At 39.5% G+C, this 72089-nt stretch overlaps 1 protein-coding gene across 6 annotated transcripts; it reads left to right on the top strand.

Moving 5' to 3' along the window:
- Positions 1 to 19999: 19999 nt before the first annotated feature.
- Positions 20000 to 61013, top strand: ica1.S (islet cell autoantigen 1 S homeolog). 6 transcript variants are annotated; one of them, XM_041567135.1, is made up of 16 exons: positions 20000 to 20234; positions 23531 to 23568; positions 24545 to 24716; positions 28758 to 28830; positions 31781 to 31904; positions 33967 to 34165; positions 43116 to 43241; positions 43325 to 43423; positions 48340 to 48384; positions 49983 to 50071; positions 50758 to 50807; positions 51441 to 51497; positions 51900 to 51959; positions 54156 to 54413; positions 56702 to 56794; positions 60456 to 61013. In XM_041567135.1, exons 2-16 carry the CDS (start codon positions 23552 to 23554, stop codon positions 60581 to 60583), a joined length of 1590 nt encoding a protein of 529 aa, XP_041423069.1. In that variant the 5' UTR covers positions 20000 to 20234; positions 23531 to 23551; the 3' UTR covers positions 60584 to 61013.
- Positions 61014 to 72089: the final 11076 nt, after the last annotated feature.

Below are 72089 nucleotides of genomic sequence, written 5' to 3'. Positions count from 1 at the left end.
TCAAATTGTGCAATACTAATTAGATGCTGTATAAACACCAGAATTTAGGCTACTAGGAAAGCCCTACCATCTCAGAAACTACTGAAGCAAGAGAATACCTGTACATTGCACTGCAATTTCAAATGTGAATTATCAGCAGTAAAAAAATATTACACTCATGGGAACATGGATTGTGGGGTCCCAAATAAAACAATGCCCACTTTTAAAAAATGGCTATAGATACTACAACGAGGATATGAGTATTAATGAGTCTCATGTTGGTAAAATTTGTAGAGGATTTCCATGAAGAAATAAAAGTTTATGGGCTTCCATTTAGGGCATGAAAACACATGGATAATGATAAAAAAAAACAAAAGGTTGCTGGATCCATTTAATCAGGATTTGTGCTCAAATTAAATTACAAAATGTGCTGCATTTGTATTTGGACCACACAGTAGCTAAAGATTGGCAGCCACACTCCACCCAGGGCCACCATCAGGGTGAAAATGTGGGTGCTGCAGTCAGGGGCCCGTGGCAGAGGAGGGCCCATGTGATGTAAACATGTGATTCATGGGTAGCGAAAAAGTGGGGCTTTTAAATGAAGGGGTTGGGCTTGAGTGGATCAGAGGTGGAGTTTGGCATACCAAGAGGCAGCTCAGGTATGGGCAGAGTCAACTGCCCCATGGGGCAGTTATTTAATCTCAGTATTTCTCCCCCTTGACTCTTATATTCTGGCTCTTATATCTTCAGTTTGTCAAAAAACAGCTTCTTGGCTTAAAATACATTAACCATTTTCCTGCCAGGAAACCATTCTTGCAGCAAAAAGTTATAAACACGGTGTAAAATGTGGCGAGCGTGTTTAGGGAGGTGGGTATGGACCAGGAACATTTTAAGCATAAGGCCAAAAAAAGACTTGTAGAATCACTCACCAAAATGGAAATGTGGCCCAGGTGCACCAGCCCCAGGCCTTCAGCTCAGGGGAGCGGTAAATCCGAATATAGAAGCATAAATGATGGTGCAAGGCACACTGGTAAACTCAGGTATTGATCAGACCAGAAGTAGTAGATAAAAAATGACAGCTTTATTTACATAGTCATCTTTCGCCTGACGCGTTTCGTGTCACTAGGACACTTAATCATAGGCTTGGGGAGGTGGGTATGCCAATGATCTATATACACTGAGGGAGTATTATCTCATTTGACTAATGAGAACCATTACAGAATTCTGACAGGGGGCTCCATGGGGGCCTATAAATGGGAAACAGAAAATTACATTATAAATGTTTGCCTTGGGGGTACTAGCAGTAAAAATGTGAAGGATTATTGCATCTGAACAATTAATCACACCGATCGTATATTTATTATGCAGACTTCACAAGATGTTCTTTCTAAGATCAATCGTCTCTGGAATTACCTCCATGTTATAGCCCTCAGCTAAAGCCATAGATTCATAACATAATCTTGTTGCATTGTTGATTCATTTCCACTTGAATGACAGCTACGCTTTGGAATTTCCAGAAAGTGGGCTGACTAAGATGATAAAGCAATTTCCAGGTCCTGCCAAAAGGCATTCCCATTTCAGTTTGTCTAAGGGGCCAAAGGATGAAAATGGCAAAATGTTATAAATGTTTGGTAAACCTCAGCAACCAATCAGGTATTTCCTTTCATTATTTTAGCTGCTTTAGACTGATCAAAGCTAACTGGCTGGTTTGGGTTACTGGGTCTATAATTAAGCTATTTAAAAAAAAAAAAAAAGGCCAACGGTCCTATTATCCAGAAGAACTTTGGTTTTCCAGATATTGGATCTTTTTGTAATTTTGAACTCCATACCTTAAGTTTACTAGAAAATCATGTAAATACTGTATCAATAGGCTGGTATTGCTTCCAAAAGCAATAATTATATCTTAGTTTGGATCAAGTACAAGGTACTGTTTTATTATTACAGAGAAAAATTAAATCATTTTTAAAAATGTTGATAAAATGGAGTCTATGGGACATAGCCTTTTTGTAATTCAGAGCTTTCGGAATAATGGTTTCTGGATAACAGATCCCATACTTGTATAATAAATCTGTTTAATAAATCCCCGTCTATCTATGTAGACGTTTGCACTCCCACAAATTGAACTTTGATACCCTTTACAATAAGGGGCGGATTTATCAAGGGTCGAATTTTGAAGTGGAAAATACTTCGAAATTCAACCATCGAATACAATCCTCCGACATTCGAAGTCGGAAGATTTTATTCCTCGTACGATCGTACTTCAAATCGTACGATTCGAACGATTTTATCGTACGAACATACGATTTTCCTTCGAAACCCGAAAACTTAGAAATATGCCCTGGCAGGTCCCTTAGGCTAACATAGCACTTCGGCAGGTTTAAGTTGGCGAAGTATTGAAGTCGAAGTTTTTTTAAAGAGTACTTAGATTATTGAATGGTCGAATAGTCGAACGATTTTTACTTCGAATCGAAGTCGAAGTAAATTCGAAGTTGTAGTATCCTATTTGATGGTCGAAGTATCCAAAAAATTACTTTGAATTTCGAGTTATTTTGCTTAGAAAATTCCCTCTAATTCACTTCGACCCTTACTAAATCTGCCCCTACATATTCATGAAGTTTAATAGTGAGTACAGTTAGTCCTTCTGAGATAATCACAAGAACACAAATTGTGTTTGCAACAGATCCCTGAATAATTTACTGATTCAAATTTGCAAATCACATGACTCACAAATAGCATTTGAATTATGAACACATTTAGTGCCCCTAACTGATTTCTATTGTCACTTCTGTAGACGCAACTTGCAGCGTTCGCATCCGACAGTCATTGATACTTTTACAATATTGTATGTAAAAAATTTTAATTGATCACCCTATATATATATATGATGTATAACACGGGATCCGTATGCTTGATAAAGGGGCGTGGCGCCGAAATGTTGCATCACCGCACTGAAATAAAGCCTGCCAGAAAGTAGTTCCATCCTAAAGTGCAGGCACGTGTCACATGACTGGGGCAGCTGGGAAACTGACAATATGTCTAGCCCCATGTCAGATTTCAAAATTGAATATAAAAAAATCTGTTTGCTCTTTTGAGAATTGGATTTCAGGGCAGAAGTCTGCTGGAGTAGAACTATTAACTAATGCGTTTTGTAAAAAACACGTTTTCCCATGACAGTATCCCTTTAAGGTACAGGGATCGAGCTGGCCACACCATAACATCAATCTTGTTGGTCTGGAACCAAGATGTTGCTCATTTACTAGTGTGTTTGGGGTTGTTGTCTTGTTGAAACCCGCATCTCAAGGGCATTTCCTCCTGCATAAGACAGCATGACCTCTTCAAGTATTTTGATGTATTGAATCTGATCTAAGATCCTTGTTCTGCAATAAATAGGCCCAACACCATAGTACGAGAAACAGCCCCATATCATGATGCTTGCACCACCATGTCACTGTCTTCACAGGGTACTGTGGCTTAAATTCAGTTTTTGGGGGTCATCTTACAAACTACCGCCCCTAGACCCAAAAACAACAATCTTGCTTTCATCAGTCCACAAAATGTTGCGCCATTTCTCTTTAGGTCAGTCAACATGTTCTTTGGCAAATTGTAACCTCTTCAGCACAGTCTTTTTTTCAACAATGGGACTTTACGGCTTCTTGCCGATAGTTTGGCTTTACATAGGACTCTTCTTCTTGCAACAGTATCACAGGTAACTTTAGAACTTCTTTGATCTTCCCCTAGCTGGTCATTGGCCGAGTCTTTGCCATTTTGGCTATTTTTCTATCCATTTGAATGGAAGTTTTCCATTTCTATAATAAACAAGGTAAAGTTGTGCTCACCACTAATTTTTGATAGAAGATACAACCTCAACCTGTTATCAATATATTTAAGACGTTGAGATATTTTGTGCATACAGCTACTAAAAAATGACATACCCTTTTTGGCAAATCTACTATCCATTTAAATAGTAGTTTTCCATTTTCTTCCACATCTTTCAGGTTTTGGATGCACTTCTTTATATGTTTTCTGAATAATGGATTTCCAGATAATGGTATGGATAGAAAATGCATTCCCTCTTTTGTTTATGTTTCTTTTCTACAACTCCCTGGTGTATTGCAGACTGGAGATCATTACATAGAAAGAAAATATAATGCATATAAGGAATCTAAGAACTCATATTCCTGTGCTGAATTAACTTAAATCCTCATTTGTTTTTGTTTTTTTAACATTTCCAAAAATAAAAATATTCTTCTCTGAGCACAGGGCCCATTATCGGTTGTTCTTGTAAAGGTAGAGCCTGCAGTGAGACATTTCTGACAACACAAGAGCCATTAAAATCTGCAGTTAAAAAATTCAGCTTTGCAATTATAAAACCTGCCAAAGCGAAACAGAAATCATAGAGAAACAAAAAAATAAACTTCTCACTGTGTACCTCCATTAAAGTAATCAGAACAAAACTGTGGGACAATAGAGAAGAGATCTCATTAAGATAATGAAATGGAGATTATGAAAGTTGTTTCTCAGCGTCTATAGAGTTTTAATATACTGAATTAATAAAATTGTAGGCATTAATAAAAAAAAAAGAAATCCTTTTTTAATTACTAGCATTCCATGCACTAGTCTTCCTAGTCTTGCTGTGTATCTTCTTAAACTCCATAAATAGCTTTGGGGGTAATGGGACAACGTCTTTGACAAAATAAACAATGACGACAATTGCTGTTTTAGTAATAATAAAAGTGTTTTCATTAAAAATAAAACAATATCATTTCTCAAGTACAGAAACAGGCATTTGTTTTATGTAATATTAAAAGAGGATTAACATATAATAGAACAAGGGGTTGCTTATCAGTGCCTTTAGACAGTAGCAACTTCCAGTAAAGCGTGTGTTACATGGACTCTTTCCTCTCAGGTGGCCCTTTGCTTTACTGTTGGAGAAGGGGTTAACCACACTGTTTCCTATCACAAAACAGATTTTCAAGTGGTTCTTTTATGACAAGTGAAACTTATTGGATGATTTCTCTTGTTGGGTGCTGATTCAGATGGTACAATATAAATAATCAGTAAATGCTTCAAGTACCTTATAACATCAGGGGGCACATTTATCGAGGGTTGAATATCGAGGGTTGAATATCGAGGGTTAATAAAGCCTCGAATTCGACCCTCGAATTTAAATCCTTCGAATTCGAATATCGAATTAGAAGGATTTAGCCCAAATCCTTCGATCGATCGAACGATTTTTACTTCTAACGATCGAACGATAAAATCCTCCGAATTGAACGATTCTAACGATTTTAAGCGATCGGTCGAAGGATTTTTCTGCGATCAAAAAAAGGTTAGAAAAGTGCTGTGGAAGGTCCCCATTGTACCTCGGTAGGTTTAAACTACCGAAGTATGTACTGTAGTCAAAGTATTTTTTAAAGAGACAGTACTTCGACTATCGAATGGTCGAATAGTCGAAAGATTTTTAGTTTGAATCGTTCGAATCGAAGTCGAAGGTCGTAGTAGCCTATTCGATGGTCGAAGTACCCAAAAAAATACTTCGAAATTCGACGTTTTTTTCATCCGAATCCTTCACTCAAGCTTAGTAAATGTGCCCCCAGATGTTATCTAATACAAATACATACGCAGGGGTATATTTATTATGCTGCATAAAAAAACAGCAGGATAATACACCACACATCACCAGGCTTCACCGTGTAAAAAAACGCACCAATTTTAAAATGAATTCAATTATAAAATAAATGGGGGCAAATACATCCTACGCATGGCTTAAAATAACATTTGTCATTTATTTTACAAAACTTTTTTACACAATTGTTTCTGCGAATTTTGTTTTACAGAGCCTAATAAATAGGCTTACAAATCCCAGAGGTACTACTCACTGCCTTGGTGAAACAATTACCAGCACTAGGTGAAACTCACAGTGGTGAATCTCTGTTACTGAGCCTGATCACTTGAATCCCTATGCACTCACACTGCAGGGTACTAACAGGGTACTCCCTGTTGCAGGTAGAACAACCATACATGTGCTACATATAAACTTGTGCATGCACAAACAGAAACTTACGAATGAGAGCTCAGTGTTTTACATGATACTTAGGGGCAGATTTCTCAAGGGATGAAGTGAAAATTCTAATTTTTTTTGTGAAATTCGACTAATATGCCCCCGAGTGTGGATGTGCACAGTGTCGGACTGGCCCACAGGGAAACCAGGAAAACTCCCGGTGGGCCCAGGTGTCAGTGGGCCTCTTGCTTCTAACCATTTGGCCTATTTCATGTTCATTCCCTATTTCTTTGTGGGAACAATAATGGAAGAATAGAGTATAGTATGTAGAGAAAAGAGACTAGGAGAATAAAGAGGTTGAGTGAGGTTGGAAAGTGTGCCCTCAGCCTAAGGTATTCTGGTGGGCCCCTGGCATCCCAGTCCGACACTGGATGTGCACAAATGTGAACCAAAAATTATCCTGTACCAAAACTGTGAATGAATCTTATCACAAGACATAGCGCAGAATTGAACGGTGTATTATAGCAGATTCACTCACAGGGTTGGTACAGGAGAATTTTTGGTTCATGTTTGTGCACATCCTCACCCAGTGTTGACATTACATTTTTCACAATTACACCCAGTGCGTGAGTGTATTTTTAAGTTCCACATCAATATACTGCACTTTATACGCTTTTCATGTTGTGCGCTTCCTTGTAGTTCAACTACAACTTCAAGCATAACGGACATGTTTTTTTGCACCCTCTGGAGAAGGCCAATACAGGCTTTAATAAAATAAATTTGCTCAGCTATTTTGATCAACTATTATCCTTTCTGGATAACTTCAGGATGCTTATTTGTTACAAACTGCACATACAGTAGCTATAACAGTGTAAGTACTATCTATAAAGGTTAATAGTTCCTAGTCAACTGTTGTACACATATGGTAGAAAGCAATCCAGCTTATATATCCACTCCAATAGCTCTTGCTTTCCCACATTGTCAGGTCCAGTGCTAAAAAACATTTTTGAGGGACAGCGGCAGACCCCCTAAAGTACTTTATTCAAACTTTTAAATCTCTTTATTGCACGTGGTTAGGCAGGAAACTCTCTATCCAATCTCTTTTCAATATTATATATAGAAACATACAGTCTAATTTTATTGAAGTGAATCCCCAAGCAATCAGGTATATTCAGGTTTAATCAAGTATATCCTTGTACTTGGCAAGTATTTGTCGAGAAGAGCAAATCACAGAATCCACGCAGTGGACTGAGCCCAAAGGAAAACAATACTCTCCATGGTTTGGACTCATTCTTAGCAGCACCTTACCTTATCAGCACCCCTGATCTTCTATCCCTCAACTCCATTATAATTTTCTGAGGAACTCGACCCTCACCACTGGCTGCCGATTTCTGTCCCCTCACCACTGGTCCCTCATTTCTAGCCATCTCCATCTGCTCCTATCTTTGGCCCTCACCATTGGCCTCTTATCTCTGGGCCTAAATGCTGGTCTCTTCGTCAATCTATGGCCCTCACCACTAACCCCTATATTTAGCCCTTACCAATAACCCCCTCCCCGATATTGTTTTTTTTTTGCCCCTATCTTTTGCTGTCGCCCAGTCCAACCATTTCCATTAGCAACTATTTCTGGCCCTCTCTATCAGCCCCTACCATTGGCCCGCACCATTGTTCTCCAATTTCTGATGAGCTACATCTGACCCTTTCTATCAGCCCTTTCTTTTGTGCTCACCACCGCCCTCATTTCTGTCCTTCTCCATCAGCCCCTTACTTTGACACTCACCATTACTGGTCCTCACCACCAACCCCTATTTTTGTCTCTTTACATTGGCACTTTACCACCAGTCCTCCATTTCTGTCTCTCACCATTGGACAATATTTCTGGCGTTTTACATCCACCACTATTTTTGGCCCTCATTGCTGACACCCCATTTGCTGCCCTTTCCATGCACTCATCTTTATTAATTTTCCTGACCCTTTCCACAAGCCCCTCTGGTTTTTACCTCACAAGATCTCATCGGTGCTCACTACAAGTACATCCTGCACACAAAAGCCCCATCAACATGAACTCAATAGATATGCCAGCTCAGGCCATAGCATTGGGCCATACCTTCTATTAGTCCACAGCAGGACCTAACTTTGTACCTGGGCAAAGGTCCTAATTTCTCTCCTGTCCTAGGGTGTAGCCGCTTTTTCCTTCTGTAAAATATGATCTGTTTGGATACAGATGTAACTAAAGGACTCTCACTTAATAGCACAATAGACCATAATCAGATGCTAATAACTGTATGGTGAAAGATGTCACTGGTATTAATACATACCAAATACCATTGATCCAGGAAGTATGCTGATTGCTATATGGAATCTGGAAGGAAGAATTATTAATACGTGTTTGATTTCTGGGGCCAAGTTATACTAAAGAAGTAGCTAGAAATGTTGTGCATTATGTTTTGTGTTTCTGTAACAGGCCAGGGCAACCAAAGCCCTTTATCAGGGAAGATCTGTGCCTCCAAAGATGCCGCAGTAGCTCCCCATCTTCTTTTCTGCTGATTCACTGCACATGCTCTGTGCTGCTGTCACTTAGGGATTGACTCAAAATATATAGCCACATAGAATATAAATGTCACAGTTTAAGGCTGGTTAGCAAAACCGGGCCAAGTGGTTCGGGTGCCCTAGGCGACCCCGTCCGCCACCACGCTCCCCCCCCCCGGGAGGAAGCAATGCCAGGTTCTTACTGCAACAAACTACTGGGCACTACCTGTATTGTCTTCAGCTGGCCCCGTTCACACAACTGGTAGGATGGTACCTGCGGAAAGCAGAAGAACGAGGATCAGAGGCAGCACTTGACTAAAACAGGCCATGGCTGTGCACGCATGTCCCTGCAGCGCAATGTGCACACGCATGCGCAGGTCGCCGGAGGGGAGGGGGTGAGAGAGTGACGGAGGGGAGGGGAGGAGAGAGAACGCCAGCGGTGGGGTCAAGGGGAGAGAGTGCCGGGAGGGGAGAAAGGGGAGAGCAGCGAACATGGGGTAGGCAGAAGACAGGTACTTGCCCAGCGCCCCCCCTTTGGTTGCATCCTAGGCAGATGCCTCTTCTGCCTACCCCTAGTTCCGGCCCTGCTGGTTAGTAATTAATACAGATAATTACTATTATGACAGCACAGAAACCAGTGCAATTAGCATCAGCATTTAATATTCCACCCATAGCATCAGCTTTTATTACAGACTAACCTCATTTTCTGCTTGATAATTTGCAACAACCCCTAGGCTCAGCTTCTCAACAGCTGCTCAGAGCCCACTGAGCATGTCAGTGTCGTAAACAAGATGGTGACCCCCTGTGACAAGTTTGAATTCCTGGAACATTGCTGCTATTGAGATGCTGAAACTTTAGGCTAGTGCAATAAGTTCAGTTTATAAAATATGTCATTTTTAGGTCTATTCATTTTTAGGGTTTAGTTCTCCTTTAAGGTACCAGTGGGCCCCTACAGCCATCCCAATAAAGTTTTAATAGTACTACACTAAGACAGGTGAACTAGAATATACAGTAATATGTAGCAGAGTTTTACACTGTGAAAGCCAGAGAATAAAAAACAAGTCATACCTTTTATTGCTAATTAAATAGATTTTAAAACACAAGATTTCAGATATACCTACTGTAGGTCCCCGGCAAGGCAGGCAAAAAGTTGATGGACTGTTTTTTCCAAAGTAGAATTCGAGACCAGGTGCACCGTCCTGTACCAACAGTCATGGGAACAGATAAAAGATGATTTCACAGTCTAAGCAAAGTCTAAAAACCATAAATGCTAACAACCACAAGGTGTCACTACTACCCTAAGTAATGCCTTAGTAATGCACAGTAAGATTCATTCTTGCAGACAGCTTGCAGACACAAGTACAATTTTAGATATCATCTAGATAGGTGCAATTATGTATGCAAGTTTGCATTCAACAGGGTTAGATTATCCATTAGGCATCTGCCTAGGGCCCGGCAGGTATTAAAGTCCCAGAAACTGTCCCTATATTATCTGGTGCGGAACAAGCATGGAATCTGCTCACATTGTCCCTTCATTGTTTACATGATGACCAATATTAAATAATTGCCAGAGAGATAGAGCAAGAGTAGAGGCAAACAGCAGCTGTCTCCCACCTGATTAGCTAGAAAAGTTATTGGCCAGGAACAGATCACTATTACTCTCCAAAACAGGCTTTCCCATGAGTGAATTAGCCCAGTGTTTCTCCTTATATTTTAGTAGTGTTCCTTCCTGCAGCAGACTAGTTATTCTTGAACTACAGCTCCCACCATCATATGACAATTGAGTTGCATTTCAAGAACAACTGGTTGTGTGGGAACCGTGGGTAAATAAGCCTCTGTGTGCCCAGATGGCCAAACAACATGATTCAGGTCATTTGGAGATGACGCTAGTGCCTCTGGCAGGAAACTGCAGGTTCCCTCACTTCCGACTAATGCCCCATCCAACCTCTCAGTAGGAGCACCAACAGGTGAGATATTCACATTGGACAGACCAACTGTGATTTGATAGGATTACAGGAGGGTGTTTTGAAATTGCCACCTCAAAAGTACAGGTATGGAGCCAGTTATCCAGAATGGGTTTTCCAGAGAACAGATCTTTCTGTAATTTGGATCTTGATGCCTTAAGTCTACTAGAAAATCATGTAAACATTAAATAAAGCCAATAAGCTGGTTTTGCTTCCAATAACGATTAATTATATCTAAGTTTGGATCAAGTACAAGGTACTGTTTAATAATTACAGAGAAAATGAAATCATTTTGAAAAATTTGGATTATTTGGATAAAATGGAGTCTATGGGAGACTGCCTTTCATAGCTTTCTGGATAATCAGTTTCTGGACAACGGATCCCATGCCTGTACCATGTGTATCCAGATGATCAGGCATCATGGTTCCCTGACCAGCCTAAGAACCTTGCCCTAAATCTGTTCCAACACACCAAAATTACACTCCTTCAAAAAGATCCTCCTTTTGAGACAGTCCAGGCCCCCTTTTTTTACTGGGCTCCTGACAGGACCATGCTGTCCCACCTGATGATAGCTCTGATTGAAATCTGTCAATTTGTGGGGCTTCTAAACTAGGGATGCACAGAATCCACTATTTTGGATTCGGCTGAACCCCTGAATCGTTCGCTAAAGATTTGACTCAATACCTAACCGAATCCTATTTTGCACGCGATTTCCCTCCATGCCCCTAATTTGCATATGCAAGTTAGGATTCGGTTCGGCTGGGCAGGAGGATTCAGCCGAATCCTGGATATGGTGCATCCCTCTTCTAAACCAGTGGGGATTTTTATAATGATCACTAGAACTGATCATCCAATGTAGACCAACCACATTGACTATTGATTCAGGTACAAGGTGAGCTCAGCAGAGATGGCGCTGCCTTACTTGTGGTATAACTTTGTGTCCCTTTCCTCAGCTTTAGCCCTAGATATACAATGGGCTAGTCTGTATAAGGGGGCGCAGGTCTTTACTGCGTCTGTGGGCTCCCCTGCAGCCATGGTTTCTTCTCCCCAGAAGTAATGCCAATGCTTGCCTTTAATTTACAGCAAGCAGGTTGCTTTTGTATCAATATAGGGAGCAATACTTTAGAAATGAGCTGGAAATGGTATAGGTCTGCTGTGTTGGAAATCTGATAGGGGGACTGTTAATTAGTATAGTTCTACAGTCACAGTAAGAGAATTTTACTTTTTATTTTTACCCAAATTCATTTATCCAAAATCTGTTCCTTTAAGGAAAGTAACATCAAAAAATGAAAGTGTTTGTGTTATTGTGTAATATTATGTACTATTTTCTTGCACTGCTAAAAAATGCTTTTCCTTGAAAATAGCTCTATGGATTAATCTGCTAAGTGTTGCTTCCCATTCTATTGCATTATAAGGCATTTTCTCCAGCAGGCTACCTGTTTGTACCCTAAGTTGGACATTTGCGTCCAAATATATGCTTTCATTGACAAGAAAGGATATCATCACAGGCAAAACATTCAAATTCAGTAGCTGCACAAGAATGCAGGAGAAGATCAGTTTGTGTGATTCAGGTGTTTTACCCAAGGTGGCTGGCGTTCTTGTCAATGAATTGATCTTTTTGGGTACTTTGTTGCCCTAAGTACAACTTATTCTACTTCAACATCAGTTTTTAGTGAAAAGTGTCATGTAAACAGACAGAACCCTTACATAAATGGTTCTGTGATTCCTTTAATACCAACAGCAGGTCCTTGGGAACTCATCTGATTTCCCTGTACTTATGGTATGTCAGTGTAATGGGTGCAAGGCATAGAATTCCTGCCGCACCTAGTTCCCAAGACAGAAAATCCACAGAACTTGTCATTTAGTTTTATCAGTTGCAAGTAAAGACATTCTACAGATTTAAATTACTTTAGATGTAAGAAATCACAACATGGTTCCTTGTTCAGTGGAAAAAAAGGTGGATTTGGGAGTCTTAAAAGCATGTATGCCCCCACCAGCTATCTAAATACACAAATATATCAAGTTTCTGCTAGAATAGCACATATTACATAAATGAATTATTTAACACAGTCATGATCACTTTAAGGAGAACATACATAATTATAAGCATTTAATTAGGAATAAATAGATATTATTCCTGTGAGCGCACCCACAAATCCCCTTTTTGTATTTTGAAATGTAGCCAAAAGCTGCAGGCTAAGCTTCATCTGGTTTGCAGCACCCCATACTCACTCATTTAAACAAATGGTGGCCCTATGCTTTTAAAAAATGGGCATTGGTTTGGGCAATCTCTCTCTTAAAAGTCGCAAAAGCTAGTGGAAGGGGAGGTTCTAGCCCTCAGACTAAAACCAAGGTTCAGGAGACACTTATTACAAGTAATACTACTATGCAAAGGTACAAGCCTTTTTATACTATGACTGGAGGTAAACAAGTTAGTGACCACCGTATGGGGTTTACCTTGACGTGGTATGGTGGCTTATCAACTTTATGATCTTTGTTTATGATAACTTTGTAACTAAAAACCCCTGTTTTTGTAAACACATGCACTTGCATTTATACTGAATTACTTATGAGACAGGGGACCAGGGAATGTGCATTGATTAATTGGCCACATCAGTAGCACTTCCATTGTTTTTAAACACATTTTAACTTAGCCTTGGAGTGCACCCACAAACCCCCTTTTATTGCACTCCGGATTCTCTTATTTACTACAACACCTTCATCATTTCATTCTTTAACAAATACATCTCCAAATTATACCTTATGGACAAACAGTGATTTGTTCAACTATGGCTCTCTCACACCCTTAGTAAATTGAAATAACGACACCTGGTGCACAAACGTAGAGGACTTCGCAATAAACACGCAAGGCAGCTTGCTTGCAATTATCCTGTGTGCCTTGGGATTCTTTCTGCCAAACAGTGATTTGTAACATTCCATCACAGGAAATTGATAACCCAATAGATTGCTTATTTTGATCGGTCACAATTAGGGTTGCCACCTGGCCGGTATTTTACTGGCCGGTAAAAATGATGGCTGATCCCAATGTTATTAATAGGGAAAAAAGATAAATATATAGGAAGGCCGGTATTTTTTTTCAGAAAAGGTGGCAACCCTAGTCACACTACAACCTTTCATCTCCCTTAAAGGAAAACTATACCCCCAAAATGAATACTTAAGCAACAGATAGTTCATATCAAATTAAGTGGCATATTAAAGAATCTTACCAAACTGATATATATATTTAAGTAAATATTGCCTTTTTACATCTCTTGCCTTGAATCACCATTTTGTGATGGTCTCTGTGCTGCCTCAGAGATCACCTGATCATAAATACCACAACTTTAACTGTTACAGAAAGTAGTTTGGAAGCAAAAGACAGAACTCTGTTTGTTATTTGACTCATGTGACCTAAAGTATGGTTTATTTGGTATGTTTGTATGCACCGTTAATCCTAGGATCCCAGGAGGTGGCCCTTATTTTTTTTAAATGGCTTATTGGCTTCTATGATTACCCAATGGCACATACTACTAAAAAAGTATAAGATTATGAAAATGGTTTATTTACATGAAGCAATATATGCAATCTAATATATTTTTATCGAGACCTACATTGTTTGGGGGGTATAGTTTTCCTTTAAAGGGGTTGTTCACCTTCCAAACACTTTTTTCAGTTCAATTGCGTTCATATTGTTCACCACAAATAAAGACTTTTTTCAATTACCTTCTGTCTTTTATTTTTTACAATTTTTGCAAATTCGAATTTATAAGGGATGGTTCACCTTCAAACATCTAGTTGTTTTTAGATAGATCACCAGAAATAATGATTTTTTAGAATGACTTTCTATTTTCTATATGTGACCATTTGTCTAATATTGAAGTGTCAAGTGTTTTTTTTTCACCTTCTGAAGCAGCCCTGGGAGGGGGGTCGCCGACCCTGTAAACTGTTTTAAATGGATACATTTAGTTGATACATTTCTTATCTTTGTCCCTGCTGAGCAGAATCTCTGGGTTTCATTACAGGCAGCTGTTAGAACTGATACAATAGTTGCTAATACTTCAGAGATGCTCCTGAGAAATGTAACAACTAAATGTTGCAAAATTGTAACAGTTCAGAGTATGCGCCTGAATTATCATCTCCCACAGTTTACATTTCCCCAATATGCCTATTTCTCCACCCCAATTTTACATCACCTGTACGCCCATTTCTAGTCCTGGGATGTCACCAAACAGGGATTCCTCCTTCAGCCCTGACACATCTATACGAAAGGTGGCAACCCTAATAGCCCCAGGAAAGAGAAACTGTAACTATTTTACTCTTTATGGCAATCTGATGAGTAGTGTATATTTCTGATTATTGGGGGTAGGTCGAGGAATGTGTGTGTAGGCCTAATCCAATTTATATATACAATCCTATTGACGACTGTAATGGTATTTTTCATCCAGTTTTGTATCTATTTTTTGGTGCAAATAAAGATTTTTTTAAAAAAACAACAACAAATACATCTCCTTTCCATCAGATATCAAAATTAGATTGAGATAAAAATTGCCAGTGCACGGTTTGCCTTTATCCCACTGTGACCCCAATCAGTTACATTGAATAGGAGAAACAATAACATTGTTATGTCATGAAGCAGTTCAATAGTGTAGTACTGGATCTTTCTGAAAGCACATGACCAGGCAAAATTACCTGAGATGGCACCTACACACCAATATTACAACTAAAAAAATACACTTGTTGGATAAGGAATTACATTTTATATGGCAGAGTGAATTATTTGCAGTGTAAACAGTGTAATTTAGGAATAAAAACGACACCACAAAAGTCATGACAGAATCTGTTTAAAAGCTCCCTGCTTTCTCACTAGAGCTTCGGAACAAGGGTAAGTGCACTGATGGTCTTACTACTCAGTCAAAAGTCCAAAAATATATTCTCACAATTGGTCTGTATGCCTACTTTTTAATATTTATGCTAAATAAAGAGTGATTGGAATATATTTTTGGACTTTTGATTTGGGTGCCCTTTGGAGTTGGGGGCTATATTCCAGCATTTTTTGGCCCTTATTTGACAGGCCTGTGTAGACTGCAGCAGCTGTAATAAGTGTTTTTTGGATTACTACTCAGTCACACTATTTGCTGGATGACACGATTATAAATGCACTACATACTTAGAATGCTAATGCAGGGTCAGACTGGGGGGGCTTGGGCCCCCCTCCGGGCCCCGTTCCGGCGCGTTAGTACTCATGCAAGCGGCGCAGCGTTTGTGCGCATGTGCAAAATTTTTATTTCACCGCGACCCCGCGCAACTTAGAAGCGAATCGGGGCCAGCGGGGCCTACAAGAGCCCGGAGCCCACAGGGTTTTTTCCCGGTGTCCCGCCGGCCCAGTCTGACACTGTGCTAATGAATAGTGTAGGATTCACCCACAATGAGGGGCCTTGAAGTGGCACGTGAGCTTACATATTTTGGCCAAAGTGTGGTACTAAAACCTAATTTTTTGTAATAATTATTTATAAAGGCAAACTGTATGCTGGCAATTTTTCTCTCTGTGTACAAATATTGACTTTTTATCGTTTATAGCAGCTGGTCAACTCCAGATTGTGGGTTCGATTGAGCGCTGGCTCAAGGGTGCTTCTAGCAGCTGGTCAAAGCCACAGTGTGGGTTAAACAAAGCACTGGCAATTTCTTTCTGAGTTTCATATCAAAATTAGGTTAATTTTTTCCCATCTATGGATGAATATTCTCATCCCACAGAATCCACAGCAAAAAATGCAACATGAAATGTCTGCTGTACTGAGAGAACAAAATGACAGATTGGTCCCTTTGCCACACCAAGGATTTAACTTTCATTCAAATAATAGTAAATACCTTAAAAGCTCTCCCAAATGTGTTTTTTCTTTACCCAATTATTTACATCTACTCTGGGAATGTCCTCGAATTATAATATATTGGGAAAATTTTTGGAAAGATAGACAAGATCATTTGAACTTGTATTAATGTTGTCATTTTCATTATTCTCTTTACTCTAATGGGTATTGATAATGAAATTGGTCTATTCTCTGTAATACATCATTCTGGACACATACTAAAATACAGTGGAACCTCAATTTTACATCCCCTGATTTTATGTTTTCCCTCATTTTACATTGTTTTTTTTGTGGTCACACCTATTTATTTTGAATAATACATTTCACTGGTTTTATATTTTCCTGGATTTTACACCATTTTTTTCTGGTCTCCTGAAAAACATAAAATGGGGGTTCTACCGTACGTCAAATTAACTCTAGCTGCAGCAGGAAGAACTGTATCTAAGAAATAGATTGAGGCCTCTTCTCCTTCCTTAAGCAAGCTTTTATCTGGATTAAAAACACTTTCTACAAATATAGCTGTCTTGTTACTCGCTTCATAATATACCAAACCGACTAAAATAGAAAATATTTTTACAAAACATGGAGAATGAGAAAGATACGATAAATGGCATCAGTTACTGTTCCATGGATATTTAATCTTACTAGAATCTAGCCAGTTAATATGAAATATATTCTACACAATAAACTTTTATTTGGATGTTTAAATTCAGTCATATTCCAGTTATATTATTCTATACAATGGCACATATGCTATCTATTTCAGTGCCATTCTATATATAATCAATCTACTTTATATTCCGATATTTATATTTTTCCACTTCTTGATCATAGTACAGTTTGACTGTTTTTCACATGTATTTATATATTAGTGTTTTGGTTGCTATAAAGCGCAATAGCCAGTTTTATTCTTGTCCAACATGACTAATAAAATTCTTGTGTCATTTGGAGCACATTATGCCTGAAGAAACAGGCCCATTGTCTGCTACAAATCAGGCTAATGTAATTATGTGAGGGGCCAGGTGTGCGGGTAGCTTCTGCATATTCTGGGCTCCTCCGAGTTACCTCACAACAGCATTATGTGTAAGCGTGTGAGGATAGCTTGTGCCCTATCCCCAACAGGCCCATTGTTATTGGAGTAACGTTCTCAGTTCCTGTTGGAAGACGGTGGGAGTTGTGGGACAAGAACAACTGGGCTGATGCAGGTGGGACACCAAACTCATGGGACAGCCATTGTTCCCCCTGTATAACTGTAACTGAACTTACAAAGCAATTGATGGCGGTAGCCTCACTTACAATTATTAGTGTGTACATGGCCATCATCAGGGGGCACAGTGGGTACAACAGTACCGGTCACGTTGGTTTCTGAAGCTGGAAGGAGGGCCCGGCGGTGCAACAATACCTTTGCCAGGCCCCACTTAAGTCGCGAAGAAGCTGATTAGACTCAAAAGCTGCCGAAAAGACCTGAAGCCACGAAAAGAGCCAAACTTGAAGTCCTGAAGCCGCAAAAGACCCAAAGCCTTGAAAAGAGCTGAAGCTAAAGTCCGGAAGCGGCGTAAAGACCCGAAGGTACAAAACAAGCCGTAGTTGAATTCCCAAAGCCGCGAAAAAGACCTGAAGTCACGAAAAGAGCCAAACTTGAAGTCCTGAAGTCGCAAAAGACCCAAAGCCCTGAAAAGAGCTGAAGCTAAAGTCCTGAAGCGGTGAAAAGACCCAAAGCCACGAAAAGAGCCAAAGCCACGGAAAGACCAAAAGTTGCAAAAGGAGCCGAAGCTGAAGTCCTGAAGCCACGAGTTCAGTTCTACTGAACACCAATGTGTGTTTTTTTTTTAAAACCCCTAGACAAAAATGTATTATTTTAATACAATATAGGCCCCTGCCACCAAGGTTTTTTTTTTTCAAAATATTCTCTGGGGCCCCAATATTTTTTTTTAACTTTTAAAGGGGGCCCTGCCAATGTTTTTTTTTAAAAAACTTTTATGGGGGGCCCTGACACCAACATTTTTTTTAACTTATGGGGGCCCGGACCACCAATGATTTTTATACCTCCTAGGATACTGCAGACGCAGGGTCTGCTTCTTTTGTAGTTACGCCCCTGCATCAAATGCCTTTTTATAATTTGTGTGAGGGGTTTCCGTTTTAAGTGCTGTCTGTGTGGTCTTTTAACTGTGGTGTGGATCTGGGGTGGGGCTTGGAGGCCCGGGGTGGGCATGTTATTGTATAGACAAATACAAGAGGTCCTCTGCACTCAACCCATTATCAATGTATTTAAGACAGAGACATTTTGTGCATACTGCTACTGAAAAATGCCTTACCCTTTAAACAAAAAAGGGATTGTTTGTCCATATATTGCAATATATTTAAGCTGGCCAACTACATCAAAGTCATCCCATATCTGGCCAGTCCTATGCTCAATTTTCATCTGATTCAAAGAATTCTAATGCTTCATTATACATTTTACAAAGGGACTAAGTTTTACCTGCAACTTACTAGCTGCTTTCAAAGTAAAACTCCCAGACTTGGCTGCTCCCACCCTCCCAAGTGTTGAGATTCCCATGGGTGGGCAAAGAGAACAGCCGGGGGACGGTTTTCATGGTGCCTACAAGGGGAGCAGGTAACCCGGGGCTGCAGCAAGAAAGGGAGATTTATTGGGGAGACCAAAGACAGAAGTGCGGCTGATCCTGTGGACAGAAGTGTGCGCTTATTGAACTACAAGTCTCAGCTCAGCTGCCTCTGGAGGGAGATGCACTGGAGGGAGAACCGCTTGCTAACTTCTTGCTCCCAGGTAAGTTCTCTGACTTTGGTGCCATGGGAGATCATTTCACAGGAGGGCGATCGTATGGGTGAATTCACTCAGCCCACTGTTTGGTTCCACAGAGAGGGATGCGGCCAGAGGGGCCACTAGTACTGCTCCCGGGCCCGCGTGTCTGACCTTGGCTGCCTGTGATCTACCTACAGTGTTGCAGGTGCCCGCTAGGGTTGCCACCTTTTCTAGAAAAAAATACCGGCCTTCCTATAAATCGATCTTTTTTCCCTATTAATAACATTGGGGTCGGCCATCATTTTTACCGGCCAGGCCGGTAAAATACCGGCCAGGTGGCAACCCTAGTGCCCGCGCACCAGACGTTCTCCCGTGGGTGTTTCTTGTACAGCAGCAAGGTCTTCATGTGTCGGTCCCACAGTGTCTTGATCCGCAGCTTCACCTCGCTTCACAGCTGTCAGAAGAATATCGGAGCTAGCCAGGGAGGAGAAATAGAGCGCCGCAGGATGGATCGCCGCCCTGTCGCCTTTTCTGAAGAGGAGCGGAAGTGGATTTTCTGTGTTATTTCTTAATAAAGGCTTTGTCATTTTAAAGCTTCGTTTGTCTTGGTGTTTATTTTTTGATGTATACTAACGAATTTTTAAAAATAGTTTTTTTGATGTTACTGGTCCTTTAAATATATTGACTATGTTATTGTATAGCCCCGTCATTTCTAATGGCGACCCTGAGTGTGTACACAGCAGCACTCGGCTCCTAACTGAGGTAGTAAGGTATACACCGTGATATGTGTCCCTGTGCAACCCTCATCATTCTGTGCCCTGTCGCTTCCTCTCTGTGGCAGTCCCGCTTCCCTGAACCCCCCCCCCCCTCAAATGGACTCGTCTCTCCGGCCCTGGCCCCGCCTCTCTGCATCTACGATCAGGTTGTGCAGGTTTGGTGACTTTGAAGCAGGAGCTGTAGGGAAGGAGTTGAGTCGGAGGAGGGGAGAATAATAATAGTAGGAGGAGGAGGAGGGAGATCCTGGTGCTCGGCTGACGTTGCATGGGATACACCATCACAGCCTCCCCCCATCCACAGGCCCTGGGATCGGTGCTCGAAAGGCAGCCATTGAATCAGTCGCGTTTGCTGCATCCCAGGTACTTGCGTGTCAGTTGCTGTGTGTGTACCATTTCCTTATCACAGGCTCCCTCTCTTCTTACCCACCGACCCTTCCGCGTCAGCCCATATGTCTTGGCAAGGGCGAGGTAACACAGGTGTCTCTTCTGTATGGCTGAGGGATGCTTAGCCCTGTAGCTGGCATATATAGCTGTGTCTCACGTGATAAGAACACACACACACAGTGTTTAGGCCTCCATGCTGTGCTGCAATTGTACCATGTATGTGTCATGCCACTGCATTGGGCCCTTTAACATGGTGGGTGATAGGCTATGGCATATAAGGGAAAGGTGTCACAGGGGTGGCAGTTGGGACTCCCTATTAATCGTGATGGCTCCATCTCTGGCCTGTGACTTTCATTTTAACCTGTTTTAATATGATATATGGAATCAAAGCAGGAGTGTCCATTTTGTGGCCCTGCAGGTGGGGTTTAGCTGCAGCACCCCTGGACAGCCAGCCATAGACAAGAGGTATCTGGAGGTTCACAGGGTGGATATACCTGGGCTTAACTCTGATATGCCATATGCAAAACTGCCTATCATTTTGGAAACACTGGGATGAAGGAGTTCATGTAGAGTGTCTGTACTTCCCTGAGCCAGCCCATGTGACAGGTGTAACCCAAGTCTTCTGTTCAATAGTCAGCAGTTTGTTTTTCTCTATAGCCGGGAGGGTAGTTTAAGTGACTCAGCTACACTCAGCCTTTTCCTGTAACATACCATAAGTAGATGTGGCAAAAATACCAATGTGAGTGTGTTCACATTTGTAAATGGAGTCTATTATATTAGAATATTCTCCGTTTAAAGGAGAAGGAAAGGGTTAACCACTTGTGGGGGGGGTCGCAATTTATTAAACACCTCTTTTAATAAATTAATGAATTTTGGCTCAACGTGTATTTGAGTTTGACACGCCTGCTCTAGGGCTAAAGATGTCCCATAAACATGTTAGTGGAAAATAGTGCAAAATATCAGCAGACCAGAATTTTTATGTCCGTAGTTCAACAAGCATACATTATATTTACATCAAAAAATTGCTCATCCCTCCCATAATACCAGCCCCAGAGGCTGCTTGCTCTGGTGCACTTATTGCTGCGCCTGACATGTGGATATTCTATCAAACTGACTCCAGATCGTACCATATATGAAGCAAAAGACTCCTCTGTCACACTGTGTCAGTTTTTGTGTGGGATCCCCAAATTGTAGTGTGCTATTTTTCTTAGTTGTAGGGCAAAAGAATATCAAAAAGTTCCCTTTTTGCCTTGTGCTGCAATTAAGACTCACAACAATGATGAAGACACACAGAGCTACTAGTAGCAGCTACTTGTCACAGCTACAAAAAAAAAGTTCTATGCAACTTTGATATTGGTCTTCATTATTTATTTTTTATAGTTTATAAAAAGATTTTATTTCTTCTGACTCTTTCCAGCTTTTCAAATGGGGGTCGCTGACCCCATCTAATTTGAATAAGAGACTGTGTATGCTTTTTTTTTTTTTGTCAGATAGGTAGACTTGCTTTACAGGTTCTGCATATAGGTAAGGTTATACAAGAAGGAATATACACAATACTAAAAGTAGAGAAGTGAAAGTAAATTCTATAGAGTATGCCCATCTAAATTAATGTTGCTATTGCCAGGGGATTCAATGGGTTTCTTTTGTTTATTCCACATTATTTTTAGTCTATATTGCTACTGTTCTGGGAAGTTGCTTTCATTTTGATTATCCCATTGTAATTCGTTGCCTGTGTTTGCTCTAAAACTAGATGCTTCAGGAGCTTTCCATTCAATAGACATATTGTGGTGTATATTGCTTAGCCACGGTCTGCTTGTAGATATGGTTAAACCCTTAATTTCTTGTATGTGTTACCACTTGCAAAGTTTAGCAAAAGGTTATACAGGTATTGGATCCATTATCTGGAAACCTGTTATCCAGAAAGCTCTGAATTATGGAAAGGCCATCTCCCATTGACTCCATTTTATTCAAATAATCTAAATTTTAAAAATGATTTCCTTTTTCTCTGTAATAATAAAACAGTACCTTGTATTTGATCCAAACAGAAATATAATTAATCCTTATTGGAAGCAACACCAGCCTATTGAGTTTATTTAATGTTTACATGACTTTTTAGTAGACTTAAGGTATGAAGATCCAAATTGTGCAAAGATACATTATCTATAAACCCCCAGGTCCCAAGCTTTCTGGATAACCGGCCCCATACCTGTACTTGATGAGCACATACTTTTAGGTCATTGATGTAATTTACATATCAGGAGGGGATAATGTTGGATTCTCAAAAAAAAATTCCTGTTTCATAGTTGGCGCCCGTATATCATGCTACCGGGCACAAACACTATCATGTTACTCCCAGTTGTTTGCTTAATGGAACCCTTTCAACTGCTCAAAGATAGAGCCTTTATATTGTAAACAGAAAGAAGGGATTGTAATTTCAGCAATAATTCAGCATGTGATTGTCTACGCTTGATGAGATCACTGGGAAATAATGATGTTAAACTATTCAAAGACATCCTTCCTCCATGGTGCACATAATCCACACAGGGCACAGATAGTAGTGTGACAATAGATAGACTTGTCAGTAGAGACTTGGGGTGGATTAACTGTAGCATTTTAAAGGGGTTGTCCACCTTTGAGTGAACTTTTACTACGATGTAGAGAGTGATATTCTGAGACAATTTGCAATTGGTTTTAATTTTTTATTTGTGATTTTATGGGTTTAATAGCTTTTTATTCAGCAGCTCTCCAGTTATTTCAGCTATCTGGTTCCTAGGCTCCCAATTACTCTAGCAACCATGCATTGATTTGAATAAAAGACAGGAATATGAATAGGAGAGGGCCTGAATAGAAAGATGAGGAGTAAAAAGTAGCAATAACAATAAATGTGTGGCTTTACAGAGCATTTGTTTTTTAGAAGGGGGTCAGTGACCTCCCATTTGAAAGCTGTAAAGAGTTAGAAGAAAAGGGCAAATAATTAAAAAACTATAACAAATAAATAATGGAGACTGATTGAAAAGTTTAAAATAGAACTGGCCATTCTATAACATACTAAAAGTTAACTTAAAGCTGATCCACCCCTTTAATAGAAGTAGCCCCTGACAAATGTAAGGGACAGGGCACAGGCTCAAATTATGGGAGATTAGTCTCCTGGCAATTTTTTTTTAAAGGTTCTCCTGTATAAAAGCAAATATTCTGCTTACCATTGCAATGTACAAAATAATGGTATTCCATGAATCCTATGTACTTGATTAATTCCTTTCCTTTTTATATAGGTGTCTGCCAGATCCTCAGACATGGACGGCCACAATTAGTGAGTACAGTCTTAAACCCATCCGTGATGTTGCATTACTGCATTTTTATTCTCATTTTTTGTAGTTTCCAACAGTTTTTTTTAATCAATATTTTTATTGTACAAATACATTTTTACTACATTAAACTCAAAAAAGAGAAGGCACAGGCTTGCCTGTACTGAAGTCCATGCAATGTTTGCAAAGGCATTAGAACATCTTATTAACTTAATACACCCTGGAGGGTGGGATTCATATTTTTTTTTTTTATACATGGACTTTTAAACACTTTTACTGTCTCTGAGATTCGCTACAGGCTATGGCTCATGCAGCATTTTGACTAGTGAAAGAAAATCCCTCTAGCTGTCTGGGATCACTTCCTATTTACTAAAATGTGACATGGATTGGCCATCGCATGTGATAAGAACTTAAAAAGCCAGCAGGCCCACTGTACTTCCCATGAAAGTAAATTAAATAGATCCTGGGCAGATCAGTAGGTTTTATTCACCACCACAAATACTATCCTTGATTTCCCAGATAGTTACGAAGTTAAAAGGAAACACTTTGATTCTATACCTGATATCTCAATTTCTGCACTAAAAGCATGAAGATTACAGTACAGGTATGGGATCTGTTATCCAGAAAGCTCCGAATTACGGAGGGGCCGCCTCCTATAGACTCCACTTTATCAAAATAATCATTTTTTTTTTAATTATTTCCTTTCTCTAATAATAAAACAGTAGCTTGTACTTGATCCCAGCTAAGATGTAATTAATCCTTATTGGAAGCAAAACCATCCTATCGGATGTATTTAATGTTTACATGATTTTCTAGTAGACTTAAGGTATGAAGATCCAAATTACAGAAAGATCTATTATGTGGAAAACCCCATGTCCCGAGCATTCTGGATAACCGGTCCCATACCTGTATATACTATCCCTTTAACTAACGCAATCAGTTTAAATGTTAATGATCTTGTTTTGTGGTTTTCTTGTATAGCCATTACTCACGGGAGTTTTATGACCAATATGCACAAAGCCAAGACAAGTCAGTAGTAAATAAGATGCAGCAGAAGTACTGGAAGACAAAGCAGACTTTGATAAAAGTCACTGGGAAGAAAGAAGATGAGCATGTCGTCGCTTCTGATTCAGATCTAGATGCTAAACTAGAGGTTGGTATTGGCTTAATGCATAGTAAAGAATATTAGTAGCCACAAGTCCATCTCTGGTAATGTATGAAAGACTACCCATCTTGCACAGAGTTTCTGGTCGGGATCAGGCAAACGGGTATTTATCAGGAACTTCTGCAGTGCTGAGTGTGCTTAAAGGAGAAGCAAACCCTTTACCAAAAAAACCCTACCCCCACCCCACGTAGACCCTCTCTCTCCTCCCCAGCCTAGCTGCCCCCCAGGGAAATGCCCCTAACTTTTTACTTACCCCTCGGTGCAGATTCAGGGATCGCAGTTTACCACAGCCATCTGCCGGGTCTTCAGTAAGTTGAGACGGAGACCGGCGAAGTGGTGCATGGGCCGAAATGCACGGAAATTGCAGAATCGCCGTAAGAATGACCCGGAAGATTGCTGCGATGAACTGCGATCCCTGAATCTGCACTGAGGGGTAAGTAAAATGTTAGGGGCATTTCCCTGGGGGGAGCTAGGCTGGGGGGGGAGAAGGGAGGGGGTTCTATGTGGGGTGGGGGGGTAGGGTTTTTTTTCTGGTAAAGGGTTTGTTTCTCCTTTAGATCAATATTTAGGCACATTGAAAAGCATGTACAAAAATCTTCAATCCTGCCTTGTATACAACCATAAATCTAATTAGGATGACTGTGTAACATACATTCTAGTTTCTGTGCAGACAGCCTTTACCCCCCCCCCCCGAAAGGCCTGTTGCAACTTCAACCTCATTGTAAGTTAAACCAAAGATACTGCATGACAAATTGCAGCATTTTGACTGGATACATTTATTTTCCTGCAAAAAAAATCTGAAATCCTCACACAAATTACATTTTACCCTGAACTTCTGATTCCTGGTCAGTTATGCTACAGAATTACACAATGAAAAGACACAATCTTGTGCTTGTAAAAACACTTCCCTGCTCTCCATAATTCCAGTCAAGTTCATTTAAAACATTTATTTTCCCTTAACATTTTCTCTTATGTATTTACCCTTTCTCTCAAGCTATTTTCTTCTTGCTGTGGACAGCACTGTCCAGAACACCAGTAGTTATAACCACATTGGTACTGGAAGCGCCATTTGTTAGCAAGAAGTGAGCAGGCTGGCTGTTCTTCCCATAAAGCAGCTTCATTACTTGCTGATTGGTTCCTTACCGATATCAACAGAAAAGCAAACATGCAGCTCTGTTAAGCTTGTTAATGATTTTCCTCCAGGTTTGAACCACAGCTGTACCAGATTCTTAAAGGGGAACTATTGCGAAAATGGAAATTTAATATAAGCTTCAGCATACTGAAATACAGAAACTTTCTAAATCCAATCAATTAAAAATTCTGTACTGTTTCTGAAATAATTAAGTTACTCTTCACTATTCTTCTCTCAGCACCTGTTTCTCTTTATTGTCTCTTCATGCAGCATTTGGGTGTCAGACATTTAGATCCAATATATCTTATAACGGTTTTTTTTTTTTGCCAAGAAGATGTATTAGAGTTCACTATTAAAATCACCAGACACCATGTCTCTCTACATGCAGGATTTGTGCAAAAGGCAGTTATTTTGTTAGATTTTGTTTGTACTGGAATCAGTTATTAGAATGAACTCTAATACATCTGGAAAGGAAGCCCCACCCTATAGCATATATTGGATCTAACTGTCAATGAATATCTGGCACCCAACTGCTGCATGAAGAGACAATGAAGAGAAACAGATGCTGAGAGAGAAACTATGCATACTATTTAATTGATTGTATTTACAAAGTTTCTTATTTTAGTATGCAAAAGCTTATATTAATTTTTCATGATGGTTTCCCTTTAAACCATAGGCAAATAGAGCGTTGACTCTCCTGGACGGCAGCAGAGCTAACACTCTGTGTGCCCACGGTTTTAGGATTCTCTCTCTAGTCTTTTCTTCGCAAATCTCTCCAATGGCAGCTGAGTCTAATTGAACCTTTTAAGTGTTAAAATACTACAAGAAATATGTGGTGGGATTGCGCAGATGTAAAGAGACTATGGGCTCTTACGTTTTGGGAGATAGCTGGCATAAGCACCTCCCCCTGAAACCATGCCCTAAAATAGCACTGCTCAATATGTTTTCCCCAGACCACATCTATAGTGCGTCTCAGCCCTCAAAATTTGCACAGCATCTAGAATGGTCTTTGCCCGTTACTGGAGGGGCCCTATACCCCAAACTTGAGCAATAGTCAGAACTAAGGTAAAGGAAATAATGGCTATAGAACAATTTATGGCATTTACAAAAAACAAAAAAATCTGAAAATTTGGACAGGTCTGGGAACCCTGGACAACTGTACTCCCACCCCGTAGCTGTATGGATCAGGCTCTCTGTTTATAATGGACAATATTAGCTTGCAAGGTACTCCAACCATGCCACAAGAAAACAGGACACCACAATGTTCACTTATTTATTTAGTTAATTAGGTATGTTTCTTATTGATCAATAAAAATATTTATTACACAGAAGGACAGTATGAGAGACACCGTCATCTAAGCAGACGAATAGGAACTCTGGCCTGGGGGGTTTAAACTACAAAAAATGAGGATCGCACGCTCAGAAAAAAGTTAATTTATTTTACATAAAGGTTACAAAAAATGAATCAAACAATGGCCCCAAGTAGTGGCCCTACGCGTTTCGACCAACAAGGTCTTTATTAGGGGCAAGAAAAAAGAAAAAAAAGCCTTTTTTTTCCTTTTGTTTTTCTAACCTATCTGTTATCTACTTTTTATCCTGTGCTTGAATGGCTGCCCCATGCCTACACAGCAGCTTGTTCATATAAACTTTAGTTGTGTTTCTGAAGCAAACACACCCATTTTATCAGTGCAACACAACAGTACATTATATTGCCAATCCTTTTAAACACTTCTTTTTTGGTGTTATTGTTTTTTCAAATAATGGCTTCAAATGAAAGATACATAACATTGGTAATAATTCCTTAACATACTTTGTACTTAATGTACAAAACTATAAATACAAAATCAGTGGAAATTGTAATAGTGTTCAGGAGATTGGTGTCAATTATTTTGATATGGGGAGAGAGTAAGATCCCTGTTAAAGGACAAATAAAGCTAAATCGTTAAGGCCCCTCATACACGGGCCGATAAAAGCTGACGACAGACAGAGTCGGCAGCTTATTGGCCCGTGTGTGGGGCAATCCGACGGGCTTTCCCGATCGATATCTAGCTGACAGTTGGCCAGATGTCGATCGGGCAGGTTAAAAAATCCCGTCAGATTGTGGCGCATCTGTGCATGTATGCAGTCATGCGATCTGACCGCCCATATCGGATGCATTATGATCCAATCAGATCAGCCTATCACCCACTTCAATGTGGGCATATCGGGGTCTATGGCCACTTTTAGGCACCCCCCCTTGACTAATCGCTTACCAAATACAGTGGGCTAGTGCTGCTTCTTGGGATTTAGGGCTGTGCCTGTTTCAAGCCTGGCGCAAGGTTTAGTTGGTGGCTGCACACTTAAAGGAAAGCTATACCCCCAAACAAAGTAGGTCTCTATAAAAACAGCTCATATGTAAAATCCTGCTTCATGTAAATAAACCATTTTCATAATAATATACTTTTCTAGTAGTATGTGCCATTGGGTAATCATAAATAGAAAATTGCCATATTAAAAAATAAGGGCCGCCCCCTGGGATCGCACGATTCACTGTGCACACAAACATACCAACAAACCATACTTGTTAGGTCACATGAGCCAATTAACAGACCGAGTTCTTAGTTGCTTAGAATTGGCCATTCTGTTACATATTAAATGTTAACTTAAAGGTGAACCACCCCTTTAAAAATCAGGCCCATGTTATTGTTGTTATAGTTCAGGATTCAAGTAACTGGAACAAACCCTTTCTTAATCCATAAAACTCTCAGCATCCCATTACTCTAAGCCTACTCTTTTGTGATGCTTCCTGTTTGCAGACGTGAAGCAAGTAATCTTCATTTAGCAGAGCAGGGCTTTGTTTTTTAAATAGTTGATTTCAAGGAAGGGTAACTGTGTTTTATCATTCTTTTTCTCTGTAGCTTTTTCATTCAATTCAGAGGACATGCATGGAGTTACTGAAAGTGATTGAGCAGTATCAGAAACGCATCTGCTGTAAGTTGAGACACCTAAGTTGTATTGCTATGTATTATGTTTGTATGAATTATGGTTTGCTTATAGCTGCTAACTGACCTATATATAGGTGCAGTGGAATGGAGGCAAGGTTAAAACAAGAAGTAAATTGCCTGTCAGTACAATTGTGGCTCCCTGAGCATTGAGATTTTCTATTAAGTTCACATCCTTTGGCAAATATAAGAATCACATTTAGTTACAGTACAAGTGGGAAGAAGAATTCTATATGTGAGTCATGCATAGGTGTGTCGCACAGATTGATATAAACAGTCAAAACCCCAAGTTTATGTTTTGTCAAATGTAGCATGTGTAGTTAAACAGTTAAAAGCAAAAACAAGCAACCACTGTATTGAGGGGGGCTGTCTTTGTTCTGCTTTTATTTTTCAGCTATGAAAATGTAATATTGGCTTCAGCTAACTTTCTAAATACAATTAATAAAAAATTATGTACTGTTTCTGAAATAATCAAGTTACCTTCACTATTCCTCTCTCAGCATCTATTTCTCCTCATTCTGTCTTCATTCAGGATTTGGGTGTCGGATGAATGATCCAATATATCTTATAGGGGACTCATTTTGCCTAGAAGATGTATTAGAGCTCACTCTATTAAAATCACCAGACATCCTGTCTCTCTACATGCAGGATTTGTGCAAAAGGCAGTTATTTTGTTAGATGTTGTTCAGTTATTCGAATGAACTCTAATACATCTGCTAGGAAAGGAAGCCCTACCCTATAGCATATATTGGATCTAACTGTCAATGAATATCTGACACCCAACTGCTGCAAGAAGACAAAATGAAGACAAACAGATGCTGAGAGAGTAAAAGTTAATTGATTATTTCAGAAACAGTACAGAATTTTAATTGATTGTATTTACTAAGCTTCTTACTTCAGTATGAGAAAGTTAATATTATATTTTGATTTTCACGATAGTTCACCTTTAAGCCCTATAAACTTAACTCATAAGACCCATTTTCATGAGCTGGGGTACAAGTTTTAACAGGCAAACAGTTGTGTCCCTTAGAGCCAGTGCACTTACCGCTTTCACCCTGCTCATGGGCCTTATTGCTGTGCACCTTGTAACCGTTTTCCTCCCAATGTTTCTGGGTTACACCTCCTGAAAGACGTGAAAATTAGGAGTTACCTAGCATGCACCCATGGCCCACTTATGACTTTCTGTACCTGTGTGTAGCATTGCAAGGTTTCACACACATATATATAACAAGTCCGTGAAAATCGGTGCACACTTGGATTAATAGAAAGGTTAAAAATAAATACTTTATTAATTACATTAAAAGAACTGGTCAACGTTTTGGTCTTTGCCTTGACCTTTGTCAAGACCCCTGTATGTGTGTGTCAGTGTATGGAGTGTGTTAGAACCAGTGGCCTTGAGAGAGAGAGAGAAATATATATATATGCACTGGTCATCTTTCTAGGGGTGCTAGGAGCAGGGTCTTAAAGTGCAATAACATGATGGTTTGTGTCTGTTTTTCTTCTTACTTTGTACCTTGTACTCATTCTCATTAGTAAATCAGTATGCATGCCTATACTATATAATATACAAAATTATATTTTCTAGAGAAGCCCAAGTTCTTTCTCTTATGGGCCATTACTGTAAAGGAGAAGGAAAGACTAAAATTAAGTAAGCTTTATCAGAAAGGTCTATATGAATACACCAGTAAACCCAAAAAGTAATGCTGCTCTGATTTCTCTGTCAAAAGAAACACCATGTCTTTCCTTCTATTGTGTACACATGGGCTTCTGTATCAGACTTCCTGTTTTCAGCATAAACCTCCAGGGCTAGGGCTTGAGCATGCTCAGTTTGCTCCTCGTTCCCTCTCTTTTTCCTCCTTCCCTCGGAGATATGAGTGAGCAGGCAGGAAGTGATGTCACACCAAGCTATGGTAAAGCATTCGGCAGAATAAATGGTTTTATATCTTGTACTATTGTGGCTAATCTATTGGCAATAAGCTGCTTTGGTAGCTTTCTTCTCCTTTAAAGAAACACTGCAACCTTCTGCATCTGTGTATATATATATATATATATATATATATATATATATATATATATATATATATATATATATATATATATATAAAATGCACGTGGTGCCGGCACTCACAGGGTTTGCATGAAAAACTCAAACATTCGATATATTGAAATAAAGGAAAAAGGTTTATTAAATCCATTCAAACCTTTTTCCTTTATTTCAATATATCGAATGTTTGAGTTTTTCATGCAAACCCTGTGAGTGCCGGCACCATGTGCATTTTCTGTTTATTTTTTAACCAGAGCACCCAGGTATTTTTGTTTATTTGAAGGTGTGCAGCTTGTACCCACCTTTCCCTATATATATATATATAGAAATATATAGAAATCCAATTGTAGTTAACAGCGCACACTGGAATTTTTTAAAAGGATTAATTTATTTATCAAATGTTAAAATTCACATGTATCGAGGTCGATACATGTGAATTTTAACATTTGATAAATAAATTAATCCTTTTAAAAAATTCCAGTGTGCGCTGTTAACTACAATTGGATTTCTACATAATGGACACAACAGCAGCACCTGGTTCCTGGTAGTTTTTGAAGGTGTGCGAGAGACCTTTTTCGTTTTTTATATATATATATATATATATATATATATATATATATATATATATATATATATATATATATATATATATATATATATATATATATATATATATATATATATATATATATATATATATATATATATATATATATATATATATATATAATATGTGTGTGTGTATAACTATATCACATTGTGTATAGTGTGTGCTTTTTTCCACATATATGTGGGATGGTGTAACCTCTCTGTAAGTTTTGTTGATTTTTAAAGCACCAATGAATGAATGAAGGCATTTAGTTTTGCTTATTCATAAGTCTTTTCTCCCCCACAGTCTTATCGCAAGAAGAAAATGAATTGGGAAAATTCCTTCGCTCACAAGGATCTCAGGATAAAACCAGGGCAGGGAAAATTATGCAGGCGACTGGGAAGGCTCTGTGCTTCTCTTCTCAACAGAGGTGCGAGTTTGTGTGTATGCACTGCTCTTTAGTTCTGTTCCCTTGGACCCTACTCTGTTGCCTTTTACTGCAGCATCTAATCATGTCAAACCTGTTAATTGGTAAAATTAATGAAGTGGGATATGGAGCTCTGTGACAATGGTTAAAGCAGAATATGAGTACTGTTTGCTTAATGGAAAAGCCTGTCAGATCTCAGGAGAAAGTGTAGCTGTTTGGGAGCATAAACAAATCTTTTTTTATTTAGGAAATGCTGGAAAATGTTGTTTAGCAGCCAGGGGGCAGTATGGTTGCACATGCCTAGGATAAAGGTTTTACTACTTGATTTTTTAAATTGTATTTTCATAACTCTTTTTAGCCTAATATCAACATGCTGTCTTTGGTGCTCCTACACTGGGCAGTTTAAAGGGGAGAGATTATTAAGGAGCAGTAACACCAAAAAATGAAAGCATTTTAAAGTAATGAAAACATAAGGCACTGTTAAAAATTGTGTGCTTCAGAAACTCTACTATAGTTTATAAACAAGCTACTGTGTAGCCATGGGGTCAGCCATTGAAAGCTGAAAAACGAGAAAAAGGCATGGGATACACAGCAGATAACAGATAAGCTTTATAGTATAAAACATGATTCCTCAGAACTTATCTACTGTGTATCCTGTGCTTGAATGGCTGCCCCCATGGCTACACAGTAACTTGTTTTTATAAACCACAGTACAGTTTCTGAAGCAAACGCACCAGTTTTTCCAGTGCATGGCAACAGTACATTAAATTAATGAAAATATAAACATTTTAATTTTTTGGGTGTTACTATTCCGTTAAATAGACCTTCTGCCCCTTGTTTTAATTACAAAAAAATATTTTTTGTTTATGTTTTTCACTTGTGCCACCAGCAAAATGGCTTGTATGTTATCAACCTGAGTGATAAATAAATGAACTTAATAACACAGTAAAGGGAAACTAAACCCTAGCTGAGCAGTATGCTCTATCTAATGTATCCATGCCTTCCTGAGTGCCCAGTGGCCAAATGTTAAAGGAGGGAGAGCTACGTTATGTTTGCACAGGGCTGAAAATATGATTCCCTACCACTTACTACCACCACCGGTATTTTTTTTGATCACCCCACAAGGGTAAGTTATTATAGAAGAAACCCCTCCTTTTTTCTAATGTACAGTGGAACCTCAATATAACATCCCCTGATTTTACGTTTTCCTTCATTTTACATTTGTTGTTTGTGGTCCAATCTATATATTATGCATAATACATTTCCCTGATGTTATCTTTTCCTTGATTTTACACCATTTTTTTTTTTGGTCCCCTGAAAAAACATAAAATAGGGGTTCTACTGTATGTGCTTTTGCTGATCCTTTGATTACATTCCTGTTTATAAGCTCTCTTTCAGCCTTTGAAACTAGCATTAAAGGAGAACTAAACCCTAAAATAAATAGGGCTAAAATGCCATATTTATATACTGACTATATTGCACCAGCCTAAAGTTTCAGCATCTCAATAGCAGCAATGATCCAGGACTTCAAACTTGTCACAGGGGGTCACCATCTTGGAAAGTGTCTGTGACACTCACATGCTCAGCGGGCTCTGAGCAGCTGTTGAGAAGCTAAGCTTAGGGGTTGTTGCAAATTATCCAGCAGAAAACTAGGTTGGCCTGTAATATAAGCTGATGCTACAGAGCTGATTATTACATTTTGATGCTAATTGCATTGGTTTCTGTACTGCCATGTAGTAATTATACATACTGTATTAATTACTAATCAGCCTTATAGTGTGACATTTCTATTCTATGTGTACTGTGTACTATATTTTGAGTGAGTCCCTAAACTCAGTAACTGACAGCAGCACAGCATGTGCAGTGAATCAGCAGAAAAGATGGGGAGCTACTGGGGCATCTTTGGAGACACAGATCTTTTACTTTACTAAAAGGCTTTGGTTGTCTGGGGCTGGCACTAGAAGCTAGAAGTCTAAACCATAATGTACAACATTTCTAGCTGACTTCTTTAGATTAATGTCCTTGTCCTTTAAGTATATGATGCTAATGGTGTATATACTTTCAGGCTGTCTTTGAGAAGCCCGTTATCCAGACTCCACCAGGAGGTGGAGACCTTTCGATACAGAGCTATCTCAGATTCATGGCTGACAGTTAACAGGATGGAGCAGTCTAGGACTGAATATCGAGGAGTGTTGCTCTGGATGAAGGATGTATCTCAAGAACTGGACCCTGATACCTATAAGCAGATGGAAAAATTCAGAAAGGTACATTTTTGTATATATCGAGTTTCATTTACTGAGGGTTGCATTGTCAAAAGCTCAGGCTCCGAATACTAAATGTATTTAACCATAACCTGGCATGCTGCGTTGCAGACTTGTGTGACTACTAGAAAGCTTGTGTCATTGGGTAAGTGTTGCAGATGGATCAAGAACAGGGAAATATAATAGTAGGTGTAGTTGGCTGCTGCAGTAATATTCTATAGCATCCAATTAGATATACTGGAAGCAAGCATCTGGATCGAACTTGTGTGCATATATTAGTTGAAACTGCTGAATGCTCAATGCAGTTTAGTTTTCTATGACAGTAGTAGTGTTCTACAGTTTTTCTTTTTTGATAACTGAATTTCACCTACAGGCATGGCATCTCATAACCAGAACCCCAATATTCAGAGAGCTTCAAATTTTGCGAAGACAAACTCCCATATAGTACTTTTTAAGCAAATTGCTCTGTTTCTTTAAAAAAAAAAAGTTTCCTTTTTCTCTATAACAGGGCTGTCCAACTGTCCCCTTCTGTGGCCCCCTAAATGCTGTGTCTGTTTACCATATGTAATAAAGGTATCACTACAGAGATTAACTGGCCCCTGCATTGTTTAAACCTCAAATTCAGATTAACCCCCTGTATTGTTCACACCTGTGATCCTCCTGCACTGTTCACACTTGTGACACCTCTACTGTTCACACCCCTACAGCCCTGTACTGTTCACACCTGAGATCCAGACTGAAATTTACCACATTGTTCACTTCTTCACACTTTATACAAAATGCTAATGAGGCACCAGCACTGTGTCACTGTATGTAGTACATATTAGAATGATAGCTTTCCCTGTCTCCTGCTCTGTTCTGCCTTCCCTCCCTGTGTGTGCAATTCTCTGCTTGCCCAGTGCTGCTTGTGAGTGCCATTGTCTGCTTGCCCAGTGCTGCTTGTGTGTGCAATTCTCTGCTTGCCCAGTGCTGCTTGTGAGTGCCATTGTCTGCTTGCCCAGTGCTGCTTGTGTGTGCCATTCTCTGCTTGCCCAGTGCTGCTTGTGTGTGCCATTCTCTGCTTGCCCAGTTATGCTTGTGTGTGCCATTCTCTGCTTGCCCTACACTACCTGTGGGATGTAAGCCTGTTAGGGGTTTGTTCTTGGGGTTATTAGCATTTGGAAATTGTTGTTAAGGGCCCCTAAGGTGTTTAATCATGTGTTGAAGGTTGCTGTATTATCCACAGGGGAGGATGAGGCATATGGATTTAAGGGTATGTTTTAACATGACTTACATTTTTCACATATGAGTGATGAGGGATTTCCCTGCAGTGAGCACCAACCATTTGGTTTTTTGGTGTGCTACCACCGTTAATGTGAATATCATCTTAAAAGTTCTTGTGGTAACATGAGTGTGGTTTAAAAGGGGCCAACACTGACTTCTATTATCGGCCCTCCAACACATAGGCCAGTAAAATGTTGGCCCTCAGTACGACAGAAGTTGGACAGCACTGCTCTATAATAATAAAACAGTACCTTGCATTTCACGGTAACTAAACTGCATGGATCCATCATGGTGGAAAAATAATCCTATCAGTTTTATTTAATATTTAAATGGATTTTACCAGCCTTAAATTACAAAAATACCTTATCTAGAAAACCTCAGGTCCCAAGCATTTCAAATAAAAGAACCTATACCTGCTGAAAATAAAAGTATTTGTGTGACTACAATCTCATGTTTTAACACTAGATGGTGAAGTTTACCAAGAAATTAAACTGGAGGAGCCTATTGGGATTCCTTGCACAGATTAAAGAGAAACCTATAATTCTAGAAAAAGTTGTTTGTGTTGCACTGCATAGAGAAAATGGTTGTGAATGGGAACTGTGCCATAAGGATCCATAAGAACCCTTGAGATCCTTCTTCATCTGTTCAATTATGTAGGAAAAGGAATTAGAGGTCACATATGAGCGATGTGGATTACTCATAGCTAAATCTAATTTCTGGAGCCTTCACGACAATTGCATACCTGGGAACAGTGGCAAATGCATGGTCACATTTAACGAATTCATAGTCAAGATTATAGTTTTAAGGAGACTTTTTCAAAACATGTAATGATGCAGAAAGAAAAATGTTTTGAAAGCAATTTACCTCTTAAAATTATATCAGAGCTGCAGAGAGATCTTAGCTCAGAAGCAAGGCTGAAATGAGGACTAGGAGTGTCTGTTCAATCTCCCACAGGAGTCTTGGTCTTGCAGAGATGTATAACAAAGTAACAAGATGATGACCCCCTGCGGCCAACATTGAAAACATAAATCATTTGTTTAATTAGGCTTCTGATGCAGTGAGTTCATTTTTAGTATACAAAATATATAAAATAGCATTTCCAGCTTTTTTCTATTTTAGACTTTAGTTCCCCTTTAAGGGTTTAAAATGCCAGGATTCCCCCTGTTATTTGGTGGAACTGAAGAAGCCGCTCAGATGAGTATTGAAAGACTTTCAAGATCATTCAAATGCCCAGTTGTTGTAGACTTCTGCCCCATGCAAAACTGTTGATTTATGGTAATGTTCTTATAAAATAAACCTTGCAAATGGTTTGGGCATGATTGAGCTTTAGAACCATTTACTCTGCTGCAAAGTATTTAAAGAATAAGTAAACCTTTTATTTTAAAATCCTTAAAGGTGGCCATACACAGGCCGATAAAAGCTCTCGACAGACCAAGTTGGCAACTTATTGGCCCGTGTATGGGGCCCCCCCGACGGGCTTTCCCGATCGGATGGGACAAAAAATCCTGTTGGATCGCGGCCACATCTGTTCGTTGATGCGGTCCCGCGATCTGACCCCCATTCCCATTAGTTAGGATCCGATCGTTGGGCTGTAGGGCCCACGATCGGATCAGCCCGATATTGCCCACCTCAAGGTGGGCATATCGGAGAGAGATCCGCTCGTTTGGCGACATCGCCAAACGAGTGGATCTCTCCGTGTATGGCCACCTTTAGGCATCTTTTAACAGCTCCCAAAACAATATACCTCTCTCTACATTGAGACTGATGTCCTTTTTAAGATAGTAGCTGAAACCTGCTGCCTAAAGCTGGCCATTTTAGCAAAGATATAGTCTTACGAAACTTACGAAACTCAGAATAATCATCCCAAAATTTTTGTACCATGGTGATCTTTTCTTTAGTCGATCGGACAGGTCAGAAGATTTTTGTGGGCTAACAATATCTTTGCATATATTGCCTGACAATATCAGTGATTGACTGCCACTACTGTTTCTTTGACGTAACTTTTGTATGATTGCTGTCTGGAAATTAATGGCCAGAACATCTTCTGATTTATTTTCTCTACTTCTTTTAATTTGAATGGTTATTTGTAGATTGTTACATTGAAAGGAACAATCTTTCATTGTACAAGAAATAAAATCTGCCCCTCTAGGGCCGCTTTAACCAGTCACTTTCTTATCTAAAATGAAGCTCTGACCCTTTAATACACTGAGCCTTCCTTCTCCTAAAGGTGGCCATACACGGGCCGATAAAAGCTGCCGACAGACCGAGTCGGCAGCCTATTGGCCCATGTATGGGGGCCCCCGACGGGCTTCCCCGATCGAGATCTGGCCGAATGTCTGCCAGATCTCGATCGGATGGGACTAAAAATCCCATCGGATCGCGGCCGCATCTGTTCGTTGATGCGGTACCTATTGAGTGCTGTTCTTAGATCTACCAGAGAGCTGTTATCTTGTGTTAGGGAGCTGTTATCTGGTTACCTTTCCATTGTTCTGTTGTTAGGCTGCTGGGGGGGGGTGATATCACTCCAACCTGCAGTACAGCAGTAAAGAGTCACTGAAGTTTATCAGTTTATCAGTTTTTTAGAGCACAAGTCACATGACTGGGGGCAGCTGGGAATCTGACAATATGTCTAACCACATGTCAGATTTCAAAATTAAATAAAAAAAAAAAAAGCCTTTGTTCTTTTGAGAAATGGATTGCAGTACAGAATTCTGTTGGATCATCACTATTAACTGGTGCTTTTTGAAAAAAAAAATGTTTTTCCATGACGTTATCCCTTTAATCAACTTCGTATTCAAAGGAAAAGTGAGGCTAATATACTAACAGGGCAAAGCATCATGTTAGATAAGAAAGTGACTGGTTTCTGCAGCAGGTTTTAGGGATTTTAAGATAAACAAGCTTACTTATCCTTTAAGCAGTTTTGCATAATTAGTTGTAAGAATGGCTTTAAGTGTGAGTAGATCGGAGCAGATAGAGGAAAACCTAAAATCAGGCCAAGTATTTCTAGGGCCAGTTGAAGCTGTGTAAGCTCCGGGGCACACGTCCAAGTCTCATAAATCTAGAGCTGTCATCAAAAGTGTGATAGACTGCTGGAACCGCTCAGGAACAGCTAAGTAGCATTCATAGTGAGAACACAAACCCATTTCTAGCAGTCACAGGAAGCTCAAGTACAAGTCTCAATTGATACACACATACAGTGGTTGTTACTTTAAACTGCCTGAAAGATAGGTGTTTATAATGTGTTAGAAGTAGAGCCTTTGCTGGGAATCAAACCCAGGTCTCCCTGAGTCATAAAACAGTTCATATTTCATAATATTGTTAGGAGCTGCAGCTTTTCCTGTAAACTATGTCTTAATAAGTAGCATATGATTCTTTTGCCCATATGTAAATTTCCACCAAATGTATGAGAACTTCTTTAGTGGGAGACTTGAGCCAAAGAGAGATACGAGGCAGGTCTTTACCATAGGATCACTAGTTCCTTAGGATGCACACACACCTCTGCATCACACAGAAAGTAGATTTAGCATGAATGTTATGGTTGAGTACAGGCGTTTGCGTGTGTGTGCCCATGGGAAGCAATAAACGTAAGCAACCCTATGCCAGATATCTAATCCAAAATACATGATGATAATCTGTTATATTGACCATTAATCGACCCCAAAAGAAATAAAACTCATTATTGAAGGTTTATAGCTAGGGTTTTGTACCTAAGGGTTAGGATTGGCAATTATTTATCCATAATTTGTAGGGTAGGTAACCATGATCCCCCTGGCCACAGTGATAGAGGTTGGTCAGTCTTTTGGAGCAGCGTTTCACCTTCTCCACAAATAAATGGTGAGTAGGCTACTATTTTGTGTTTATAGATCTTTTAAAACTGGAAGGTAGGGAATGGGTAGGTATGTAGGTGCGTGAGCTATAATCAATGGAACTGATGCTCTACCTTAAAGTGATTCTGTCCTGATTTTTATGGTGTAGTTTTTATTTCTAAATTACAGTTTACTTTGCAAAAAATGTATATTGCATATAATAACTCTACCAAGTAAAATTTCATTCCTGAACCAACAAGTATATATTTTTTTAAGTTGTAATATTGGTGTGTAGGCAGCCATCTCAGGTCTTTTTGCCTGATCATGTGATTTCAGTAAGAGCCAGTGCTGCACTATGGAACTGCTTTCTGTCAGACTATTGTTTCTCCTTCTCATTGTAACTGAAGGAGTCACAGTGGGACCTGGATTTTTACTATTGAGTACTGCTCTTATATCTACCAGGCAGCTGTTATCTGGTTACCTTCCCATTGTTGTTAGGCTGCTGGGGGTGATATCACTCCAACTTGCAGTACAGCAGTAAAGAATGACTGAAGTTTATCAGAGCACAAGTCACATGACTGGGGGCAGCTGGGAAACTGACAATATGTCTAGCCCCATGTCAGATTTCAAAATTAAATATAAATAAAATCCATTTGCTCTTTTGAAAAAACGGATTTCAGTGCAGAAGTCTGCTGGAGCAGATGCGTTTTTACATGTTTTCTCATTATTATATAATATAATTTAATATTAAGTACAGGTATTTTTTCCCTGCAAAGTCTTTCAGACTGGGAGTTTTTTTGTTTTGTTACATTATCCAGTGCAGTAGCTCTAAATAGGTGAAAGTCCCAGAATACCATTTAATGGTAAAAGTGTTTCTATCCGTGTATAAACAGAGACTATTTAGGCTGCTGCTCACTGTCTATAGACTTTGTGTGGCTAATGTCTGATCACACCTTTGTGCAAATGAACTTGCCATGTTGCCTGTGACATTGCTGATTGTGTGTTGCTTGTCCGCATCCTGTTCATTGGTTTCTTTGCCTCCTGTTATCTCACTACGGTTTCTGTCTTACACTAGATACTCCCTTCCTCTCTCTGACTAATGAACAATCTCCATTTGTATGGAAGTGGCTGCATTTCCCAGCATATATAGCCTCCGATACTTTTACTTCAGCTGAATGCTATTGTACTGTAAAAAAAAAGAATCTGTGGTTTATATAGTTAAAGGGTTAGTTCACCTTTCAAATAACTTTTAGTGTGATGATATTGGTGATTTGCAGTTGGTCTTCATGTTTTTGTTTGTGCTTGTTCTGTAATTGACATCTTTGTTCAGCAGCTCTCAAGCTGGAATATACAGTAAGTAGCTATTTGGTTGTTGGGGTACAATTTACGCTAGAAACCAGAAGGTGTTTTAATGAGCGAATAGATGATGAATAGGAGAGAGCCTGAATAGAAAGATCATTAAAGGGATACTGTCAAAACAAAAATAATTTCAAAATTAATCGGTTAATGGTGCTGCCCCAGCAGAATTCTGCACTGAAATCCATTTCTCAAAAGAGCAAACAGATTTATTTATATTCAATTTTGAAATCTGACATGGGGCTAGACATATTGTCAATTTCCCAGCTGCCCCAAGTCATGTGACTTGTGATCTGATAAACTTCAATCACTCTTTACTGCTGTACTGCAAGTTGGAGTGATATCACCCCCTCCCTTTTCCCCCCCCAGCAGCCAAACAAAAGAACAATGGGAAGGTAACCAGATAGCAGCTCCCTAACACAAGATAACAGCTGCCTGGTAGATCTAAGAACAACACTCAATAGTAAAAACCCATGTCCCACTGGGACACATTCATTTACATTGAGAAGGAAAAACAGCAGCCTGCCAGAAAGCATTTCTCTCCTAAAGTGCAGGCACAAGTCACATGACCAGGGGCAGCTGGGAAATTGACAATATGTCTAGCCCCATGTCAGATTTCAAAATTGAATATAAAAAAATCTGTTTGCTCTTTTGAGAAATGGATTTCAGTGCAGATTTCTGCTGGAGTAGCACTATTAACTGATTAATTTTGAAAAAACTTTTGTTCCCATGACAGTATCCCAAAGTAACAGTAACAATACATTTGTAGCCTCGTCGACTTCCAGGGTCAGTGACCCACATCGAAAAACTGGCAAGAGGCAGAAGAGGAAGACCAATAATTAAAAATTATGTATAAAGACTAAGTTGCAAGAAATACAGTAGGACATTCTATAACATAACATGTTAACTTAAAGGAGTGGTTCACCTTTAAGTTAACCTTTTAGTATTTAATAGAATGGTTAATTCTAGGCAACGGTTTAATTGGCCTTCATTTTTTATCGTTTATGAATTATTTGCCTCCTTCTTCTGACTCCATCTTTCAAATGCGGGCCAATGACCCCATCTGAAAATCAAATGCTCTGTAAGGCTACAGAGTATTTGTTGCTGTTATTACTCATCTCATTCAAATCTCTACATAATATTTAAAATTTAATGATGAACGACCCCTTTAAAGGTAAACTGCGTCTTTTATGCTGAGTTTTGTTTGGCCCTGCTAATCTGACTGCAGATACAATAAATGTATTGGCCACCATCACACCTGCTCTGTAGGAAACAGATTTGGCTTGAAATGTCAGAAATATGAACTTGTGAGGTCATAGGCTGAAATGTGAGATGAAAACTGGTGGGTGCTTGTTCCTGAATGCTTCCAGTTGTCCATGAGAATTCTATAATACAACCATAATAACGTGAGACCACATATTGTTCAATCTTGCCCACAAGCTATTTGTAAGCCTTGTGCGGCGCTTGCTCCTCTTGGATACTACCTTATTCTGCTCATAAGTACTGCAAATGAAGTATATCACCCACCTCCATTTCCCCCCCCCCATGCAGCGGCAAACACAAGACCACCAATGTACAGGTAAGCCCAGGATACGCAGTTCTCCTGCTAACACCAAGAAAAGTGCTCTCCGGTAGAATCTTACAGAATTACATCCACTCAAGTTTAGTAAAAATACCATGTTGCCTTCCACTAACCGACACATCTCAGTACATTTCGGATAGAACTTGATTGAAACAAACGACAACGCCGCACTAGAAAAGCCAAGCCTTCTCGCATCCTAGGTCATCTGGAATCTTTAAATTCGCTCACCGTTCACACGTAGCTGACAACCAAATCTGCAAGCTGCGGTGGTGCATGTACAGCTGTTCCTTTCCGTTTGTAGTCAGTAGGTCCCTTCATCTACTTGGCTTCATCTAATGCACAATGTATTACTAGAGTAGGAGTGTGCCTGTATTAGTTCTATATTATTATATAGCTAATAATGCCCTAATCTGCCCAGAAATATACTGACATCCCACTCTTCTTTATACCACGACATTCACATCAATGGGAAGTGGTGTCAATATAATGTTTTTAAAAGCGTGACATGGTGCTTGTATTTTACATTAAGAAAATGGAAACAATGCACAGTTATGGGACCTATTAGCCAGAATGCTCAGGACCTGGGGTTTTCCAGATAATGGATCTCTCTGTAATTTGGATCTTCATGCCTTAAGTCTACTAGAAAATCATGTAAACCTAAAATAAACCCAATAGGCTGGTTTTGCTTCCAATAAGGATTAATTATATCTTAGTTTGAATCAAGTACAAGTAACTGTTTTAAAATTACAGAGAAAAAAAGGATATATATTTTTTTAAAATTTGAATTATTTGATTATAATGGAGTCTATGGAAGCCGATCTTTCTGTAATTTGGAACTTTCTGGATAATGGGTTTTCCAGATCCTAGACCTGGATAAAATGACCTTTTGCAGCAAAATTGCCTTAAATCTGATGCATTTCCAAAAAAAAAATGCTTATTTTGTTAGGTCCAGGCGCAAGTACGCCACACCAAAGCTGCCTTTGATAGACTGAAGACAGATGTATGTGAAAAGGTGGATCTGCTGAGAGCTAGTCGATGCAACCTCCTATCTCATGTCTTAACTACATACCAGGTAATGGATGTGTCCAGTCTTCATGTAACCACAGAATTACTCAGCTCTTATTAACTGCCATGTTGTTTTTATTTCTTTTACAGACCACACTACTTCACTTTTGGGAAAAAACCTCACACACTATGGCAGCAATCCATGAGAGCTTCAAGGGTTACCAGCCATATGAATTTACCACATTAAAGGTAAGAGAACAAGGGTCCATACAATCTTCGTGTAACCTATGAAAAATAAAAAAACACATTTTGGGCCTGAAGATGGAAGCTCCTTTATTCTAATCTCAAGTCCTCTGGAAGGACCTTGGGTGACTAAGGCACTGACGAGTTTATTGTATGGTCCATGTTGTATATTTATAGATGACAGAAACCACCTTTTCTCTAGTCCTAAAACTTTAACTTGGCTAGCCCATTATAGTGCCATATCTATGATGCCCCCTTGATGCTGTTGTATCCTATATTTATAAATCACATGCTCATAACCTCATTTAGCAACATTGGATCTTATCTGCCACTTAACTTCCCCTATCATTGCACAGACTCACGTACCACTTGGAGCTATAGTCCACTTAGAGAACTGACCATTGGCAGCTACTCTGTAAACAAATACCTACACATATTAGCCAATTCTCTGTACAAAGAGCACCGATAAGAGAACCATGCTCAGTAGCAAACATTTATGTGGTACCGTTTAGTCATGGTTCAGCCTGACGTTGTACCTTTATCTATATACTGTACATTTGTCTTCAGGTGTCTCTGGTTATCATTTACTGTTCTGGATGTACACTGGCCCTTACTGTAACCTATAATATGGTGTGAAAGTGTTCCCACACTCATCTAGTCCTAAATCATGTGGCCACATAATTTCCCTTCAAATGCTGTATTATGTGCAGTGGGAAGTTCCTTGTGAAGCAACTTCGGAAAACAAACCACCGCGTGTGATTAGCACCGGCGTTTTTTCATTTTAGCCGGTGCAGGCGACCAAATCTCTCCAAAACGCCCAGTGTGGCCTTACCCTTACAGAATATTTGTTTTTGGTTGGGGTCAGTGACCCCCGTGGAAATGCCCCATACTTTATATACTTACCCCTTGATGCAGATTCTGGCAGTGGCATCCATCTTCCGGGTCCTCGGTAAGTTGACTGGGAGATCAGCAATCTCAGTCAATTTCGGTGCATGCGCAGTTGTCGGAAACCAGCAAATTGCTCTAACTGCGCATGCACCGACATACCAATCTCCCAGTCAGCTTACAGAGGTCCCAGAAGATGGATGCCGTGAAGTCCGCTGCCAGAATCTGCGACGAGGGGTAAGTATAAAGTATGGGGCATTTCCCCGGGGGGGCAGTTAGTCTGGGGGGAGGAGGGAGGGGGGTTTACGTGGGGTGGGGGATACGGGGTTTTTTTCTACAAGGTTTCCTTCTCCTTTAAAAAGCTATAACAAAGAAAAAATGAAGGCCAATTGAAAAGTTGTTTGGAATTCTATGACATACTAAAAGTTAATTTACAGGTGAATCACCCATTTAAGCTAAGGTGTAAGTTAGTTTGCTTTCCCTTTGCAGCTCTACATCTTGCAGTTTCTGCCTGCAACAGCTGATATTTAGCTTTTTCTCTCCCTGTGAATGTAAATTTAAAATCTTGGACTATATGAACCTTTGCCCAAAAGTGACACTATCCTACACAGAGACCGAGGGAGTGTTATGACGTATGCAGTTTTCCACTTGCTGATATAAAGCACATATGGTGGGAAGGACAGGTGCATAGTGTTTATTTACTGTCAGCAGCAGGGACACAGACTTACGGATGAGTGCAGGGCTTTCCATCCACACTCACTATTTGTTTTATTGTGTATTCATAACTAAATAGGGAATCGTCAGCAGCCTAATCCATCAGCCAGGAGAGGAGGTACATTCACATGAGACCAGTGTAATTGTCCTATCGGAGAATTATATCAATATTGTTACACAGAATACAATATACAATGCTCTGTACTTGTATCTACATTTCTAGAAGCCTCTAAATTAATAGGGGGGGGGGGCTTTGCTCTGAACATCTATGGATATTGCCTGGCATTTCCATAACTGCATTAAACATGCCAGGCAGAAGCTCAGAGCATTCTCCTCTAATGTACAGAGCCTGTTGTGTAGGAACAGACAGATGGGAAGAAGTGATTGCCTTTGGCAAAACCCACCTACCCCAGACATCTCACACGGCTCTCTTCCAAAATCAGGGAGCGAAAATATGAACATTTTGTCTTGTGCGTTCTATATATTATTATTTGACTGTAATTATACATGCTTCCATACTAAATGCATTGCTGTGACTGTTTATTTGGCAGGTTACTAGGGGTTGTTCACCTTTAAATTAACTTTTAGTATGATTTAAAGAGTAATATTCTAAGACAATTTGCAAGTGATTTTTGAGTTATTTCATTTTTTTATGAAGCAGCTCTCCAGTTTGCAGTTTCAGCCATTTGGTTGCTATGGTAGAAATTGTCCTAGCAACCAAGCATGCATTGAAAAAGAGACTGGAATATGAATAGAAGAGGACTGAATAGAAAGACGAGTAATAAAAAGTAGCATTAACAATACTTTTGTAGCCTTACAGAGCATTTGTTTTTAGATGGGGTCAGTGATCCCCATTTGAAAGCAGGAAAGATTTAAAAGAATTCAAAAACTATAAAAAAAAAAAATAAATAATGAAGACCAATTGAAAAGTAGCTCAGAATTGTCCATTGTCCAACATATTTAAAAGTGAAGTAAAAGGTGAACCACCCCTTTAACGTAGAAAAGTTATTGGGAAATTCCAGACACTTATTTGATTTGATACCCTTATTGTTTTACTTTATTTTAAGATTTTTTTTTTTTTAGTTTACAAATTGGGCTACTTTTTGGCTAGTTTTCTTTTTTTCAATCAACCATTAGGGTAGAACTCCACGAGTGCTTTTCAGTGTATTGACGCCCGGCAACAAAACACGCAACAAGTTGGATGGAGACGCAGGCGTTAGGATTCTAATTGGACTGAATGAAAAGTCGCAGGTAAAAACGACATTACATCCGACGCGACACGGATGTGGACGCAGAAAGCAGCGCCTTCATCGGATGGTCGAACCGTGTAGTTGTTACCTCCGACTTTTCATTCAGTCCAATTATATCTTGATGCGTGTGACTCTTCTTCTACTTTTCAATTAGTCTTTATTGTTTATTTTTTTTTATAGTTATTGAATGATTTGCCTTCTTTTAAATCTTTCCTGCTTTCAAATGGGGGTCACTGACCCCATCTAAATAACAAATGCTCTGTAAGGCTAAAAATTTATCGTTGATGCTACTTTTTATTACCCAGTTTTGTATTCACTCTCTCTCCTATTCACATTGTTTCTAATTCAAATCAATGTGTGGTTGCTAGGGTAATTTGGACCCTAGTAACCAGATTGATGACACCGCAAACTGGAGAGCTGCTGAATAAAAAGCGAAATAACTCAAAAAAATGAAATCCAATTGCAAATTGTCTCAGAATATCACTCTCTACATCATACTAAAAGTTCATTTGAAGGTGGACAACCCCTTTAATCATGGGCACAAAACATGTAAGGCTTTTTCCAAGATGGAATTTAAGAAATAATTTTAGCAGCAATTCTCTGATGTGATAAACAAAAGCTAATGTGTTGGGGTATAATTTTGGATTTGCAGGGCTGATCCCACGGAGGAAACCCATATGGGAGCATTAAGTATAATATACACTTGATAAAAGCAGCGGCACAGGAATACGTGAAGTTCATACGCATATCATCTCCATATAAGCCTGACTCTATTATCCCATTATCCTGCAGCCCCCCCATCTATTATCCCATTATCCTGCAGCCCCCCCCAACATAGATCATTATAAGGGCCTGGAACCATCAAAAGGATTCTCATTAGCTCAGTGAGGCTCCATGCTGGGACAATATGGCTGACTGTTTGTGCCATGACATTTCCCATGCTGGGAGCATCACGCTGATCATTGTTAAAGAGAATTTCTGAGCAGAAAACGGCATGAGGCAGTGGGAGACGCGAGTTTGATGGATCATGGCAATTACTTGTAAAGGCAAAATATCATTAAAGCCTGTTATTTATTAAGGCACAGTTCTGCTTGTATTAGGGGTTGTTTTTGCTTTGTTTGTCTGTAGATAATGTGCTGCAGTCTCAGTATTAATGCTGTGCATGTCGACTAGCACTCAACACAAGGACGTCACTAGCACAATATAAGGGATTATAAAATAAGGGATTGTATGGCAGAACCTGTAGTCTCCCTGGAGCCTTTCTGCTTTGCACCTTCTTCTCTGTTCCATGTAACTGCTGAATATATACTATGTGTACAGTAGGGTTGTAGTTAAAGGAAAACTGTACCCCCCAAACCATGTAGGTCTCTATAAAAAGATATTGCATAAAACAGCTCATATGTAAAATCCTGCTTCATGTAAATAAACCATTTTCATAATAATATACTTTTCTAGTAGTCAGTGCCATTGGGTAATCATAAACAGAAAATTGCCATTTTAAAAAATAAGGGATCATACGATTCACGGTGCACACAAACATACCAACAAACCATACATGTTAGGTCACATGAGCCAATTAACAGACCGAGTTCTGTCTTTTGCTTCAACACTTCTTCCTGTTACAGTTAGAGTTGTAGTATTTCTGGTCAGGTGATCTCCAGCACACAGACCATCACAAAATGGTGGTTGAAGGCAGGAGATGTAAAAGGGCAATATTTACTTAAATATATATACCAGTTTGGTAACATTCTTTAATATGCCACTTAATATGATGTAAACTATCTGTTGCTTAAGTGTTCGTTTTGGGGGTATATTTTTCCTTGAATAATAATTCATCTTTTAACTGAATCTAGCATGGGGATACTCTCATCCAATCAGATCACTTGTATAATAATACCTGTATTAGAAATGTATTCATTCACAGCATTACTATATTTCATACCAGTGATAAGGAGAACAGATTCCTATTGGTCCCCTTGTAGTTTAAATCATGTAAATGGCATGTCCTGCTTGTAACTGGCCACTCAGTAACTTCATGATCTCAGAGTAATGCCTTGCTGTGTTTCATGCTAGCCTAACAATAGGAAGCCAGGAGCATCTCCGTGTTCTGCAGACCAGGTACAAAGGCAATTTGTTACATCAGAGAGTGTTGTGTTTGTTCAGACTGTGGTTGGCTTTGTGTGCCATTACTGCAGCTACTGATACTCCGGCCCATCTCTCCATCTGAAGCACATTGAAGAGCAGAAGAAGACCAGTTGAGATCCTTGGGCTGATTTGCTGTTTGTGAACTACAACTCCATGCAACACCCTCCAGCTTCCATTAGCCTTTAATTAGCTCTCCTCAAGATTACATTATGTTTAAGCTATGTTCCGTTCTGACGTCAGTGGCCCTAAAGGGGAAGTATGCCCCATGTATAAAGAATGCTTATTTTCCATTTAATAACCAAATGATGTCACTGTTAGTATTCCTTAAAAGGAAATGATATCCTACTTGCGATAGTTTTCAGTTACGAAGCAGTGAATTATATTTATCCAACTCCTCTGCAATATATAAACTCTTCATTCAGTAATACAGTATCAGGGCTCCTTGTAGAAGCTGGTACATTTTTAAAGGAGAACTATCACAACAATAGAAATTTAATATAAGCTTCCACATACTGAAATAAGAAACTTTCTAAATAAAATCAATTAAATATTCTGTATTGTTTCTGAAATAATTAAGTTTATGTTCACTATTCCTCTCTCAGCATCTGTTTCTCTTCATGCACCAGTTGGGTGTCAGATAATCATTGACAGTTGGATCCAATATATCTTATAGGGAGGCTTCCTTTCCTAGCAGATGTATTAGAGCTCACTCAAATAACTGATTCCAGTACAAACAAAATAGGGATGCACCAAATCCACTATTTGGAATTCGCCCAAATCCTTGGTAAAAGATTCGGCTGAATGCCAAACTGAAACAGAATCCTAATTTGGATAAGCTTGCATATGTTTGGCCAGGAAAGGGAAAAGTGGAAAAAAAAATTTTGTGATGAAAAGTCACGTGATTTCCCTACCCACCCCTAATTTACATATGCAAATTAGGATTCAGATTAGGTTCGACCAGGCACAAGGATTCAGCCGAATCATGCTGAAAAAGGCTGAATCCTGACCGAATCCTGGATTCGGTGCATCCCTAAAACAAAATTAACAAATTGCACAAATTCTGCATGTAGAGAGACAGGATTTCTGGTGATTTTAATAGAGTGAGCTCTAATACATCTTCTAGGCAAAAGGAGCCCCCCTATAAGATATATTGGATCTTAACTGTCAATGAATATCTGACACCCAACTGCTGCATGACGAGAGAATGAAGTGAAACAGATGCTGAGAGAGGAATAGTGAAGATAAACTTGATTATTTTAGAAACAATGCAGAATATTTAATTGGTTGTATTTAGCTTCTTATTTCAGTATGATGAAGCTTATATTAAATTTTCATGTCCGTGATAGTTGGATATGGAAGCACCTACACTTGGGAAAGCACTACTGCCAATTTAAGGGCAAAGAAATGGAAGATAAGCCTTTTTTTATTACAGATGGGGTGTGTTTCCCTTAATGCAGTAAAGTAAACCTGTGCTATAGCTTTGCATGCCGTAGTTGGTTGTACCTAAATGTATCATTTGAAGCTGCTGGTTCCCATTCGTGAATCTCATGATATTGTTTGTCTCTTCCTAGAGTCTACAGGATCCTGTGGACAAACTAATAAAGCAAGAGGAGGAGAAGGAGAAAGGCAAAGAGGATCCTGCTGCAAAACCAGACGATGAGTAAGAAAATACATTGACATTTCCTTCCAAACTCTCTGCAGGGCTCTGGGGCTTTTTAATGGCCATAACTTTTATTGATGTTCAACCTCCCCCAGTATGTGAGTCACTTCTCGTTGACTTCAGTTAGATGTGCTGAGTCTTTTTCACCCGCAATTATAGATGAAAATACACAATTTTATGACTTTTTCAGGATTTAATCGTGGGTGCCGAGCTCCTCGCAGCACTTTGCACTGATGTCATTGGCTGTCAAATATCTGCAATAAAACGCCCCACATGCGAATTAATATCTTCCACCATCCTGAAAGTTATTTTTGGAGGGTAATCTCTATTCCTGTATGCAGAATAGGCTCCTGGTTTTCAGGCTTTATGCTTGGAAATATAACCGAGAGTTAGGTTTAAAGGCACCAGATTAATGGCTGTGAATAGAGTGCCTGCCTATATATATATATATTAGGGATGCACCGAATCCACTATTTTGGATTCGGCCGAACCCCCAATCCTTCACTAAAGATTCGGCCGAATCCTAATTTGATGCCTTGGGACCGATTGAGTCAAAATCTATTCCTATGCATGAATAAGAACTAATATTACACATTTCAGCTGGCACTGAAATAAAACAAGCCTCACACACACCTGCCTGGCCAATATATTGATATCTATATTTTGCAATCCCTTTATTTTCATAGGCTCATTTCTTTAGATGACATGCAGCAGACTGAGGAATCTGGATCACCAGGTAAAACCCATGGAAAAATGCCGGGTTCTTGGAATCATTGCTTTATTTATTATTGCTCCCCATTAATGACAAAGAGAAAATCCAGCACAAACTGACCATTTTGCTAAGAAAACCCTATTGAATTCTGCACAGCTGCACAATATGCATTGATTACATTTCTGCGAAATATGGTGGCGCTATATAAATACATGTTAATAATAATTGATTCCAAATCTTCCATGAATGGTAAAGTTGTATATGTTCATTGCTAGTTGCTGCATACATCATATTATTTAACAGTACTGGCTCTTCTTCAGCCAAGCCTCCAAGTCCCACAATGCCTTGCATGTTTTGTGATGAATAGACTTGTAATGTAAGGGAATGACAGGTGTGCAAGGCATTGTGGGAAGCTAAGATGGAGAGAAGCTGCCTAGTGTTCTGGCTTGTGCTTTCCATGCTGTCTTGCTGATACTGGGAATAATCCATAATTTTATTATTTATATTGAACCACGCGCCTCATTGCTCCATCCTCTCAATGTTCCCCCATCCCATTCTTCTCCCTTAGTTCTGTAAAGACTTTATTAGACACAGTCTGTTAGTTGTATCTGGGTTATACTTAAATTTCCAAATTACTGTTTGTTTGTTTATTTAAAGGTGAAACAAACAAAGGAAACATATCCAGCTTTGATGAGTTTCTCCGGGAGAATTCAGGTATTTAAATCAGGTTAAAATAATAACATGGCTGGCAGCAGCATGATGCATTCTTAGGGTAAGGACGCACGGGCAGATTCGGGGAGATTAGTCGCTTTGGGGTAACGATGTCTCCGAACTGCCTTCCCCTACCTTCCCGCCAGCTATAATAAAAAATCGCCAGTGGGATGGCACTCGTGGTGTTTTGTTTTCTGAAGTTGCCTCACGAGGAAACTTTGGACGACTTCGGAAAACGAAGCGCCGTGCGTGCCACCCCCTGGCGATTTTTCATTATAGCCAACGGGAAGGCAGTTCGGGGAGATTGTAGCCCCGAAGAAGAGGCAATTAGTCGCTGGGGCGTCTAATCTCCCCGAATCTGCCCATGTGCCCTTACACTTATGAGTTTTTCTTTTCACCCAGTAGGTGCACTAGATGATTTATTGGATCTGAAACCGGAGGAGAAAATGTTCTATGAAGAAGCTGGTAAGTTGTTTTTTTTTCCCCCTCCATTCAGTGGTGTGTAAGGAACACGCCTTTACTTCTGAATTTATACCCAGGGGATAGCTAATACCGGGGCTGACATTATTGGGGGGGGGCAGACAGGAATGTTGAAGAGGCTTGGGTGGGCACAGCTAAAATCTAGAAATAGTATCAACTGATTTCTGCTCCAATCAGCCTAGATTGCCAGAGCTGATACCAGTGTCTTGCTGTATATACATATTTACTACTTGCCTTTTGGGATCAACCAATGGACAAAATGTATCTGCAGAATCAGACTTATACATCTAATATCCCCTGGTATTGACATTGGGGAATTTTAATAGTGGATTCTCATTTACAGTCATATGAAAAAGTTTGGGAACCCCTCTTAATTCTTTGGAGTTTTGTTTATCATTGGCTGAGCTTTCAAAGTAACAACTTCCTTTTAATATATAACTTGCCTTATGGAAACAGTAGTATTTCAGCAGTGACATAAAGTTTATTGGGTTAACAGAAAATATGCATCATAACAAAATTAGACAGGTGCATAAATTTGGGCACCCCAACAGAGATATTACATCAATACTTAGTTGAGCCCCTTTTGCAAATGTAACAGCCTCTAGACGCCTCCTATAGCCTTTGATGAGTGTCTGGATTCTGGATGTGGGTATTTTTGACCATTCGTCCATACAAAATCTCTCTAGTTCAGTTAAATTTGACTTTTGGGACTGTGAGGGCCATTCCAGAATATTGTACTTCTTTCTCCAAGTGTGTTTAGGGTCATTGTCTTGTTGGAATATCCAACCCCTGTGTAACTTCACCTTTGTGACTGATGCTTGAACATTATCCTGAAGAATTTGTTGATATTGGGTTGAATTCATCCGACCCTCGACTTTAACAAGGGCCCCAGTCCCTGAGCTAGCCACACAGCCCCACAGCATGATGGGACCTCCACCAAATTTGACAGTAGGTAGCAGGTGTTTTTCTTGGAATGCGTGTTCTTCTTCCACCATGCAAAGCGCTTTTTCTTTTGACCAAATAACTCAATTTTTGTCTCATCAGTCCAAAGCTCTTTGTTCCAAAATGACTGTGGCTTGTCTAAATGAGCTTTTGCATACAACAAGCAACTCTGTTTGTGATGTGAGTGCAGAAAGGGCTTCTCATCACCCTGCCATACAGATGTTATTTGTGCAAATTGCATTGAATTGTAGAACGATGTACAGATACACCATCTGCAGCAAGATGTTCTTGCAGGTCTTTGGAGTTGATCTTTGGGTTGTCTGTAACCATTATCACAATCCTCTGCATATGCCGCTCCTGTATTTTTCTTGGCCTGCCAGACCTGGGTTTTACAGCAACTGTGCCTGTGGCCTTCCATTTCCTGTTTACATTCCTTACAGTTGAAACTGACAGTTTAAACCTCTGAGAGAGCTTTTTGTAGCCTTCCCCTAAACCATGATACTGAACAATCTTTGTTTTCAGATCTTTTGAGAGTTGCTTTGAGGATCCCATGCTGTCACTCTTCAGAGGAGAGTCAAACAGAAGCACAACTTGTAATTGGCCACCTTAAATACCTCTTCTCATGATTGGACACACCTGCCTATGAAGTTCAAGGCTTAACACGCTAATTTGGTGTTGCCAGTAATCATTATTGAGCAGTTACATGCATTCAAATTAGCAAAATTAAAATGGTATCCTCATTTTTGCACAGCCAGTTTTTCACATTTCATTTCATACAACTAAATACTGCTTCACTTTGTTCAGAAAACACCCCAGTACTCAGATGTTCCTGGGAAATGAAAGACATATCACTGATATCTTTTTTGTTGAAAGTGGAGTACAATCATTATGCAGGCTTAGAGGGGTTCCCAAACTTTTTCATATGACTGTATATCTGAATGGGATTATATATACTAGGGACCCCTTGATCTGATCCGCAGTGTCTTTATTTTTATGGGTTAGGGTGCTTTTAATCGTGCTGGTATAATTGATGAATAAATATAATTTTTTCTGACAATTAATTAGTAAGTTTAGTTAAGTCTAAGCATCTGGGGGGTTAAGTCCTTAATGTGTTTGGTGTTGTTTAAAATCGTTTATATAATTGGCCACCCCAGAACTTTATAGTATCTATTCACCAATAGGGATTCAATATATTAATTGCATTTATGTGATTATTAACGGTCTGTGTTTCCCTAGCAGTTCCCAAAGACCCACTTGATCCTGACGCTGGAGATAAAGATGAAATGCAGCTGCTGAATGATATTCTAGGTGCTTCTTCCTTGGAGGGTGACGATCTTGGCAAAGAGTGGGCGTCAGTATTTGGAGATGCGATGCCCAGTCCTCATCCTGTGAGCCCGGGAGCAATAAACCAGGAACAACACTCTGATTCATCCTCTGGGTTCCTTCCTTCTCAGCTCCTAGACCAAGACATGAATGACTTACTGTCCTCATTGCAGGGTACGTTACAATATCTGGAAGGAGCTTGTTGGCTTTTAGCCTGGTCACTTACACTGGAATCCTCATAATAGGACTTCATACATAGAGCAGAGTTGTTGCCTTTTTTTCCCAGCTATCCCTGGGGTTTCTGATTCCTGCAACCTTCTCTGAAGCTTATGCTGCATACGTTCTGATTAACAGTCTGCAGCCCTTCTGCATGTACCTTTACACTGTCTGAGCTTCATTATGGCAATTCATCTAAACCCAGAGACGTATATTACCTTACAGCTATGGGATCCCTTATCCAGAAAGTTCCGAATTACGGAAAGGCCATCTCCCAAAATCTCCATTATAATTAAATAATCCGAATTTTTAAAAATGATTTCCTTTTTCTCTGTAATAATTAAACAGTTCCTTGAACTCGATCACAACTAAGATATAGTTAGTCCTTACTGGAAGCAAAATCCATTATCCGGAAAACCTCAGGTCCAGAGTATTCTGGATAACGGGTCCCATACCTGTATTAAGCTTTTCCCTACTCTTACCTCCAATACGTGAAACTCACCTGAGGATTATGGACTACACTAACCTTAACAAGGCTGAACTGTGCTTTGCCTTTTTATTTAAAGCGGACCTGTCACCTACACATAAAAAGTTGCATAATGAAAGACCTTTGCAAATTAAACATGGAACACAAATTATTTTTTGGCATTAAAACTTCCATACCTGTTATAAAGGTGTTTAAATAGCTGAGCTGTATTATTGTCTGCCCCGTCTCTATGCCTGAGGCATAGAGGCGGGGCAGTCAATGACTTTCACTTTCCATTCAGCAATTCACTGCACTCCTCAACTTTCCCCTTCTCTACAATTGTGTAGGGCACTGCGCATGGGTATTAGGTCCCTCATTTTGGTGCATACACACGATTTTGGGGTGATACACAATTTGTCTTAATAACAGTGTCCACAAAATGGCTGCTGTCTGCTTGTTGTGTAATTCCAAGACTGAAGGAAACAAAATTTAAAAAAGAAATATAGTTTAAGTAAAATTTATTGTGCCCAACTAATATGATCTTAAAGAATCTGGAAATATTTCTTAGTGACAGGTCCCCTTTAAATAATAAGTCACATTAGTGACAATGAAGAAGTTCCAAATGATGTTCAAGATTTCTGCAGCCTTTCTCCCTTAGCCGGTTCTTCAAAATATCTGCTCTCCAATCAGATTCAAAGAAAATCCAACCGTTTAATAATTATTAGAATCCACATTCTTAAAGGAGAACTAACCCTAAAAATGAATATGACTAAAAATACCATATTTTATATACTGAACTTATTGCACCAGCCTAAAGTTTCAGCTTGTCAATAGCAGCAATGATCCAGGACTTCAAACTTGTCACAGGGGGTCACCATCTTGGAAAGTGTCTGTGACACTCACATGCTCAGTGGGCTCTGAGCAGCTGTTGAGAAGCTAAGCTTAGGGGTCGTCACTAATTATCAAGCAGCTAATGAGGTTGGCCTGTAATATAAACTGATGCTACAGGGCTGATTATTAAATTCTGATGCTAATTGCACTGGTTTCTATGCTGCCATGTAGTAATTATCTGTATTATTTACTAATCAGCCTTATACTGTGACATTTCTATTCTATCTGTACTGTATATTGTGAGTGGATCCCTAAGCTCAGTAAGTGACAGCAGCACAGAGCATGTGCAGTGAATCAGCAGAAAAGAAGATGGGGAGCTACTGGGGCATCTTTGGAGAAACAGATCTTCCCTGCTAAAGGGCTGTGGTTGCCTAGGGCTGGTGCAGAAGCCAAAAACATAATATATAACATTTCTAGCTACTTCTTTAGTTAAGCTTTAGTTCTCCTTTAAAGAAGGTTTTTATATGTACTGGTGGTTTTTTTTTTATGTATATGTCCAGATCTGAAAAATGTACCCTTTCCATACCGTACGTAGGTCAAAGAAACCCATTTTTATTAAGGGACTGTACAAAAGTTATTAAATTCTTTTCAGATCCAATAATATCATGGATGTAGCGGCATCACCAGGCCAGGTCTGCAGCCAGGTGTCACATGGGGAGTATATGTGGCTCTTCCCAATATCTCAGGTGCAAATAATAGTCCCCATAGCAGTCCCACAAACTTGCAGATAATAATTACCTTGGAACCAAAAAAAGTTATGATTTAGCGGTAATATAAATTTGATATTGTCTTTTCTTTAAACTGTCTATACCTGAGATATTTAGAGTGCTAGTTCTAACGGTTGGATTTTCTTGTGACCTTTGTGATTATATTTATTCCTAAATTGCAGGTGGCTGGACGGCCAACAGTGGGGCTTCATCTAGTCCAGCAGCTCCCCCTCCCAACAGCTTCAATTCCAGTGCTAACAAGGCACCAGCAAAAGGTATGTACTCTGCCTATGTACCATTACTGCTTCAACAACTTCTTTTTCTTCTCTAACATTTCATACGTAACTTGTACTACAGGCATCTGACAGCACATCCCTACTCTTTGGCTTATTAAAGTGATATTTCCCCCTTAAAGGCGTTATTCACCTTTAAATTAACTTTTACTACGATGTAGAGAGTGATATTCTGAGACAATTTGCAATTGGTCTCCATTTTTTATTATTTGTGGTTTTTGAGTTATTTAGCTTTTTATTCAGCAGCTCTCCAATATGCAATTTCAGAAACCTGGTTGCTAGTATCTAAATTCCCCTAGCAACCATGCATTCATTTGAATAAGAGACTGGAATATGAATAGGAGAGGCCTGAATAGAAAGATGAGTAATAAATGTAGCGATAATAAGGGGGTATTTTACTCCGAATAGTAGTCTGATTTTATAAAATTGAACTTTTATTTTTCTGGATTTTTTCGGAATTTATTAAACCCAGAGGATGTAGGTCAGAATCTGAAAATCTGGCATCTCATACCTGTCGAAGTTGCATAAAAGTTAATGGGAGAAGTCCCAATGATTTTTTGATATGCAATGGGTTTCGTGTAATACCCCAATGTTTTCAGCAAAAAGGCATAAGAAATCAGAGTTTTTGGGTGAAAAATCCGAAAAAAATGTGAAAATCATATTTTTTCCTGCAAAGCAAATTTTCAGGAAAATGTTATAAATAAGCATAAAAGACCAGAGCAGATTTGATCGGAGTTTGTAGCAGAAAAGTACCCCCTATTTGAAAGCTGAAAAGAGTCCGAAGAAGAAGAAAAATAATTCAAAAACTATAAAAAAGAAAAAAAATGAAGACCAATTAAAATGTTGTTTAGGATTAGCCATTCTATAACATACTAAAAGTTAACTCAAATGTGAAGCACCCCTTTAAGGTAGGCTGAGATTGCAGGAGATTGAGTGGCCTATTTTGCAGAGCATTTTTGGTTTCCATTTTTCCGTCGCGTTTATCGCCTATTTGTAAAGCGACTTTCAGGTGAGGTTAATGTCGTAAGTTATTATGGAAATGAGGTAGGAAAAAGGTCATTGAAATCCATTACTGAACTATCAATAGACTAATAATTAATAGAATGTTCCCTGGTCTGACAAATTCCAAAGGTCAATAAATATCAAATTAACAATCAAATTATGGCTCCAGCTAAGAATGGAGGGAACTCACCATATAAAATGTGGGGGGTCCAGGTGTACGTCTGGGACCATCAGCTTGTGGTTGGTTAATTACACCTTTCTTTAAGGGGCAGATTTATTTAGGGTTGAATAGTAAATCTGAATGTTTTTATCAAAATTCACACATTTGAATTTGTAAATTCGAATGTGAGATTTATCACAGCTGGACCATGGAAACCGTTCTAATTCGAATATTCGCCACCTAAAACCTGCTGAGTTCATGTACAAGTCAAGGGCAGAGGTCCGTTGAGCCATTTGAATATGTTAATTGTCTTCCTGACATTCAAGGTTTTTTCCAATGGAAAACTTGATTTGAATTCAGTTGTCCATAACGAATATATTGTGCTAAGCCCGGTGCAATTGTACAGCTCATTTTCTGCCCCAGCAATGTTGTCCCATATGGCAGTACACGACTTCTCACAAGTCAAACAGTTATCCGAAGATTACCGGAACGCCCCTTTTTTTGCCGGCTCTAAAATACTCGTTCTCCTCCGAGCACACCACAAACTTGTTGAGACAGCGCTAAAAAAGCTTCAGGGGATTAAGCAGTAAACAGTAATATATAGTGTAGTGTTTTGACCTTATTTAGGTACAGTAAGTCCACTTTCCAAACTCTCACATACACAGAGTTTAATGGCAACACAAACACGTGACTCTCACAACCTGAAGTCCAAATCACCAACTGTGGTTAACGATTGGGTTCTCACAAGTGTTTAGGATATAATGTCCACCCGCACTCACAGTGATTTCGCCCGACCAGCGTTGCTCCTCAACCTTGTGTTTGGTAACGACGTCCGTTGCTTCCTCTATGATACATCTGACGCGTTTCGTCGGAGACCCGACTTCATCAGAGGCTTCGGGTCTCCGACGAAATGCGTCAAAAACACTACACTATATATTACGATCTGTTTACTGCTTAATCCCTTGAAGCTCTTTTAGCCCTGTCTCAACTCCATTTTGAAGGAAGTACATGGCTTCTGACTTGCTGTATAGAAGAGCATTTTTCTTACAGGGATGGGACCAGTTATCCCAAATCCAGATCACCCCAGGTCCCAAGCATTCTGGATGTTTTTGTAATTTGGATCTTCATACCTTAAGTCTGCTAACAATCATGTAAACATTAAATAAGCCCAATCTCATTAATAAATCATTTAAAGGGATACTGTCATGGGGAAAAAAATTTTTTTTCAAAATGAATCAGTTAATAGTACTGCTCCAGCAGAATTCTGCACTGAAATCCATTTCTCAAAAGAGCAAATAGATTTTTTTATATTCAATTTTGAAATCTGACATGTGGCTAGACATTTTTGTCAATTTCTCAGCTGCCCCTGGTCATGTGACTTGTGCCTGCACTTTAGGAGACCAATGTGTAAAAGAAACGGATCCGCACACACACCGATTAGTGCAGTCGGGGATTATCCCCTTTTATTCAGCCACCAATAAAAGGGGATAAGGGTGGGTGGGTGTTCCCCCCCGAAACATTGATGTTTGGTGGCTGAATAAAAGGGGATAATCCCCGACTGCACTAATCGGTGTGTGTGCGGATCCGTTTCTTTTACACATTGGTTGCTAAGGGACCCGGCCGGGTCAACGGAAGGAACGCACCACCAGCTTGCAGGATTGGTGAACTACAGGTGTGCGGTAGGATAATTACATTGCACTTTAGGAGAGAAATGCTTTCTGGCAGGCTGCTGTTTTTCCTTCTCAATGTAACTGAATGTGTCTCAGTGAGACATGGGTTTTTACTATTGAGTGTTGTTCTTAGATCTACCAGGCAGCTGTTATCTTGTGTTAGGGAGCTGCTATCTGGTTACCTGACCATTGTTCTTTTGTTTGGCTGCTGGGGGGGGAAAGGGAGGGGGGTGATATCACTCCAACTTGCAGTACAGCAGTAAAGAGAAGTTTATCAGAGCACAAGTCACATGACTTGGGGCAATTGACAATATGTCAATATGTCTGGGAAATTGACAAAATGTCTAGCCCCATGTCAGATTTCAAAATTGAATATAAAAAAATCTCTTTGCTCTTTTGAGAAATGGATTTCAGTGCAGAATTCTGCTGGATCAGCACTATTAACTGATTCATTTTGAAAAAAATGTTTTTTCCCATGACAGTATCCCTTTAAGTTTTAAATAAACCTAATAGGCTGGTTTTGCTTCCAATCAGGAATAATTTTATCTTAGTTGGGATCAATTACAAGCTACTGTTTTATTATTACAGAGAAAAAGGAAATCATTTTTAAAAATGAGAATTATTTTGTTAAAATGGAGTCTATGGGAGCTGATCTGCTCGTAATTTAGAGCTTTGTGGATAAGACATTTGCAGATAAGGGATCCCATACCAGTAGAGCAGCAGCTTGTGGGATGCAGCAGGTCTCCTATATAATGTGTATCAGTTGAGTAGAAAGCTTTCAGATCATACAACTGTTCCCTGTACTTTTCAGATGTCTCTAAAACTGCAGGATCCAAAGATCTGAGCGCTTGGTACAACCTCTTCGCTGACCTCGATCCCTTGTCCAATCCTGATGCCGTTGGGAAAACCGATAAGGAACATGAACTGCTCAATGCCTAATTCCAGCCCTGGGGAAGCAGAAGAAACTAGGAGAAATCAATTGCCGGCCGGCTCCTTTTGTACAATAACCTGTTGTTTTGTTGTGAGTTGCACAAGGGAAAGTTTCCCCACTGATCCCCTGCATTTGCCAAAAGAAACCCAAACACTATGTTACGGGGATTCTACTTGCAACTTATCTTTTAGAAGTGTCTTCATGAGATGAATACAGAAAGGCTGCTCGGCTTTTTTTAAGTGGAAGCCGGAACTATAAGATCCATGCCCTGGGCTCTGTCCATGTGTACTCAATTGTGCAGTTATTCAGTTCGAGACTCCAGGTCCCACCGGGCACATATAAAACACACCGAATATAATCTCCTGACCTTTGCCTGTTGTCATGAGCTTGTCGGCAGTGTCATTCCAGAAATCCTTTAATAAAACTGGTTTTTGTCAATGACTGTGTGATAATATTATTAAATGCTTTTTATACATGGCTACATTTCCATTCTGTTAGGATACCTTTGAGGTTTTCATTAAAGGGGAAGGAAAGCTACCTAGGCAGTTTGTCAGTTTTTAGTCTTTAGAATGCTTTACCATACCTGAGTAAACTGCTCTAGACACTGACTGTTTAGGATAGCAGCTGCCATATTAGCTTGGTGTGACATCACTTCCCGTCTGAGTCTCTTCCCTGCTCACTAATAGCTCTAGGCTCAGATTACAGCAGGGAGGGGAGAAGAGAGGGGGGAAAGGTAGAGAAGATCAAACTGAGCATGCTCAAGCCCTAGCCCTGGAGGTTTATGCTGAAAACAGGAAGTTTGATACAGAAGCCCATGTGTACACAATAGAAGGAAACTTTTGAAACTCAGAGACTCAGAGCAGCATTACTGGTGTATTTATAAAGACCTTTCTGAAAAAGCTTACTTAGTTTGAGTCTTTCCTTCTCCTTTAAAGGGCATGTAAAGGCAAAAAAATAAAATCCCATTTTAACTTTCTTTAATGAAAAAGAAACATATCTCCAGTATACTTTGATTAAAAAATGTGTATCGTTTTTGTGTACCGTTTTTATAAGAAAGCTGACTGTATGCAGTGAAATTCTCCCTTCATTTACTGCTATGGATAGGAATTGTCAGACGGTCCCTAACTGCTGAGCAGGGAAACAATCATACTTATGAACAGCAGGGGGAGCCCCCACCTTACTTCCCAGTCATGCAGAACTCAAGCAGCTTTGTTTATGACGATCCCTAAGCAGCCCAGACCACACTGAGCATGTGCACAGTCTTAGTCTTGCAAATATGTTTAACAAAGTTACAAGATGGTGACCCCCTGTAGCCAACTTTGAAAGCATAAATTATTTGTTTGATAAGGCTTGAGGTGCAGTAAGTTCATGTTCATATTTAGTATAAAAATACAGCATTTCTGGCGTTATTCTATTTTAGACTTTACATGCCCTTTAAGGCCAACAAATGAGATTTCATTGATCTTTTGCTGTTCTGCTTCCTTGCAGTATTATTATTAGCCTACAAGCCAGTCCAACTGGTCAGGGCAGATGATGAGCTTCATCTACTTATTGGGTGATGACCAAGTTCTAGGGGTTATTTACTAAACTCTGAATGCAAAAATCATGATTTTTTTTTTTATAAAATCATACTTTTAAATCACAATTTTTTTCGGAATTTATTAAACCCTGAGGATGTAAAAGTCTGACTCTAAAAATCCGGCATCTCAGACCTGTTGAGGTTGCATATAAGTCAATGGGAGAAGTCACAATGATTTTTTGATGCGCACTGGGTTTTGATTTTTTTTTTGATGAAAAAATCGTGAAAATCAGATTTTTGCTGCAAAGCAAATTGTTGTAAAAATGTAATAATAAATAATCGTAAAAAATCCAAGCGGATTTGATCAGAGTTTGTAGCAGAAAATACTGAGATAAATTCGGACTTTGATAAATAACCCCTTAGTGTTACTGGACTCACTTTTTCTACATACAGACAGTAACAAGACGAAGAAAGTCCTGGAACAGAAAGTGGGTACGATGAGTAATTCACTAGCTGAGGTATGCTGGGATTTGTAGTTCCATGGGAACCAGACAGCACTTCCTCTCCCTGATTTAGTATTTCCTGTTGTATAGAAGAAGATTTGCTTTTGTACCACGATTAAGCAACGACAGATCCTTGTGTTTCCCTACTCGGTGTGTGACTTGGATAATCAAAATACTCCATGGATAGTGTGAAGTGCATTTGAAATGTGAGCTGCCTCTAAAAATCTGTTAATGACTTTATACAGAGAATATTTACATTAGTGTGTATGATGCAGCTAATTCATATCAAACAATGCTAATAAACTGCCTGTGTCCCTGTCTCAAGATCATTGGATTCCATAGGGAAGATTCACTAAAGAGCGAAGTGGCTAACGTTAGCGAATTTTCTCCAGCGTTGCCACCTGCAGGGACATCGCCAATTCGCTTGCGAACGGGACAGTCACTAGCGCTCATTCACACTCTTATTGCCAGGCGACTTTTTGATCCAGTGATCGATCGTTACTTCGCAAATTCACTAAAGTGTGGATTTTACTGAACGTTATCTCTTTCACCAGAGTTGACTTCACCACCTCAGACCAGGCAAAGTGCTAAAAAGGAGCTACATCTTCCTCAATCTTCTGTCACTTACATCATATCCTGTCTGCTGAAAATGCATTAAAGTTCCAAAAACACTTGCGACTTTTTTTTTTTTTAAGCTGAATTGTCCTAACTATTCAACTTTTTTGGGTTAACATTTTTCCCCAGACATTTGAGGGCCATGGAGCCATTTTACAGTGGGCTCATGTCTAGTGCATTAAAGGATCTTTTTTTTTTTTTTTCTTTAGTAAAGGAGAATTCAACCTTTTTTCAACCTCCTCCCCCCCAGCATAGCTGCCCCCCGGGGAAATGCTCCTAACTTTATACTTACTCCTCGGCGCAGATTCAGGCATTTGAGTTCTGCACAGCCATCTTCCGGGTCCTCGTGTCTTCTTCAGTCGCTTCGACAATTTTCCTTAGTTTCGGCGCATGCGCAGTTGTCGCAAACCAGCAAATTGCTCCAACTGCACATGCGCTGCTTTGCCAGTCTCCCACACAGCCTACCGAAGACCCATAAGATGGCTGCGTGGTACTCTGATGCCTGAATCGGCGCCGAGGGGTAAGTATAAAGTTAGCGGCATTTCCCTGGGGTAGCAGCTAGATTGGGGGGAAGAGCGAGGGGAGTCTACGTGGGGTGGGGGGTAGGGTGTTTTTGTTTGTTTTTTCTTAAACAGTTGAATTCTCTTTTAAGGTTCCTTGGACATTTGCAATAAGTGGCGACTTCAAGCATTTGCACCAACATCTCTAATAAAGACGTCCATACGACATTTAATTAATCTCGCCCCATTCAAATTGACCTAAGCGTAAGATCACTAGCGGCTTTTCGCTAGGCATAAACAAACGCTAGCGAATCTTTACTATTAAATGGTCGCACTTGAGTATCGCTAGTGAAATATCGCCATCGTTCAGCGGCCAGGACGCAACTTCACATTTTAGTGAATTAGCGTAGTGGTAACGAATTGAAGTGGTGTGAATCGGTCGATGGCGACAATTCGCCCTTTAGTAAATCTGCCCCCATATTTTTTTGGTCTCCATCCCCCTTGAGGTCTGACATTTTATCAGCCCCTTCTGTTGCTTGAGACCCACATGAACACACTGGCCATTCAGCCGTCACTTGCAAGAAATAAGTAATATTTGTAACACAAATCTCCCTAAATGACCTTCTCTGGGATTCCAGGAATATTTATAAGAACAAAAATTAATTCTCCCCAAATCTCACTCTAATTGCCCCCACCCCAGTTTGGGAAACTCTGTTCTAAATGATTTAATAAATAGGATCTACTGCAAGAGAAACAAACACAAAGGCTTCTGGGACACCTGCTGGGAGTACCCACACCATGGGAGGAGCAATGATTCTTGCTTTGAACCAGAGGAGCAGCCAACCAATCAGTATTGGGCAGAAACACTTGTTATTTGTATCCTGCAATACAGGATAAGATTCAAGTGAAAAAATAAGTGATCAAAAACTTTTTAAAGTTTTATTTCTTTCTAATGGGAAATGGAGATCAATGGAAATGTAACCCCCTCAGAACAAATCCATTAAAATGCAATTTACATAAATGATTTTCTAGTTTTCCGGATATTGGCAATTTTTACACTGCTAATAACATTGAAACAACAGGGCCATCTGCTGGTCATTTCTGCCAATCAGGAGGCATTTTCCAAAGTCTTTTCTTAGAAAACAACAGAGAATCACGGGGATAACGACCTATCGGGTTGGTGAGAAGAATTAAACAGCAGATGGGGCAGTTGTTTCAATTTTACTTAATTAGAAATTTAAAAAAAAAAATGCTAATATCTTAAAACTAGAAAAAAAATTTGCAGAAATGATTAGAGAAGCAATTTTACACACGGTTTTGAGGCTTTACATTTCCTTTAACAGGAGTCGCAGGACTCAAAACCAGTCCCTGGGTTACACTGTAGACTCAGCTATAGAGAATTGCTAACTCCAAAGGGTTGATTTATCAAAGAGTGAAGTTAGAGATCACCACAGTCCTCTAGAGTGAAATACTGCCACTCTACTCATTTATATGGGATTTTTAAAGGCATATTTATGAAAGGATGAACTTTCACTCTTTGATAAATATGCCTTTAAAAACCTGTCTGTGCTTGTGTGACTGCAGGGCTGTGATTGGCTGTCCCCCTCCTGCTGTGCTTCTGGCAGGGACTGTTAGGACACGCCCACCCCTCATTTGAAACTGGGACAGGGACCAGTGAACATCTATAGGGAGCTTCAACAAAGGGGCTATTTTTAAAGATAATATTCATTTTTAGCACCATGTAAATGCAACACCAGATATTACTTCTAGACATGCAGGTAAAAACAAAAAGAATTCTTTAGGTCTATCAGATTCAGCATTAACGTCACGATGTTCAAAATTTTCAATCCTGCCTGTTCGACGAGGCGATCGATTATCATACGAAAGATCTTTTGTGCCATAATATTTGTACATTGGTGGCAACCCTAGTGGCCACCTTTATAGGGAGTTGCCCAGTGGTAAACTGTAGTGAACTCTATTTTCACCCTCTAGCAAAAAATATCCCATAATGAAACCGAGAGACATCAAGGAAATACAATAAAAATTTTATAAATGCCAAAAGGCTCAGCGGCAATCCCAGTATTTCTTTTTAAATAGAATCTATATTATAAGGAAGCATATTTGCCTTTATTCCTAGTCGCTGTATTCATCAGTGGAGACTACCCTGGCCCACTCTATGCACTAGACTAGGAGCAGTAAGTGAGTCTACCAAACTGCCAGTTTTATGAATGGAGCGTGCAATCAGTAGAAATGCCTGTGGCATAAAACTAGGGAACGAAAATGGGAAATAGACCCAACGCTGGATAAAGGGGTGACGGACACAGTGTGTGTCTCGTAGGTTGAGCTTTACATGGGAACAATGCAATTAAAGGAAAATGAACACTTAAGCAACAGATAGTTTATATCATATTAAGTGACATATTAAAGAATTTTACCAAACTGGAATATATTTTTAAGTAAATCTTGTCCTTTTACATCTCTTGCCTTGAACCACCATTTTATGATGGTCTGTGTGCTGTCTCAGAGATCACCTGACCAGAAATACTACAGCTCTAACTGTAACAGGAAGAAGTGTGGAAACAGCTCTCTCTTGTAATTGGTTCATGTGACCTAACATGTATGTTTGTTTGTGTGCACCATGAATCCTACAATCTCAGGGGATGGCCCTTATTTTTTAAAATGGCAATTTTATATTTATGATTACCCAATGGCACATACTACTAAAAAAGTATATTAATATATAAGTACTTATATTAATATGAAAATGGTTTATTTACATGAAGCATGATTCCATTCTGTGAAATAACACTGGCAAAGACTCCAGCCGTGCCAAATACTTTCAGTCCCCTCTCAAGTATTCAGTGTTCGTGTACAGCAGTGCTGGTCTCAATAAAGTTATACAGTTGAAACTCAAGGATGTAGAGCGCACCTCCATTACGTTCTCCATTATTCATAGCCTATGACTTAGGACTAGTTGAGTCTGAAATGCGTGAGGCAGTGATGCGTCTACATGTTCTTATGTCATTTTACTAATAGTCAACAATAAAGGAGAAGGTTTTTAATTTCATCCTTTTGAGTGAAATAACATTGGGCTCAAGGGTTTTTTTCCTAATTACTACATCTCCCATGGTACCTTATGTGTCCTTTCCCTTGCTTAGTTCTCGGCTGCATCCTTCTGCCTGGCCTAAACTAAATTTGCATATGCAAATTCGGGGTGGGGACGGAAATGGCGTGACATTTTGTCACAAAACAAGGAAGTAAAAAATATTTTCCCTTCCCACCCCTAATTTGCATATGCAAATTAGGATTTGGATCAGTATTCAGACGAAAAAAGGATTTGGAGGTTCGGACGAATCCAAAATATTGGATTCAGTGCATCCCTAGGGTTAATAGTGATGTGCAAGTTGACCCACCCCCCACTCAGAACCCGCCTCACTCCCAACCCTCCCACTCACAACCCATTCCGAAGCTGACCCTCTAATTATAGACTCGCACCAGTCCTGTCTCTGATGTCACACAGGGGGTTGGACAAAACAAAAATAAATAGAAATTGACAGAGGTGGAAGCGGGGCACAGAAAGGTTACAGGTGGGGAGGGAGTAAGTTTTTAGTAAACAAAGTATGGTGTTGCAAATTATGGAAAGATCCCTTATCCATAAAATGCAAGGTCCCAAGCCTTCTGGATAATAGATCCCATACCATTGCCTTATCTCTGACATGTTTAGTGAACTCCTCATTCATCACAGCTCTTACCCTTTGCATCCATCCTTTCCCTTTCCTTTCGGTCACATCTCTTCTATATTGCAGGTGACAGGGCAGCTGATCAGAAATATATTTTTTAAAGGACATGTAAACCCTCCCCACCAAAATGAGCGAACAGCCTCTTTGAAATCTTTAGATACCTGCCACTCTGGTTGTTAAAAAGGTTAACAGTAAGGCTGCAGCATACCCTTTATCACTTAGAAATCATTCTCCTCCTCTAACCCACTCGGCCCCCTCCCGCAGGAACTTACTTTGGCTGTTGGCTCATGGGCATGCTCAGTTCTTTTCAGCTCAGACTACTAAACACACCCTCCTGTCTAACAGCCAATGAAGAGATAGCATTGCTGGTTTCCATAGAAACTCTAGCTGTCTGATCCTATTTTTTCTCCTAACCAACTCTCCTGAGCTCAGCTTAATTATTACAGTGCTCAACCCCAGAAGAATTTTTTATCAAAGTATGTTGTGCCTGTGCAAACCTGCATTCTGCATTGCATGAACTTTACAACATACATGTCCTGTTTGCACATGTCAATGCTATTGATGACGTGTCAGAGGGAAAGCTGCTATTTGTTTTAGGAAAATGTGATGGTGCTGGCAAATGGAGGGGGTATATTCAGTACAAATGATGTGGCTTGGGTGGGGAAGATATGCCCAACTTATATACATGGTAGGAAAATGTAGGCTTTACTTGTTCTTTAATGGATTAACCCTGCAAGTCAAATACTATATCTCATAAAGTGCAGGGGGAAACCTTCCTGATCTCAAACTGCAGTTTGAGAATTCCCTGAATCGCTTTGGATGTTATTTGTAATAACAACATCTGCTTTTAGCTCAAGAATAAATACCTTAATTCCTATTAAATAAACCAAATACTGTATATGGCTACTCTTCCATACAAAGAAAATACTTTTCTGCCATCCAGTCTCAATGGCTTCTGCCGCCAGGCTCCATCCTAGGGACAAACAGTTGATTAGGACAAATCCTTCATAGGAACTTGATTGTCGGAATTCACTGAAAGGCACAAAACACAAGTCACGATTTGTTTATATATTTTTTTTTACTAATGACTTTATTTTAAATATGAACACAAGAACTTCTATACTGTAAAAAATACAAAACAAAAGCCACACATCTCTTGTGAAGCAACATTGTGTGGTAACTGGAATACTGTTAAGCACATTGGCTAGAAATAACAGCACAACTATGTACAACTCTTTGTATTTAACAAAAATGAAAATCTAAATCCATGTTCAGGATACAGTGGAAAAACAAACTGCTAGGAAATGTGACAGAGGAGAGAGTTTTCTTGATTTAAACACACTGTGGCCAACAAAACATGCAAAGTTAATACTTAGCTTCTCTTAAAAGGGTTGTTTACTTTAAATTAACTTTTAGTATGATGTAGAGAGTGATATTCTGAGACAATTTGCAATTGGTTTTCATTTTTTATTATTTAAGGTTTTTGAGTTATTTAGCTTTTTATTCTGCAGCTCTCCAGTTTGCAGTTTCAGCAGTCGGGTTGCTAAGGTCCAAATTACCCTAGCAACTCTGCACTGATTTGATTAAGAGAGGGACTGAATAGAAAGATGAGTAATAAAAAGTAGCAATAACAATACATTTATAGCTTTACAGAGGATTTGGTTTTAGATGGGGTCAGTGACCTCCATTTGAAAACTGAGAAGAATCCAAAGAAAAAGACAAATAACTAAAAAAAAACTATAAAAAAACAAAGAAGACCAATTGAAAAGCTGCTTAGAATTGGCCATTCTATAAAATAGAAAAAGTTAATTTAAAGGAGAACTACCCCTTAACGGCAGAGGCACAAGCTGCGATTTGGGGAGATTAGTCGCCCGGTGACAAATCTCCTCTTCTTTGTGGCGACTAATCTCCCCGAACTGCCTTCCCACCGACTAGAATGAAAATCGCCGGCAGGATGGCACTCTGAGCGCTTCGTCTTCCGAAGTCGCCTCACAAGGAAACATCTGGGGGCAACTTCGGAAAACAAATCTTGTGAGTGCTAACCTGCAGGCAATTTTCATTCTAGCCGGCGGGAAGGCAGTTCGGGGAGATTAGTCGCCACAAAGAAGAGGAGATTTGTCACCGGGCGACTAATCTCCCCGAATCGCAGCTTGTGTCTCTGCCCTTAATGTGCGCAGGGTCCATTGGAAACTGGGATCTTTGATTTGCTATGATGGGGAGGGGTCTTTAGGGATTAAAATAGAAACAATAGAAATACTGCCCTGGATATTCAATAGAGAGGGGTAAAATATAGGTTCTATCCTTCTTTTATCTGCTGACATGTTCGGAGACCTGAGATATGTGCAGGAAGCGACGTCTTTATGCAGTGCTTGAAATACTTTAGAAACTGGCGTAAGCAAAAGTAGGTAGACAGAAAAAATATATATATATATTATTTGCTACTTACGACTCAACATGTATAAAAATATAAATAGAAAAAAAAATTAAATATTAATATTTCCTTTCCCACCTACAGTCATACCCTGCGATGTACAGTCAGTCATTAGTTCAGCCAGACTTTGGGCAATAGACGTTAACGAAAGAAGGCAACGTTTTAGGGGGACTTTTTCCTATTTAATTCTATTTGTCGATGAGCATGTATTGCGTGTAAGTGCTGTGGGAGGGCCCATATGTGTATCACTGATATCTATTTATAAATGGTAAACACTGTTCCAGGTATTATTCCTATTTAACATTGTTTGAATCCTTTCTTTAGGATGAGCAGTGACACCATCGGAAACAAAGCTTTTCATTCAATGACATATGTTGGCAAATAGGAATTTAGATCAAATGTGGATTCCCAGGTTCCATCATTAATAAATCCAGTGTCGGACTGGCCCACTGAGATACCAGGAAAACTCCCGGTGGGCCCAGATGTCAGTGAGCCTCTTGCTTCTAACCATTTAGCCTATTTCATGGTCATTCCCTATTTCTTTCGGGGAAAAAGATTCTTAAAGCGGACCTGTCATCCAAACATAAAAAGCCTTATAATAAAAGTCCTTTTTAAGCATGAAACCCAAATTATTTTTATTATTTAAACATACATACCTGTTATAAACTCATTTAAAAGTCTCAGCTGTCAATCATATATTGCTTGGCCCTCCTCTATGCTTTAGGCATAAGGGCGGGACAGGCAATTACTTTCACTTTCCATTTTGTCCTTCCAAGATTTCACTGCACTCCCCCTGCTTCCTCTCCTTTTAATTGTGTAGCCAGTGCATGGGCAGGGGTATCAGGTCCCCCATTCAGGCACATGAACAAGTTTTTGGCTTGAGGCAAAGCTTGCCTTAATAACAGTGTCTACAAAATGGCAGCTGCTGTCTTGCTGTGATTTTGAATTGCAAAACTTAAAAAAAACAAGATTTAAAAAAAAATTCAGTGTAAGTGAAGTTTGTTTTGTTGGCTAACATCGCAAAATAGGATTTGTAATTGTTTCTTAAGGTGACAGGTCCCCTTTAATTAGGTATTCACCGAATCCACTATTTTGGATTCGGCCGAACCCCCAAATCCTTTTAAAAAAATTTGGCCGAATACCGAACTGAATCCTAATTTGCATATGTAAATTAGGGATGGGAAGAGGAAAACATTTTTTTTTACTTCCTAGTTTTGTGACAAAAAGTCATGCGATTTCCCTCCCTGCCCCTAATTTGCATATGCAAATTAGGATTCGGATTTGGTTCGGCCAGGCAGAGGGATTCAGCTGAATCCAAATCCTGCTGAAAAAGGCCGAACCGAATCCTACCTTTAATAATGGAAGAATACAGTAAGTATATATATATATATATATATATATATATATATATATATATATAAGACAAGGCGAATAAAGGGGCTGAGTGAGGAGAGGAGGAATAAAAGTTTGGAAAATGGGCCCATGGTCTAAGGTTTTCTGATGGGCCCCTGGCTTCCCAGTCCGACACTGAATAAATCTGCCCCCAAACAATGGAATTCTGGACTGCAGCAGGGTTCATTCCTACAACAACGCTAGGTTTTATGCTTACTGGATGGGCGTAATGTAATCTGTACATTGGTAATGGCCGATGGGGGCCTATAAAAATGTGGTATTAGGCCTGACACTGTAGTGCCATTATACTTTAATGATACTTATACTAGCAGTGCACGTGTGAAAGCTATGAATTAAAGAACTAGTAACATTCGCTCTAAATATAAATATAAAAATATAATCCCAGCGCTTGCGTGGGAATCTCCCGTTTTGATTAGCAGGTGAACAAAGTATTGCTTGTGCTATTTATCAAAATGTCCAATAACTTGAAAATAGAAGGAGGGGAAAAATGCTGGACACAGTCAGCTGTAATGTATTTCCTAAGTGAGAAACTAAACACTAACTCCGATTTTTCATACTAAGGGCAACCATTAAATATGGCTTTATATAAAACAAAAATAGACAAGCGAGGAAGGTGGGGAGAATGTGGAGCTTTTCTTTGATGCACCCAACACACAGCACATACTGTACTTAGAGGCACATTTATCAAGGGTCGAATTCATGTGATTTTTTTTCAACTCCCATAAATATGAAATTCGACTAGTCAAATGTAATATTTAAATCAAAATTTTCCAACTCGGATGAATTTAAATGA

Source organism: Xenopus laevis, chromosome 6S, assembly GCF_017654675.1.
Source record: "Xenopus laevis strain J_2021 chromosome 6S, Xenopus_laevis_v10.1, whole genome shotgun sequence".
NCBI classification, from domain to species: Eukaryota; Metazoa; Chordata; class Amphibia; order Anura; family Pipidae; genus Xenopus; species Xenopus laevis.
This window is presented reverse-complemented; position numbering and strand designations above follow the sequence as displayed.

Coding starts and splice junctions, on each gene's coding strand:
- ica1.S (XM_041567132.1), top strand. Junction 34,166..43,115: donor AGATGGAAAAATTCAGAAAG/GTACATTTTTGT, acceptor TTATTTTGTTAG/GTCCAGGCGCAAGTACGCCA. Junction 51,498..51,896: donor GTTTCTCCGGGAGAATTCAG/GTATTTAAATCA, acceptor CTTTTCACCCAG/TAGGTGCACTAGATGATTTA.